The following is a 67,460-nucleotide window of genomic DNA, read 5'->3' on the forward strand; positions in this document are numbered from 1 at the left end:
AACTTGACCAGTGACAAATACTGGGTCCAGCTACCCCTAAAATCCAGCACGCACGCTTGCAGCATATCCTCAAGTATTTGTATTGTCCTCTCTGTCTGTCCATCAGTCTGAGGATGAAAGTTGTGCTAAATACTAACTGTGACCCCATAGCCTCTTGAAAGCTTCTCCAAAACCATGAAGTAAATCGGGGGTCTCAGTCTGAGACTATAGATACTGGCACACCATGAGAGCGCACTATCTCATGAATGTATAACTCTACCAGTCTATCCATAGAATAATTGACTTTATAGGGATAAAGTGAGCGATCTTTGTTAGCCGATCTGTGACCACCCATATAGCTTTTTGTCCCTGCCGCACTAGCAGTAGCCTTATCACAAAGTCCATGGAAACATGATCCCATTTAAACTCAGGGATGTAGAGTGGCTACATCTGCCTTGCTGGTCTTTGGTTCTTGGCCTTTATATGCTAGCACATCAAGTATTGTTTCACGAATTTAGCAATCTCCCTCTTCATGCCACTCCACCAAAAGGATTCCTATAGATCTCGATACATTTTCTTAATGCCGGGATGCATAGTGTAAAGGGATCTTTGAGCCTCCTCTAAGATCGTCCTCCTGATCTCACCGTCTGTGGGAATGAGTAGTATGGAACAGAACCTCAAAGTTCCGTCATATGAAATACTAAACTTTTCCCCCTATCCATCATGTACTATATCCATCAGTTCTGCTAATTTTGGATCACTCTTCTACTAATCAAGAAAACAGTTCGTCGACGAACTCTTTGTGTTTGTCGATGAGCCCCTACAAAGCTTCCTTGAAAAATTATTTTCTCTCTCTGCTTCCTTATTATTCAATTTCTATAATTATCTGGGTTACTACAAAACCTCTCCAGATCCATCATGATCTGATGTTGAACAACAACCGCTGAAACTGCCGAATTTACTGACTTCCGACTTAATGCATCAGCTGCCACATTAGTTTTTCCTGGGTGGTAGCTAATCGTGCAGTCATAGTTTTTAATTGGCTCAAGCCATCTGCATTGCCTCATATTCAACTCCTTCTTGGTGAAGAAATATTTGAGGCTCTTATAATCCGTAAAGATCTCGCACCTTTCACCATATAGGTAGTGTCGCCAGATCTTTAATGTGAAAACAACAGCTACTAGCTCCAAGTCATGCATTGGGTAGTTCTTCTTATACTTCTTGAGTTGGCGAGAAGCATATGCGATAACCTTTTCCTGGTACATCAAACACACCCAAGTCCCTTTTGGGATGCGTCACTATAAATCACATAACTATCAACCCCTAACAAAATGGTCATCCATGACTAAACATTACTTCAGCTCCTAAAAACTCTGATCACCCTCCCTAGTCCACTTGAATATATTATTCTTCCTCGTAAGCTATGTCAGAGGACTTGATAATTTAATAAAGCCCTTGACAAACCAATGATAGTACCCGACCTGACCCAAGAAACTCCAAACCTCATGCACATTCCTTGGTCTTGTCTAGTCAATTACTGCCTCTACTTTGCTCGGATCCACTAATATTCCTTCCTTGGACACTACATGCCCAAGAAATGCAACATGTTCTAACCAGAACTCGCATTTCTTTAATTTAGCAAATAACTTCTTCTCCCTGAGTACCTGAATAACCAATCTCATATGAGTCTCATGCTCTATTGGACTCCTTGAATAGACCAGAATGTCATTGATGAACACCACCACGAACCTATCTAAGTACTTGTGGAACACCCTGTTCATCAGGTCCATGAATGCGGCAGGAGCATTCTTCAAGCTGAATGGCATCACCAAAAATTCATAATGGCCATACCAGGTTCAGAAAACTGTCTTTGGTACGTCCCCTGATTTCACCTTCGACTGATGATACCTGGATTGTAGATCGATCTTAGAGAAGATATGTGTGCCCTGTAGCTGGTCAAACAGATTTTCAATTATGGGTAACGGGTATTTATTCATCACTGTCTCCTTGTTGATTTCTCTATAGTCAATGCACATCCTCATCGACCCATCCTTCTTTTTCACAAACAACACCGGTGCTCCTAGGGTGACACACTCAGTCGAATGTAACCCTTATCCAGTAGCTCTTGTAGCTGCTCCTTCAATTCCCTTAGTTCTGCTGGAGCCATACGATACGGAGCTTTCAATATTGGTGTTGTTCCTGGAGTCAACTCTATTGGGAACTCCACCTCACGATCAGGAGGCAATCCTGGCAAGTCCTCTGGAAACATGTCTAGGAACTCACTTACTATGTGAATCTCCTCTAACTTAAGTTCTTCTCTCATTGTATCTTTCACAGCTGCCAGGTACCCTTGGCATCCCTCAGAAGTAACCTCTTAGCATGAAGATAAAAAGGATCCATGGTGTAGAACGCACACACGACCTTACGAACTTGAATTCCCGATCCTCAGGAGGCCTGAATACAATCTCTCTTCTGTGGCAATCGATACTAGCATAACTGGCTGATAGCCAGTCCATCCCTAGGATGATATCAAAGCCATGCATATCAAACACAATTAGACTGACTAGTAATACTCTCCCCTGAATCTCTATGGGAAAATCCTGAATCACCTTACTACATATGACTACTGACCCTGCCGATGTAACCACTGTTAGTTCATCAGCTAACGATTGTACCTCTAACCCACATAGTTTGACAAATCCCTGAGAAATAAAGGAATACGTCGCTCTTAAATCAAATAGTACTACAGCTTTATTCAAAAGCATATAAATATTACCTGTCACAACAACTCTGGCGTTCTCTGCGTCGCCTGGAGTTAGGGAATACACCCTTGCCTGGGTTGTACCCCTCTGGTACCACCACATGGCACCTGAGTACCTCCTCTATACGGCTGCTGAGGGGGTGCATTGCTCCTCGGCATGCCATAATCACGCACTTGATGTCTTGGCTTACCAGAATGATAGCAAATATCTGAACCCATCAAGCACTTCCCTGCATGTCGTTTGCCACAAGTAGGACAAGCTGAGAAAGTTGTGGTACCCTGAGGTGTACCACCACCAGTCCCTCGCCACTGGCCTTTTCCACTACCATATTTCTTCCAAGTGCCCTACCTCACTCCTAAATAAGAATTGGGAGGCGCTAGCCTCTTCTTCAGAATCTGAACCTCTATGTACTCCTATAGCCTCTCCTCAGCCACAATGGCTTTATCCACTAGAGTAGCAAAGTCCTAAATCTGCAGGATCGTCTTCTTCTTTTGAATCTCCTTCTTCAGACCCCTCTCAAACTTCCAGGCCTTCTTCGCCTCATCTGGTATCATAAAAGGAGCAATATGTGATAACTCCATAAATCTGGCAGCGCATTGCTAGACTGTCAACTACCCCTACGTCAAAATCATTAACTCTTCCATCTTCACATTCCTGATAGTGGTTGGGAAGTACCACTCAAAGAACACCTCTCTGAAATGGCCCCATGTCATCAACATTGGTACTGGTCGATGCTCCTCCAGCATCCTTAGCGATTCCCACCACTTCTCGGCTTACCTAGTAAATTTGAACGTGGCATAGGCCACCTTCTGCTCCTCCGTACAATGCATAACAACCAAGATCTTCTTGATCTCCTGAATCCAATTCTCTGCTCGGATCAGGTCTGCATTCCCTGCAAAGGTAGGAGGCTTCAGTCGGGCAAACTGATCAATAAAGCATCGCAGCTCAGCTGTGGGATGGTCCTGCCCCCTAGAAGTTTGCACAACCTCAACCATAATCTGTTGAGTGAAGTCCCGCAACACTACTTTGGAGTCATTGCAAATCTCATGACCAGCCCCTTTGCTGCTACTACCCCGGCATTAGCAATATTATCCCTGGGCTCCATCTTGAAGAAATAATTGAGAAAATTTATTTACAATCCTTTTTCCTTATATATATATGCTACAACTAAAATACAATAAGACTCATTTCAATGAATTAACATCCCCAATGATGACATACTCGGCTAACTTGATACTCTCATTTTAGCTCAAGTTTCGCCCCTCCACTCAGAAACAAAACTGCCAATGGATTGCCATGATTTTCTAAACCCATCGACTGATCTAGAAAAACACAAAAGTTCGTCAAAGGAATTTCTTTATCCAGGTCTATGAAGCAAAACTCGAAAGTTCTATCCCCATCCTATACTTTGGTAAAGTCATCCAAACTAATCTACAAAACCTACTGACCTAAACTCTGAACATTTCCATTGCCAGGCAATGCGAATCATATCATACTTCCGGCTGGTTATAGCTCTGATACCAACTGTAACACCCCGACCCTCTAGGTGGGCCCGAAGTGCTACTATACATACAGAACACACATATCTCCGATACCATACATATAACACCCGCCCAAAATCGTGGCCGGTTTTCTTCCGACTCATAAAATCATCACCGGTTCCGGTCCCCACTTTCCAAATTCCTTCTTTTTCTTTTATTTTTCTTTATTTCTCCCTTTTATATTCATTTTCTTTTATTTTTTGGGTTCAGGTTCCTACATCTAACGACTGTGGTTCTACCCCGCATAGCTTAATGAATTCTCAAGAAATGAAGGAATGTGTTGCACGTGAATCAAATAATACGGTGAAACTATTTAAAAAAATGGAAATAGTACATGTCACCAGCGCTCTTAGCATCACTAGGAGTTAAAGAATATACCCTCTCCTAAGTCATACGCCTTTGGTAGTTTCCACGTGGTGCCTGGCTATCACCCCTATACTACTTATGTGAAGGTGGAAAATTCGATGGCGCACAACACTCTCGCATCTTATGTTCGAGCTGACCACACCGGTAGCATAACCTGATCCGTCCCTACATTCTCCCAAATGCCACTTGCCACACCTAGGGCAAATAGGGTGTGATGTGGTACCCTAAAATGCCCTAGCACCCGTATTCAGATGCTAGTCTCTGTCGTGCCCATACTTCCTCCAAGAACCCTGCCTTGCACTTGAATACGAACTGGAAGGTGTTGGCCTCTTCTTAGGAATCTGAACCTCTGTATCCTCCTGCTGGCTCTCCTCTGCCATGGTGGCCTTATCCACCAGCATAGTAAAGTCCTGAATCTGTAATATCACCGTCTGCTTCTAGATCTCTTTCTTCAGACCCCTCTCAAACTTCCGAGCTTTCCTCGCCTCATCCAGTACCATAAACAAAGCAATGTGAGATAGCTCCATGAATCTGGTGGCGTATTCCTGCACCGTCAACTGTCCCTAAGTCAGGATCATAAACTCCTCCATCTTTGCATTCCTGACCATGACTGGAAAGTACTGCTCAAAGAACACCTCTCTGAAATGGCCCCATGTCATCGCCATCGGCACTAATCTCTGTGCCTCTAGTAGCTTTACTGATTCCCACCATCTCTCGACTTCTCTAGTCAACTTGAATGACGCATAGAACACCTTCTGCTCATCTGTATAACATAGAACAACTAAGATCTTCTCGATCTCCCGAATCCAATTCTCTGCTCAGATCGGGTCTATACTCCCTACGAAGGTAGGAGGCTTCAATTAGGTAAACTGATCAACAGAACCTCTCAGCTTAGCTATGGGACGGTCCTGCCTCCTAGCATTCCGCGTAACCTCCACCATAAACTGCTAGGTGAAGTCCCGAAATGCTACTATAGAGTCACTGCCACCCTCATGGGCAGCTCCTTTGCTGTTATTGCCTCCATCATTGGCAGTATTATCCCTAGACTCCATCTTGAAGAGAAAATTGTTTAAAATCTCAATACCTTACATATATGCTACAACTACAATACCATAAGACTTACTTTAATAACTTATCGTCCTTAATGACGACATACTCTACCAACTAAATACTCTAATTCTAACTCAAGTTTCGCCCCTCCACTCGAAAACAAAATCGTCAATGGATTGCCATGATTTTCTGAACCAGTCGACTGATCTAAAAAAACATAGAAGTACGCCAATGGATTTATGTTTCTAGGCTTACAAAGCAAAACTCAACATTCCTATTCTACCTGTTCCTATCTTCCTATACTCTGGTATGATCCCCTAACCTCGTCCAACAAGTCTATAAGACCTAACAACCTAATTTGTTCTTATACCAACTGTAACACCCCAAACCATCACCATCACGTGGGCCCAGAGTGCTAGAAAACATAACATAAAATAAAATACTCTCTGATACCATTTTGTAATGCCCCAACCTAGGTCTGCTAGGGAGCACTGCATCTCTCCTCCTCCACCTAGACCAGACAATAGGGGGGCGAGCCTTATCGGAAGAATGACTGGCCCCATAAACCAACACGTGTCCTTTTAGTGTGTTTTTTCCTCACTCACACACTTCCTAAGAAAACTTCCCAAAAGGTCACCCATCCCAAGATTACTCCAAGCCAAGCATGCTTAACCATGGAGTTCTTGTGGGAAGGCTCCCGTAAAGAAAGGTGCACCTTGTTGATATGGGTAGTAACATCTAATCCTTTTTAAGCCTTTCTTCCAAGGGGTATCACAAAACGTTTGTTAAGCTAGACTTATATAGAATCTCCCCTAGACCCTCATAGTAACTTCATTGTCGAATCTGTCAACGAGCGGCGAGAAATCGTAGAAAGAGAGAGTATGGGCACGGGTTAGAGAGAGAGAGGGAGAAATTATGTTTCTTAATGAAGAAGCAAACAAATTTCTATTTATAGACCCCTTGACCCGGTCAAATTCGTCGACAAATGGCACCTTCATCGACGAACCACTGAAGGTTGTTCGTCAACAAACGAAGGGCTTCGTTGATGAACTTTAAGCCTGATATTTTCGGTCATTCTAGATCTCTTCGTCGACGATGCTCTGTAATTTGACGACAAACCACTGAAGGACCTTCGTCGACGAACACAATGGACTCGTTGACGAAGCCTGCTGAAATACCCTTTTTATTTTCCCTTTCCTTCTTTTCTCATTTATTTCTTTATTTTTCGGATTCGGGTCTCTACAAGAAGCACGTCGTGTCATTGTCCCATATGGCGGAGTATTAAATCTCATCTTTGCACATTTAGGTGTATCGACTCCTACATTCACATTCACTAAGAAAACCCACTATGACATTTTCTCAGCTACGAATCTAAAGCAAATGGGTTATGAAATACAGGACCAAGAATGGGTTCCTAAACAAGGACGTCGCCGTAGGCAAGCTCCTGAACCAGCTTCACCCCAAGTTAATCAACCAGCACCTCAGACTAATGCACCATCATGGTTTCTTGCTTATCATCAGCAGTTCACGGATTTCAGTGCAAAAATGAGCACTAATTACAGCTCTCTTCAGGTGAACTACACTTTTTTAGATAAGAGAATTGGTCAAATTGAACACCATATGACCGAAACTTCCTCTTCACGTGGAAAGGCTCCAATGGAAGCTGATTCTTATGATGGTGAAGAAGAAGATGAAGAAGAAGGAGAAGATGAAGATTTTGATGATGATGATGATGATGATGCAGATGTTGGAGATGCCTAGATCTATTTTTATTTAAACAATCTATATTTGTATTAAAAATAGCATTGAACTATGTTTGTTTCTCTTTCACTCTTGCACATGCTTTTTGGACTTATTGCTTGTTTTTTTGTGCATGTTACTGATACTTGCTTATGATTGCTCTTTGCCATTCATACTTATATTTTTTTATGTCTTACTCTTTTTGATTGATGTCAAAAGGGGGACTATTTTTGGGCAAAAACTGAGCATTATAAAACAATACATGGGAAAAATGATAAACTGAGCCTGATATCTTGATAATTAACTGAGCATGATATCTTGATATTGCCAATGATATGATAATGACCTAACTTATATTGCTGAAATTTTGGCTTATAAATTACAATATTAGCATGATATTATTGAGCATGATCATGAATTATAATGTGATATATAAGCATGAATCTTGATATATGAGCATGATGATGAAATTGATTCTTGAAATATTCACTGAGTTGTATGCATGCATGATATATATGACACTCCTTACAAATATTGTTAAGTTAATGCTTATTGTAAGGGGAAGCCTTTTAAGGCTTACTCAAATTTTGCTCCTTATTTGTCATCACCAAAAAGGGAGAGATTGTTGGCCTAACAAGACTTAAGAATCTTATTTTGATGACAAAAAATCAAGGGAACTTAACATATTTGGTTAAGTGATGTTTCAGGAATCAAGTGTCTTTGATAAAAGGCTCAAGAACTCAAGTGCTTGATGAAGTATATTACAAGCTTGGACTCAAAGATAGACAATCTGATAAAGGTAAAGTGTCTTGAAGAAAGAAGTCAAGATAGTCTCAAAGAATCAAAGCAAAAGCATGAAGACTTATTGTTTAGAATGTATAAGTTTTTGGAAGTCTCATGTAAGTACTTTATAAATGTCAATATAAATGGTTGAAGCTCTTTGGGAACATTATTGACTTAGAGACCAATTTTTGAAAACCCTGGAAAATGTTTTTAAATAAGTCTCAATTAAGTTTTACAAAACCAAAGGTTTAAAGTATTGAAAAACAAAGTTTTTGAAAAATTGCAAGCTCACGCGACTGACCTAATTGGATCAGTTGACTGATACCTTCAAAGTGTTAAAAATCGAAGTTTTTGGAAAGTTGTAACTTCAGGTGACTGATCGTGTTTGATCGGTTGACTGACATTTTTGTGCTGAATAAATTGAGCAAACAGAATAGCAGCAGGCGACTGACCCCATTCTATGTTTGAAATTTCGCTGAATTATAAAGGATTAGGCGACGGACCTTGTGAATCTCAGTTGACTGACCTTTGGTTTTTTAAATTTAAAATAGTGAGGGAAAGTTTCCAAAACTAATTACTTAGACCCTAAACTTTGTGAAAACTTGGAAAACACTCCAAATAACTTGGGGAATACAAAAATTAAGTTTTTCTATCTATAAATACATGTTAAACCTAAAGATTAATTATACCAACAATTACAAACAATGAGCTATTGATCTAATTCTCATACTTTCAAAGAATTCAAAGAATTCTTGCTGAATACTTTGCTGAAAGCTATTGCTGAGAACTTGCTGAATTAAAAGCTTACGGTTCTTGTGCTCTAACTGAATTTTACAATCTAAGAAAGAACCCTGGTGATATTTATGCTGAGTTTCATCTCTTTATATTGTTTATTTGCTGAAATATATTGTGCTTTTAACTTGGAATAAAAAAGTTGGAATTCTCACAATGATTGTTTGGGGCAAGGACGTAGGATGCAGGCCGTACTTTATAAAAAATCGGGTTCTAAGCTCTTCTCTCTACTCTCTTTAAATTTATGCAATGATATTAAATGTGTGTATGATCTTTATATCGTACTAAACCTTTGAGAGTGCTGGAGTCTTGATTCTGAAGCATATTTAAATTCAGCATACATTATCTAGTTGGTTGGTTTGATGAATTCATCAAAATTCTGATTTTGAATATAAAAACAGCTGCAAGGTATTTTAATTTAAAAGTTTTCAAAAATCAAATATTTGAAAATTATATTTCATTGATTGGAGTAAAGGAATAAAATCTGAGTTTTGAATTTGAAATCTGAGTTTTATTTTTAAACTATCCTAATCTAATTTTTGGAATTTAATCAGTTGAATGTCGATATCAAAGATTTGAACTTCAAATTGAATATTGGTTAAATTTAATAGTATTGTGGTTGTTGGTAAATTGCTGAAAGCATATATTATTAAAATTAAAATTCAACTAAGAAATTTTTAAATACAAAGTAAAGAAATTTTAAAAACCCAATTCAACCCCCCTCTTAGGAGTTTACCTTACTTTTTAATATGCTAATACCATCATGCGCTCATGCATACGGTCACATGCACATACACATCATGCACATGGACACATGCATGCACATCCACATACATGCATTCTTATCAAATAAATACTATGCATATTATGACATTTACATACATGCACTTATGCATCCTATGCATGCGTCAACAAATACAAATGTGTAATTCATTGAACACCCATGCAAACCCATATACATGCAAACATGTAAATACAACTATCATCCAACATTCTCACGTGCATATGCATACATGCACCTAAACTACCAATCCATCATCTATATGCATACTCACATACATTTATTATGACACATTCATAAATGAATGCACCTTCATACCCGTAAGTTGTATACATTCAGCTGTATACATGCATGCTTACATGCATTCCAATACACAATCACAAATAGAACCTACAAAACACTCACCCACAAGAGAGAGAGAGAGAGAGAGAGAGAGAGAGAGAGAGAGAGAGAGAGAGAGAGATGAGCTTATGAAAGGGGATAGCCATGGCAGGGCCAAGGTTGGGTGCAAATCTACATTCATAGCCATGGCAGGGCCAAGGTTGGGTGCAAATCTACATTCATGTGACTATTGGCCATAGTTCCCACTCAACTTACAAAAAAAAAAAAAAAAGGACTCCAATATGTAGTAGGCTTAGACCAACATGGTTTTTGAAAATTGAACCCATTGATCAACATAGGTTCTATATCCAAATAAGCAAGATTTGGAGGGCTAATTCGTTTTTATTTTAGTTTTTTTTTTTTTTTTTTGGCCTAATTCAAATAAACAAGATTAGATTTCTATCTTCTAAAAACATCATTTGGGACATTGAGTTATTTTATTATGAGTCCTAATTTGAGACAAATCCCTAACTTGTTTTTTTTTTATTTTGTTTTCATCAACTTTCCCAAAAGTCAAAAATGCCCTACATCACAGTTGCCCTTTTAAGTTTTAATGCTTTATTATTGTTTTTTTTTTTAATAACCTGAGTATTCCGGCAACTATCGTGACACTTTAGATACTTTAGTATGACACCAAATTCAACGGGTGAAAGTCGTCTGTCTATTAACGCACCCCTAATAATTCACCATGATAAACTCTCAAAGGAGAATCAAACACGTGACCTTGGGACCACTAGTTACAAATTGCTCTTATCACTTGAGTCAACCCAGCTGGACCTTTGTTATTATTGTTATTAGCACTTTTATTATTATTTAATATTTTATGTGTACAGGCATGTGTATGAAAATGTTAAGTTATGTTTGGGATTATAAATTTTCAATTTTACATTTCGTCTAGGCTCGTATCAATTAAAATTTAAGGTTTATAGATTTTAGGTCTTACATTTTGTGCATATTCGAAAAATCTAAAATATGCTTGGGTTTTTTACAACTATAAAGAATTCCTTGAGATTGTAATTTTATTGACAATAACAAAATGCGTTAACTAGCAAGTAGCTCCACATTTAAAAATGGTTTATATTGTTAATAAAATGTCCTTCATACAAAGCTGACCTTGCTTATAAATAGTGTCGGTCATAAAATTATATTTTATTGATTTTCAAAACCCATTTAAAAAATCTAAAAAAAGTAGTTCTGGAAAAACACTCCTTGCAATAAATACTTGTTACTGGTATAAGCCAAAATATCTTTTTTTTTTTTGTATAAAAATTATTTTAAGTGATAAGTGTTATAAGAACTTTTATAAATGCTCCCAAATGACGGCTAAATAGTCGGATTCCTCTGTTTTATTCCAATTTTAAGTTTATTGTTAGATGATGTGTTTTTGCCATGAGAGTACTTCGAGCAATTCACAATTATTTGTTTTGATGACTTGCTTTTACATATCTATTTTGCTTACGGCCCTTGCTTATGTCATCCCATCAATAGGAAGTTGTTCACCTTGGAGATCTGGTGGGTTATGAGTACGATCGAGCATGGAAGTAATTTAGTACTCCAAATTTTCAAGGGTCACTAAGGGTGCATCGGGCACCATGCGATGTGTGGTCTAAACTTAACGATTGGACCCTACCTCCGCTTGAGTTGGTCGTTATTGGGGGAAAAAATTATGGAATCTCTTTGGATGCCGTTTGGTATCACTATACAAAAATTATGAATAGCGGAAACTGAAAACCAAAAATAGAAATTGAAAATAAAAAATCGGCAACCTATTTGGTTAATTTTTGTAAAAATTTTATAAAAAAAAAAAAATGAAACTTATTTGAAAAATGGAATTTACATCTTTAAATCAAATAATATTTTTTAAATTATGGTTAAAATAATAAAAGTGCAAAATAATACAAATTAAAAATGCTATAATAAAAAATTATTATAATTATTTTGCTTAATTTTAAAGTTTTTAAATTTCACTTTACAGTGACAATATTATTATATATGATAATTGAAAAATAGTAAAAATATTTTTGTAATTAACTTTTCTCCTTTTTTAATTTTTTTAAAAATTAATTTAAATTCATATAATTATTTTTTTATTTTAATTAAAAATATGTATAAAATGAATTATTTAATCCAAAAAACTATTTTTGGATAACTAAATTTCGGCAATAGGTTATCAAAACAACCGAAAACTATAAAATATGATTTTTAATTTTTCTACAAATTATTGGAAACTGACTATAAAAATAAAAAAATTGGCAATATAAACAAATGTATTTCTACAAATTATTTATTCATTGTGCAAAAATACAAACAAAAAACTAAAACCATCAACAATACCAAACATAACCTTAATTAGGTTCAAATCATACGAAGATAATATCTGTAAGCATGAAAGTAAGACTCTGTTCATCTTGACTTCTCCCACACTACATAACCTTATGCATTGCCTATGCGTTACGTTATAAGCAGGGGTAGATCTACATTCATTTGAGTATTGGCTTTCTAATCTCCTTCTTCCCCTAAAGGCTATCTGCCCGAAGGACTTCTATTCTCTTACTTCTATGGACTTGTAATTATGATATTACGAGGGATATCTTTACAGTGGATACCCGTAACCTGCCGAGTCACTGAGGAGTGGCACGAGGCTAACTTCTGGTTTAACGAAACTGTAATGGGTTCCTTGCAATGATCATATCATGGCTCCGAGTATGCTCTGTGCTTGCCTCTATGAGGATCCTGCACAACAGAAAGGTAGTACGGTCCCCGAAGACCTCCTCTGGTAAAGCATTTGGTTGAAGGACCCGAGTTCTCCGTTGAGTGGCCGTGTGGAAGGCCTGTGTTGGAGATGTGGTCCTAGATTGGTTGCTTTCTTTTGGAAGGTCTTGGGGCTCCCGACTCTCGTGTGGTATCAGAGCCATGTCCTTGCTTGGAGTCTAGGAAAGTTAAGGTCATAGAAGTAAATTATAGAAGAACGAGGTGCAAATAGCTGAAAGGGGAAACTCACAAACCATGGATTCTCACTTACAAAGTTCAGAAATTACACCTGCTCGACTCTCTTCTTCCATCTCTCTTCCTCCCTCCATCAAGAAAACCACTTCTTCCAAAATTACAAACCTAGTAGAATATTCCTATATTCCTGATTCTGCTCAGATACAGGAAACCTCTCTTCCTCTTGTAAATCCTTACAATATTTTCAGAAGAAAAAAGTCTCTTGCCAATCAAGTTCGTACGCTTCTCATCTCTCACAACCGACCGCAAGTCAAGGAGTTCGTTCAGACAACCGCACTTGACAAGTATCTCATTCCAGCCTCTTCCAAGGAACAATATGTCGATCTTGAGCTCGATCAAGATCTCATCAACCAGTGGATTCGAGAAGGCTACACGCATCTTTACTTTGGTGCAGTCAGATTACTGCTCACTCTTCATGGCAGAAAAGGTCTTCCAGTTACCGCCAGGATCACTTTACTCAACACAACGTACACCCAGTATGAACATGCAGCAATTGGTACCTCGCTTACCACTCTCCAAGCTGGTAGCGTGTGTCTCACGTTCTTTCCCAACTTTAATATTCCTCTCAGAAACAAGAACCTAAGAAACTGCATGAAGGTTCAACTGCAGATTACCGGTGCCCATCAAGTCTCATCAGCCTACATGGCTACTCTGCATCATCAACTCATCTACAGACTCCAAGATCATGCTGTTGATCTTCCTCTACCAGGACAGTCTGAAGATACCATCCTGATCACTGCTGAGCGTGAAGATGATGTTCCTACTATTTTACAGATCCCACGACAAATCCCTAGAGAAGAACTGAAAGAACTCATTCCTCTAAAATGGATTTCCAACTATGAACAGCTTCCCCAGCAATCTTCACCTATCCATCTCTCAGATCCTAAATTCTACAGACTTCCAGATGGTACGGTAAAGACAGTGTTCAACCCGAAAGATACAGCTTCATCCAGCACACCTCCGGTGTTCCAATCACTAATGATAAAGCCTGTTACTTTCGAGGATGACATTCCAGTCAGTCATGTTGAAGCAAACGGATCCCCCATCTATACAGACAAAATTGAAGGTCACTTCATATGGGATGTTGATCCCTCCATGTGTCATCCAGATTGCTCTTGTCGCCAATCACAAAAAAGAGAAACTAAACCATCCTGTAAACCTTTCTCTCCTCACAGAAAACCTGATGACCCATCCAGCCCATGGATAGGCATCCGACGCCCAGATCCAAAACCAAAGCCTTTGTGGATCTATGATAGAGCCCTTGAAATTCTTCGAGAAGAAGGTCTCCTTCCTCCTGAAGAACCCAAACCAGAGCCTGAACCAGAACCTTATCAAACTGAACCCTACCAAACTCCAGTTTCCAAACCTACACAAACTCAGCCAATTCCCTGTTTCATGGCTTCTCCGTATGACAAACAGTTTCCACCCTTGGAACCAAGATCATATATAGAGTCCAACCTTCATTCTAGACCATTCATCCAACCCTTTGAAGTTCAACCAGACGAATCAAGGAAGCTTCCATCTCAAGCTGAACAAGTTCTGAACTGGCAAACCCAGAATGCTAGAACACAGAACACGACGTTGACTGCCATTGATCACAAAGTTGACAGACTCATCCATCATGGCGCTCAGATGAATCAACGTTTTGATACCCTTAATTCCAGAATTGAAGCATTATATGATGATCTCAAAAGAAGAATTGATGTCCTTAGTTCTGAACTCAGGCAATTCATCTCTGAAGGATACTTTGGATCATTGTTCAATGCTAAAGAAGAAGAAATCAGAAGACTCAAAGAAGAAGTATCACAGATTGAACGAGAATATCGTCCAACATCCACACCAACCTACACACCTAAAGCCTTTCCATATGCTCCATCATATTCTTTCATTCCACAATCACCACCTACACCATCCTACAGACAGCCTGATTATTCCAAACACTTCAAATCTACTGCTGAAATCCTTAAGAAACATTCTCTTATTCCAACAGCTCCCATTACTCGCAGATCTCCAATTCCAGCAAAACCTTTGCCCCCTGAACCGGTTGATCAGAAACTCAAAAGCCCATTTGTTTCACCTGACCAATCTCCATCCTTCCTTGCTGATCCTATTCCTGAGATACCCATTGAAGACAACAGTGATGTTTCCACTGAAACCGAAACATCATCCTCCTCCTCAGATCAAGAAATTACTGATCTCACCAATATGATGATGGCATCTCCCACAGAACCAGGATCATCCAGAACTCAAGAATTCCATGAAGAGACTGATACCACAGTTCCTATTGTGGAGGAACCTTCTGAAGCCACTTTGGCTACTCCTCAATCGGCTCCTCATCATTCAAACAACAATTCATGGTTCTCTTTTGATGGATACCTCCAACTAAGTGGAGAGACAGAATTGGTGAATTCGGTGCATGGATTGACCTCCAACTCTCAAAGCCCAGGAACACATTACAATCAGTCCTTGTTGAATTTACGTCCAGATTTACTGGTACACTGAGAGACTGGTTTCAAAGTCTTGGTGAATTCAGACAAGTTACGTTCATTAATTCCCAGATTCCCTCTTTTGCCTTGGGAACACTCTACAGAGAATTTGTTGGTGATCCAGACATTCATGCCAATGTTGTTCGACAAGAATATTTTGAAATGAGATGTTGTTCTTTAAAGAAGAAGGATCTTGATTTTCATTATCAAAGGATGTCCAAACGGTATTATCTTCTTGGTGGATTTCATGATGATAATCTCAGACAAGTTTACATTAATTCATTACCATAAGATATCCAGCCAGACTTACAGAGAAAGATTGCTTCACTCTCTCGACCTCTCAAAGATATCTCTCTAGGAGAAATTCATCAACTGGCACTCACTGCTCTTGAGAAGTTATGTGACACTCATCAGTTGTTCTCAAAGATGATCAAACAAAATCATAAGTTCACGAAGCAATGCAAAAAGCCCTATTTACAGATCAAATGCAAAGAAAAGAATTGCATCTGTAGTCCCAAAAAGAAGAAGCATTTAAGTTTTGAACTCAGGCAATTCATCTCTGAAGGATACTTTGGATCATTGTTCAATGCTAAAGAAGAAGAAATCAGAAGACTCAAAGAAGAAGTATCACAGATTGAACGAGAATATCGTCCAACATCCACACCAACCTACACACCTAAAGCCTTTTCATATGCTCAATCATATTCCTTCATTCCACAATCACCACCTACACCATCCTACAGACAGCCTGATTATTCCAAACACTTCAAATCTACTGCTGAAATCCTTAAGAAACATTCTCTTATTCCAGCAGCTCCCATTACTCGCAGATCTCCAATTCCAGCAAAACCTTTGCCCCCTGAACCGGTTAATCTTTCTCTCCTCACAGAAAACTTGATGACCCATCCAGCCCATGGATAGGCATCCGACGCCCAGATCCAAAACCAAAGCCTTTGTGGATCTATGATAGAGCCCTTGAAATTCTTCGAGAAGAAGGTCTCCTTCCTCCTGAAGAACCCAAACTAGAGCCTGAACCAGAACCTTATCAAACTGAACCCTACCAAACTCCAGTTTCCAAACCTACACAAACTCAGCCAATTCCCTGTTTCATGGCCTCTCCGTATGACAAACAGTTTCCACCCTTGGAACCAAGATCATATACAGAGTCCAACCTTCATTCTAGACCATTCATCCAACCCTTTGAAGTTCAACCAGATGGATCAAGGAAGCTTCCATCTCAAGCCGAACAAGTTCTAAACTGGCAAACCCAGAATGCTATAACACAGAACACGACGCTGACTGCCATTGATCACAAAGTTGACAGACTCATCCATCATGGAGCTCAGATGAATCAACGTTTTGATACCCTTGATTCCAGAATTGAAGCATTATATGATGATCTCAAAAACTTGACCGATTTTAAACTGCAAGTGCACAGTATCGTAGTTTTATAATATAATGATGTGTAGAGTATCGTCCTCAGGGATTGATGTCTTAATTTTACCAAGTACCGAAATTTTACTAACCTCGATTTTATTTAGAAAAAGTAACAATTTTAGACTGCAAAATTTGAACAAAGCTACTTTAAATAAACTATTCAGGAGAATTTAAAACTGGATACCGCGTGTCAAATTGATGATGGTGAAAACTTCTAGGAAACCGATTTCACCTAATTTCTCACTATGCTTTACTCATTTAGTTAATTTAACTTCGTTTTCTCTGTTTGTTACAAATCGCCAATTTTTCCAAAAGCCTCTTTCGATAGTCAATCGGAACCTATTCTTGTTTATTATTTAACATAAGAGTATGCAAAATAATAACGCAAGAACGCAGTAAGACCCTCGATTTTTTATACTACGTAGGTTCATACAAGTCTTTCGATCTCTATATTTACCTACGCTGAATTATCCAAGATCTATCCTATAATCCCCCCTTTCGGTAGCAAATCACAAGACTAAAATCATTTAATTAATGGCCATTTAATTAAAAGCATTAGGCACAAAATAACTTAAACAAACATTAATGAAAACTATTTCAGATTAGCATCAAAGAGCAAGCATAGTTCGAAACTAGCTACATCGTTTTCCTAGAATTCAAAAATTTAGTTCATTCCGAAAATAAAATCCAACATAACAGATTTCACCATATTTTCTTCAATTTGGAGCGTACGGGAAAGATCAACACTCGCCGCACCGCCGTCGCCCGTCACGAACACCCCGAACACCGCCGTTGTTCGCCGCCTTCCGATTCTGAAAAGATAGTATTTTTGCATGCTTCCAACTCTCCTTTGCTGGCTGTGTGTGTATCTCCGCAGCACCACCAAAATAAAACCACAAGAAAGCTCTCCAAAAAAATAATTTTTCCAAGAAACCCTATGTGCTTTTGCCTCCCTCCTCTTTCTCCCCAAGAAAAATCCTTTTTTTTCTTCCTATGGTGCGGCCTCTCTCCCCTCAGCCCCAGCGCATGCTGCTCTCTCCAAATCTCCTCTTGCACACGGCACTCCCCCCACAAGGAAACCCTCCCTTGTTGACTTTTCCATCCTTTCCTTTTATCCTTTCTTTCTTTGCTTTTCTTTCCTTTCTTTTGTCTTTCTTTTGTATGTACCCAGCGCACACTGCCCTTATGAGATGACCTGGCTGCATGGCTGAGTCACATCTCATTTTTTGATTTTTTGATTTTCTTTTTTTTTTTTTCAAAGGTACATGAACTGCCCGCCTCTTTCAAGCCCACTTTCGACCCTCTTACAGCTCGTAACTCTCAAATCTTAAAACATAAAAGATGTATAGCTCTTTTTCATATTTTCCCAGAATTTTGAATCATCTCAATCGGAGCTTGTATGAGAAAGTTACGCCAAGATTACGAAGAATTGTCGAAAAAATCCATAAAACGGCGTATGCTAACTTCACGTCTAATTTCGGCCTTGATGCTGCCAGTATTTTGCAAAACACAAAACATGAAAATTGTAGATTGTTTTCTTATCTTTCTACGGCATCTTGAATCATCTGAATCAAAGGTTGGATGAGAGAGTTACGCACAGATTGCAAAGTACTGTTGGTTTTTTTTAGCTTCCAACAGTTGCTCTGCAATAAAAAACACCAAAATTTCATACATTACTCAATAAAACCCAAATTTTATAAATAGAACACAAGGTTAGAATATTGAGAGTAATTATGCATTTAAATACAAAATATCATTTGCAATGCATGAATTAAAGCACCTAATTATGCAATTTAAGCGCGTAATCACCTACCAAACTCCAGTTTCCAAACCTACACAAACTCAGCCAATTCCCTGTTTCATGGCCTCTCCGTATGACAAACAGTTTCCACCCTTAGAACCAAGATCATATACAGAGTCCAACCTTCATTCTAGACCATTCATCCAACCCTTTGAAGTTCAACCAGATGGATCAAGGAAGCTTCTATCTCAAGCCGAACAAGTTCTGAACTGGCAAACCCAGAATGCTAGAACACAGAACACGACGCTGACTGCCATTGATCACAAAGTTGACAGACTCATCCATCATGGCGCTCAGATGAATCAACGTTTTGATACCCTTGATTCCAGAATTGAAGCATTATATGATGATCTCAAAAGAAGAATTGATGTCCTTAGTTCAAATAAATAACTTTTTTTTAAAAAAAAATTAATTTTATTTAGGAGCTAATTCAAGTAAACAAGCAAGATTAGAGTTCTAGATTTCTATCAATATTTTTTGAAAATTTTATAAAATATATCAGAACATTAAGTTATGTTCCCTAATTTGAGTTAAACCCTAAATTGTTTTATTTTGTTTTTTCATATTGTTCCCTAAATTATTAGATGAATGATCATGATTTAGACATTCTCATTACGAAAGAGATTCTCAATAGTAATACAAATAAGTTGAATATGAAGTGATTTCAAAACATGAAAAGTCGTACAGGGCAATTGTAATGTACTAGTATCTCTTTTACTTTTATCTTTTTTCAAATGAAAGTAGTGAAAGTTTTAAAAAAAAAAAAAGGGGGGGGAAAGAAAAATTAGTACTTTTATGATTATAAGTGAATAATTGTAAAAACTTAAATTTTATAAAATAAAAAGAAAAATTTAAATGCAAATGATTCAATCCAACCCTACCAACTATATGCCCTATAGATGTCATTGTTTAGAAGTATATGTAACTGCATACACATATACATGTGTCATGAGCTGAGTATTTAAGGCCTTTTTGAAGGGTTGTGCGATACTAACTAAAGCACTCTTACTTAACTAGTCAGCCAAAAGTTTAACATGATTTACCAACAGATCACATCCATAGCAGTTGAATGAAAAATGTAACAGAAACGGCGCACAATTTATGAAAGTAATGACAAGGAAGTAGTAAGCATCGAAGCAATACCTCCATTAATGATGCATGTCTAACAAGGTAGGTGATTACGCGCCGAAACTGCGTAATTGGACGTTTAACCTGGGTTTTACCGTTTATATTTTTAATTAAATGTCCAAATTTATTCAATATTTTAATAAAATGCCAAAATCATCATTCTTGAACTTTATTGCACTATTTATGAGATTTTGGTAATTTTTTGTCGCAGGAAAATTCCCGAGAATCAAAACCGACACCTGTTCGTATTTTGTGCATAACTTTTCCGTCCGAGCTTCGATCGAGACGATTCAAATTTCTGGAGAAAGAGGAAAGGATTAGCTACAACTTTCATGTTTTGATTTTTGTGAGATACGGGCTCCAGAAGAACAGAATTTGCAATGAACAGAGAATGAAAAAAATGAAAAAATATAGAAATTCGGATTTCCTATTCGGGTCTAAGGCTTTCCCCCCTATCCTATTTAACCCTTCTCTTTCTCTTCCTGCATAGGCAGCCCCCATGGCTCCCCATTCTCCTCTTCTCCTTCTTCTTCTTTTTCTTCTTCTTCTTTAGTTTGTTTTATTTGTTCTTTTCAATTATGCTTTGCTCCTTGTCTCTTCTCTCTTATTTTTCCCTGCTCTCCTTCTTCTCTTCTCTCCAATTTCTCTGCTTTCTCTTGCCCAACCTCCAGCCTCTCTGCTGTACGTGAATCAACAAACCACCCGTGAGCCTCCACGAGCTACTGCACAGTCCATAGCACAGCACCCTGCTGCCACGGCCTAAAGCTTTCATGGCTTTTCTTTTTCTCTTTCTCTCATCTTTTCTTTCTTTTTATATAATTTTTGGTTAGTTGAATAAGTGTTAAATGTTATCTTTTGAAGATTATTTAAAGTTTTGAATTTGAATATTGTGTTAGTCGGATAATTGTTAAGTATTAATTTTCTTTGGGTTATTTGAAATTTTGAATTGCGAATGTTTTTAATTTTTGGTTCTTTTTGAAGCTCAGCTTAATTAGGGTTAGATTTATCAAAGTTTGCATTTTTATTGTGTTTCGATAGCATTTAAATTTAGGTTTTTGTTTGTGTTCTTTTATTTTGGTTCGAGTTCTTGATTTTTGTTAAAGTTTCGATTTTTAATGTGTGTGTGTGTGATTGAGTTTCCATTATGTGCTTTAATTCCATGATTAATGTTACCATTTTTAATTAGTGCGTGTTTCGATGTTTCCTTAGGTAGAATAGAGTTTCCATTCGTGCATGTTTAGTTCCATGTTTTAGGTTTTCAGTTTTTATTAACGCGTGTCCCAATGTTTCTTTAAGTAGACGTAGGGTTTCTATTCTTGTTTTCTTTTATTTAGTGAATGTTAGTTTAGAGTTTTAAATTACGTGTCATTTAATTCATCAAAAGTGAAATTGAACCATCTTGAAAACCCGAATCTGAACCGAGTTCAGTGCAATTTAATTTTGATTGGAAGAACGTAAAATCTGAGATTAAACGCATTCCCTCAGAAGACGATCTAGCCATTGGGCTTAATATTACACGACAGAACTCCTATACTTGGGATAGCTTTCGAGCTGCTCATTTTTCGAGTGAGTCAGTAGGCAAGTAGGCTAAGCATGATTACAATGAATTGTGAGTTTTACTAATTAATGAGCACTCACCCTCCCCTAAAATGCTTTCTATGCTAATCTAGCTATAGCACTAGGAAATATCAAATTTTCTGAGAAGTTATACTCCTAATTTTGCACTAGGACAGAAATGCCCTTAAGAAATAAACCTATACTAGTATTTACATAATAACAACCCATCCCATGCACACGAGACAAACAGTCATAGGCAAGCATAATGTCACGAACAAGCTTGGCACATTACATTCCCCTACTTATACGGTCAACATCCTCGTAGACTTTGACCTTTGGTACTCTTCAACTTTTTCCACAAATGGTTACATGTCTTCTAGTTGATTTATTCATCTCCAAGGCATTCTAACTTTAATAAGAACTTGTTTCTCTTTATCCTTGATGACGTGAATTCCTTGTCTACAATGATGACTTCAACTCTTTTCTATCAAGTTGCTTTGTTTTCACTAATGCTCCAGTTGACTGACTTCTCCTTGGATCTTTAACATCAGTGTTGAATGGCTTAATGTAGTTGATGTGAAACACGGAATGCACTTTTGTACTAACTTGGGCAATTATGGGAATTAAATAATAAAAAAATGAGAGGAAAAAGTAAATTTTAAAAGGAATGTAGAAGGGACTCGTCGACGAACGCAGAGTGTTCGTCAACGAAAAGTCTTCTTTGGCTTGTCGACGTGAACGCATGTCTCGTCGATGAGAGTTTACCAAGAGGCTATTTTCGAGGCCTAAAACTCGTCGACGAGGGTTAGGTGTTCGTCAACGAACTCCCTTCTTGGACTCGTCGATCAGGTGATGTGACACGTCAATGAAGCCACATGGACAACACTCTATATATAGCCCCAAAATCGATTTTTAGCAGAAAAATTCATTTTATCAATTTACTTTCTCTCTCTAACTCGATTTCTCTCACTTCTCTCTACAATTTCGGCTGTTGACCTTATAGTTCACACCCAGTTTTGATAATGACAAATACTTTGATATTTAATGGTTGCCAAGTTTGTGTGCAGGTTCTCATTGACAAGTTTATATAATGGCATACGACAACCTAAAAAGAGGTGAAGACCCCGGCACATTTATTAATTGTTGTAATGTTATTGGGTCAGTAATAGTAATTAGGATATGGTCTGTAATAATCTTTGCATGTCATGCACGTAGGTATTTGTAAGCCCTCCGAAATGCCATAAATTGACCATAGAGACTGAATTACCTTAGGGCAACCTTCGATCGACCGACGCTAGGTTTTTGGGAGTACTTGAAAAGACCCTAGGTTCCTACACATTGTGCAAAAAGTCCTCATAATCACTTACATTACCAATGGAAAGAATTGAAATAAAATTGGACAAAATAGGGTAAGTATGTGAGAGGTCGGGCGACCGAACCTCAGGAGTTCAAAACTCCTCGGGCGCCTAAACTGCTGGAAAGTCAGTAGTTTGACCAGGCTTCGGCCGACCGAACATAAAATGACCCTACTTCCCTCAGGCGACCGAACCCTTAGAAAGTTACTTTTCACCAACTCGGGCTGCCAAACTTTTTCAGTTCAAAAAGGGCTCGGGCAACCGAACTTGTTAGTTCGGTTAATCAAACTTTGCTTTAGGCACCCGAACCGCGTGACAAATGTTTCTGACTTTTGTTCAGGCAACTGAACCCTAACTCGAGCGACCGAATTCATTTAAACTACTTTTATTACTGTGTCTATTCGAGCAACCGAATCTTGGTTTAGCCACCCGAACCTTGTCGGGCTAAAATTAATTTACCCGAGGTAAACAAGGGTTAACTTGGGTTAATATTACCTGGCATTTTAGAACTTTTCTAAGAATACCCAATAGGTCCCAAACGGTTATATTTTTTACCTTGTCTATAAATAGGGGTTCATTTGTGAGGATTAGTGAGAAATTAACCAAAAATAATTAGCAAAAATCTTCTATATCTCAAAATCCCATTTTATCCAAATACTCTCAAATCTTTACTCCCTTGATACATTCTGAGTTTGTGAGAGTGCATTTTGAGTGCTTGTGATTGCTACACTTTGCTAGATACTCCCATTTGATTGTTTGAGTGTGATATTAATTTTGGGGAGTTAGCAAAGTTTATCCCACATATTTGAATATAATAAATCTTGTGTTGGGATAAACTAGCAAGCTTAAGATATTTTCATTCTTATTGCAAGTATCATATAGCTTTGATTTTATTGTACAAAATATTTTCTACAAGCTATAATACTTTTTCAAACTATTCTTGTGCTCATTTCATTGAAGGAAATCTTTTAAAGATAGTTTGATTATCTTATTAGCATCTTTGAAACCCTAGTTTGTTATTGAGATTTGATATAAATTGTTTCAAAGATATAGCTTGTCTTAGAACACTCTTGAGCATACTTGTTATCATATCTTGTTGAGTGTTGCTTGCACAAAGATACACATTACTAAGCTTACATTTACCTACATTGATGATGTGTATGTGATTGATTAAGTATACTGTACGTATTTGGGTACATATTTGTTTTACATGAAAGCACAATCACTGTACCAAATTGATTGAGAAAAATACTGTTGTATTTCCAGGCACAGGCCTGAAGAGAGAGACTAGCCCTGTGAAATAGTCCCGGATTGGCTTAGACCCGGTTAGGAAAGTTAGGTGCGCCATCCTGTTAAGGCGTGTTGGTTGAGGTCAGCCCCTTGAATTAACCTGGTTGTAATCGGTGCCACTCCACCCTTTAAGTGAGCCTTTAGTGGAATCCTCGGGCTTGCGAACTAGAGGCGGGGACGTAGGCACAATTGGCCGAACCCCAATAACATATCGTGCGTGTTCTTTACATTTCTATAATTTATTTACTACACATGTATGTTTTATTGTGAATGATGCGTATGGTTTAAATTTCTGCATATTATATTAATCTGCGCATTTGGGATTGCATAGACTGACCCTAGGTTGTAATATTCTGCTAACATCTGGTTTAACCTAAGAATAAGTTTTAAAATTCCAATTCACCCCCCCTCTCTTGGGAATACACCAAAGTTAACATCGGCTTCATTCTTCGCCGGTTTGATGATCGAAAGCCGCCACACTACTCCTGGGAAGATTTTCTTCAAGTATGTTGGAGTACATTGTTAGTTAGGCCAACTTGGGCACCATCCCAAAATCAGGGTAAGAAGATTATTTTGGTATTTTTAGTATTACCAGATTTATTTAAGCTTAGATTTGGTATTGTATGAGAATATACTGGTGTTTTGTGAAGTAAAATTAGGGTGTTATATATTTAGGGTTAAGGTGTTTTTGGGACCCTATAGGCGTGGGTTGAGGACCCCAGTATATATATTTTTCCAAGAGCCTAGGTATATTAAGGTTTAAGAAATTGTGAATAGGCAGGTTCAGTAAATATGAGTGAGATAATTTTCTTGGGAAATTCAGTGATTTACTGAGGAATTTATATATATGTATCATTTCAAGATTTTGGGGATAGTACGCCGTGAGTGTGAGAATAGAGTTGGAGGCGAGCCTCCCATCCAGTTACGTAAGGAAAATATGTTATGTTAGGAATGTTAGAATATTTATTAATAAATTATATATTTTTTAGATTATTATTCAGTTTAGAAATTAATTGTATATTAGAAAATATAGTATCAATATATGAGATATTTATTTATGTAGTTGTGTGGCATGAGACAGTATTAGATCAATATATGAAATATATAGTTTCCAGATTATTATATTTTATAGTATCTAAACAGAAATATGGTTATGGGACCTTATTAGAACAGTACAGAAACAATACAATTTTCAGATTTGTATGATTTATATTATTATGCAGAGATATGTTTTTTCAGATTTTACAAGAGTATGAATTACAATGTTTATACAGATAGATATATTACAGCATATGTAGATTACCATGATTTTCCAAAATACTAAAACCATAACACTATGTTATTACAGTTTATACAACTCAGATAATACATTATTTTCAGATCAATTTCCGGTGTTATGGTTATTTTCCATAACACTATGGTATTATAGTTTACACAGTACAAATATTACAGTATATTTAGGATTAGCTTTCAGTGTTATGGTTATTTTGGAATCATTATGAAACAATAAGATAATTATGTATATCAGTATTATATAGTATCAGACCCTGATGAATCAGTTCAGTAAATATTTAGTTATCCGAGCACAGTATAGCTGCTATTACAAGATCAGAGTGCAACCACACATCTTAGATAGTGTGTGGAAGGTTTCCGTCAATAGTGCCTGGAGGGATTGCAAACTCCCCCCACACATCTTAGATAGTGTGTGGAAGGTTTCCGTCAATAGTGCCTGGAGGGATTGCAAACTCCCCAAAATACTGGGTGGAGGTGGCCAGTTTGACGAGATAGTTACCAGTTTCGTGCCTAGGAGAGGTTGCAGGTTGGCTAGACTGAGGATTGGTAGAGTTACAATTAACTTACCTGGTAAGCCAACTGGGATTAAGTCCAACCTACAAGCCGCACAACCATGTCATTAGGGGTTAAATCATGTCGTCCAATTTTTCAGGGTAAACATATCAGTTTTGTATATGTATACAGATTTATAGAATATCAGCAGATATAGTATAATACTAGAAGTATGAAAAAGTAGAAAACTCATATATTACAGTTATATCTTAAACTATGATAGATGCAAGTTATATTATATATTGTTTTACCAGCTTTTATAGTTTCAGATATTGTTAGTATAGTATTTATGAAACTCAAACACTACACACTAGTAATAGCATATTTCCTCTTACTTAGCGTTGTCTCATTCCAGTGATTTAATATTTTCCAGGTGATCTGATTAAGCGAGCAAATCAGGCTTGCAGATAGAGAAGGCGAGTACACTACCCTATTTGCTAGGTAAGTGTATAAAGGAGATAGTATTTTTTAGTAGATGATACTGGGGTGATGTGTATATATGTGTGCATGGTTAGGATGAGTAACTAAAATTCTAGTATTATTTATATGGATGGACAGTTTTATGTTTTTCTACAACATAGGTGTGTAATATAATCAGGTTTCCTCAGTGCTCACTTCGGGCCTAAGATGTTATAGCAGATTATACAGGAGTGACATAATGTCATGTTTTGCAATTTATTTTATATATATATATATATATATATTCGGGTCATTATGGTTTGATATCAGAGCCTAGGTTGCTAGGTTCTGCAGACTCTTAAGTACAGCGGAAAATAATACCAGAATATAGGAATGGAATTTTAAGAAGAATGGAACAAGATATCAGTGAGTTGGGAATTAGGATGAGAATTCAGGGTTTTATTTTGCAATCTAGAGGCAAAATTTCGAGGTGATTTCTGTGATTTTCCTAGGGTGACGATATCAGGAAAACCATAGTAAACTATCGTTGATTTATATTTCCATATAGTAGGACTAGACCTTAAATTAGTGATAGGAAGCGTGGGGTATTTTAAATAGAATAGTATTATAAGGTTTGGATTCTCAGGATAATTTGACGTTATTGTAGGATGGATCTAGGAGGTAGTAGCGTCCATGCTAGTGGCGACGATGGAGCAGGGGCCTTCTGGTGCAGGAGACGGGGACTCAGATGCTGTTTTACGTAGCGTAGCTCAGCAAGCATGGCTGAGATTGGCCAGAGCTCCAAGGAGCAAGGAGGTCCATCTACAGTTCAGGGATGCACGATAGAGAAGTTCACAAAGATGAATCCTCCAGCATTTTTAGGAGGAGCTGATCTTATAGCTGCTGAGAACTGGGTGCAGGAGATCGTGAAAATACTTACAGTGCTCCAGTGCACCGATGAGTAGCGGATTCTTTATGCCTCACATAAGTTGACAAGAAAGGCTGAGAGCTGGTTGGTAGCTATGAAGTTGTTGGAAGAATAGAGGCCTACGCCTGTGGATATGACCTAGAGCAGATTCAGGGAGATATTTTTCGATAGATATTTTCTCGCCACACTCAGAGAGGCTAAAGTGCAAGAATTTGTAAGCCTATCCTAGGGATCGATGATGGTCCAGCAGTACACGGTTGTAACAGCCTGAACCCCTAAACCCGGGTCCAGTGCGTTATGCCTAATAATAACCTGATAAATCATAAGTCCTTACATATATTCGCAGCGGAAAACATAACCATAATCTCTACAAACATAGTTCTACAATACCAACATTCCATAATACCAGAGTTTGCTATATCCTAACTAGAAATCCATAAAATTTATCCATCACCTGCATTTTCCATAAATACATACATCTCCAAAACATTCCAGTATATTCACAATCATTCCATTCTCTACTCAATAACCTTTAAACATAAAAACGTAAAACATAGAATATTTACATCCCCAAAGTTTATCATAATATACCATTTCTCTTTTACAATCCTCAAAAATTCTAAAACATTTAAACTCTCTAGGCTCGACCTCGAGGATGTCCTGAAAAAGAAACATTCATATTCGGGTGAGACACATCTCAGTAAGGGAAGAAGTATACATATTAAAATAGCGTGTGACTAACATGAGGTATATAGATATCATTTTAAAATACATTTGCAAATCATTACATAGCATTGAAATCGTTTTCTGAACCTAATCAACCACATGCAGCAATTTAACCCACGAGATTACTTAAGGATAGGGGTGATTACCCGCCCATACAAGTAGCACCCATCTGCCCTGATACATAGGTAACCCTAAGGTCACAACTAAAGCATACCAAGGCACCTAACTTTACTCAGTAAGCCCTCAAGTGTTAGATTAATCTCGTACTCACGCATTCAACAATAGTTTACTGGCAAAGGCCCTAAAGATAGGGAAATCTACCCGCCCATACAAATAGGTTCCCTCTGCCCTAGTACGTTATGCAGTTACTGCTACATCTGAAGCTACTAGTGCACTCGCCTTTCTCAGAAAGCCCTCAGGCAAAGAGTTCGTCTTGCCCAATCGTAACATGTTCTACGTACATATACACTTCTAATATCATAATACATCATTCCTTTCTATCATTATACATTCATACATATTCATTCATGTTCATAACTTAACTTTGCATTTTGTTTTACTTTAAGTGACTCTTTCCTATTTACATCGTTCACATTAGTCATTTCATTTCATTGCCATTTCACCATCATTTCATTGCATAACAGTTCATTTCATTACTTCGTACTACAACTGGTCTTTAAACATCATCAGTTAGTTTCCACATAGAAATGCGCTAGAATCTACTACAGTTAGTCCACATTGAAATGCGCTAGAATCTGCTAACATGGTTGTCTTTCAGTTGTCTTACATTTACATGGTTGCATTTAACATACACAAGCAACATTGTCCATATCATATTTTATTCATAAAGCTTTACTTACTTAACCTACATCTCGTATATTTAACATATATTTACACAGAATCTCATGTCACATAATTTAACAGTAAAATTCATATACATTTCTTACAAAATAAGCCAACCTATAATTAACATTGATATACTGAAAATACATTTCATCACTTACTTAATTTCTCAGAAAATCCTTTTCACTTTCATTCGTTTACTTTCACGTATACATAACCATATAAACATTCCTAAACTCAGAAAACATAAATTTCATGGTTGGCATTTTAAACCCACACGTAAACATATATATTTAAATAACATATAATCCATTTTAGTTCATGAAAAACCTGATTTAATATATAAATTTTCCCCTTACCTGACTTTCAACTACGCCTGTAGGATCCCTGAACTGATACCCACACGGCGTTCACCTGGACCTTAAATCCAAAAATCCTAACTAAATTAAAATAAATTCCAATTAATTTAAATCTTAAAGAAAATACCTATTTACTACTTCTTAGGCTCCAAATAACAACATTCCTTAAGAAAATCCCAAAATAAATCACTTACCTTGATTTTGGGATGTTTCCCAAACCTCACAACTCAACGATCAGCTCTTACAGCCTTGAAAAGAATGATCCTACGAACCTCTTGGTGGTTCCAGATCGTCAAATCGGGTCAAAAGCGGCCCAAAATCGAAAAGAGAAGGCTGGAGCTTCGTTTTAGAGAGAGAGTTCGCGTGATTTCACACTAAAAATGAAGAACAGCCTATTTATAGGCAAGACTTCGTCGAAGAGACACGTCGATTCATCGAGAGGCGCTATAGAGACTTCATCGATGAAATTCAGGGTTCCAAATATACTCTGTAACGACCCGAAGAATAATGGTATTTAAATAATAAAGAGGGAGAAACAGTATCAGAAGGAGGCAATCGACTTCGTTAACGAACGCTCTGCGTTCGTCGATGACATTATATTTTGAATATAATAACCCAGGGGATTTTCTCATGGCCTCGTCAACGAACACAGGGGATTCGTCAACGAGGGTACAAGAGGGTCTCATCGACGAGGGCAAGTTTCGTCGATGAGAAGATACCGAGAAAGGATTTTTAGAAGTCTAAAATTCATCAACGAGGGTGTAGGTTCGTCAACGAACTTTCTACAAGACTCGTCGACGAGGTGACGTGGCTCGTCGAAAAATCTCGCAGTATAAATAGTGCTTAAACTCATTTTTACGCAGAAATTTCAGTACAGATTCTCTCTTCTCTCTCCTCTACAGCCCTTCCCCTTTCTCTCTTCTATTTCGGCCCCGTCAGTCGTCGGATCGACAATCTGAGGCCACCACGACGCTCCTGGCAGAGTTCTCTTCAAGTTTGTTGGGGCAGATCGTCAGTGGGATCGAGTCGAATTTCTTCCCAAAATCAGGGTAAGGCCTTTTAGTCAATTTTTGGCCTTCTGACAGTTGTAGGAAATGATGTAGGCAAAGAAATATTGATATTCTGTTCTGGAGAATGTTGTTTTCAAGGTGTTGAGTGGAGAGCCCCATAGGTGTAGGACCCGCTACGGTAGGGGGTTTTTAGCAAAAAAACAGGTAAGGGAAATATGTTATGCTAAGCAATCTTAGTATGTTTTCAATATGAATTATACGTTACTACCAGATTATTATTCACAGCCGAAATTTAAACAGTTTATCAAGTTTGTTTAATATGTTGTAAAATTACTATGTGGCTTGAGAATATAGATATAGTACAAAAACATGTTCCACAGTATTTTTCAATGTTATGTTTTCAGAATATACAGACAGTGAATATATTTTACAGAAATACCATGATTATACAGTTTTATAGTACCATGACATACAAATATACAGTTAATTACAGAAACATAGTTGATATAGATACAATTTTCTACAGCGTCATGGTTTATACAGTTAATAGTGAATCCTGGTAAAACAGATAGTTGTATATGGAGATGTATTATATAGTATTAGACTCTGCTGGACCATACAATTTATGGAGCACGGTATCGTAGCTACATACAGTATATAGAGTGCAACCACCTATTTAGATAATGCGTGGTATAAAGGTTGATCGTATAGAGCCCACGAGTGGACAGGCTCCCCATTAGATATGGGTTGAGGAGGGCTAATCAGACCTATGGAGTATAGTGATTTATCATGGTCGGCCAACCAGGGTAGATCCCGCCTATGGGCCTCACAACCCTGTCATAAGGGGATAAATCATGACACACAGTTATCCACAGGGAAGTTTTCAGTTATTACTATGTTTATACAGATTTACAGAGACAGGATATTTATATATATATATATATATATATTAGAAATATTTTGAGTAGAAACCTAAAGTACAGATATGATAAGCAACCGGGAAAAGGTGATGATTTATATTACTGGTATTGTTTTTACAGATTCTGTGATACATGATTATATAGTTATAGATTTTCACATTATTGTAACTCAATTGTCACACACTAGCAATAGCATATTTCGCCTTACTGAGCGTTGACTCATCCCATTACTTTAACATTTTTCAGATGATCCAGGTAGGCAAGCAGATCAGGCTCGCAGATAGAGGTGCCTTAGTATTGCCTTGACAGTAAAGTGAGTATTTTGGGAGTATTTTTATATAGCCCTAGCCAGTTGAGGGTATTTTTGGAAAACAGTCATATATGTATATTTAGGAAAACATTTTTAGCACTCTGGTATTGTATATAATTATATATGGTTGTGTTCATCTGATTTCCACTTCTCGCTGCTTAGGTTGATGGTTGGGTTTAATTCAATTTGGTATTAGAGCATTATAAATGTTATAGTATAAAAAAAAAAACCAAGTTAAATGCAGGTCGTTACATACTCTATCGGGATTCCTTCATCGACGAGTAATAAACTTCGTCGACGAGCTTAGAAGGACACTCGTCGACGAAGACAGGACATTCGTCGACGAGGCTATTATTTTCTTAAAAATTCTTCCTTTCTTCCCCTTATTTTCCTTTAATCCATTTTATTCGTTATATTTTCTAATTATTTAAATTTTCGGGTCATTACAATGGCGAGATTCATTGAGTTGTCACACTTATACCCTTATATCATTCCAGATGAAGCTAAGAAAGTTAGGATGTTCGAGAAAAATTTAAGGCGAGATATTTACAGACAGGTGGCAATATTAAAGATACAGGATTTTTCTAAGCTGGTTGATAGAGCCACGGTAGCAGAGGAGAGTGCGCAGGAAGATGTAGGAGGATCGAGCTAGAGGAAGAGACCCACGCCATTGGATTTTCAAACTGGGGCTAGTCAGGGTCCATGGAGAGGAGGCAGTATTGGTGGGGGTTAGAGGAAGACAACAGGACACAGTGGATATCAGGGAGGGCAGATTTATCCTACCTACCCAAGTGTGGACAGAGACATCCGGGGAGTGCTGGTTGGGTGAGAATGTCTGTTACCGATGTGGAAGACCTGGTTATATGGCTCGATCATGTCAAGGATCACCCATCTATGCATCAGCTCCTAGACCGGGTTGGGGTGGATGACAGCAGGGGTGTAAAGACCCGGTGAATTAGAGAAATTAAATAATAAAAGAAATGAGAGGAAAAGGAAATGTTAAAGGGGGTCATAGTGGGTCCTCGTCGACAAATGTGAAGTGTTCGTTGACGAAGAGGCTTATTGGGATCGTCGACGGGGACACGTGTCTCATCGATGAGGAATTACCAACAAGGGTTATTTCAGGGCCTAAAATTCATCGACGATGAATAAGTGTTCGTTGACGAACTTTCTACTTGGCCTCGTCAACGAAGTGACATGTCTCATCGACAAAGCTAGTTGTATAAATGGCTCAAATTTGGATTTCAGCGAGGAAAATAGCATACAAACCCTCCTCTTTCTCTCTCTTCGTCCCCCACCCCTTCTCTCTAGAATTTTGGGTCGAATCTTCGTCAGGTCAACGATCTGAAGCCGCCACGCTACTTCTAGGAAGTTTCTCTTCATTTCTGTAGGAGTGGATTGTTGATTAGGCTTACTTGGGAACCATCCCAAATTTTGGGTAAGTTAGTTAATTACCATTTTATTAGGTTTTTGGTGTTTCTGGACTGAGGAGAATATGTTAGGTAAGATAATATTGAAGTTTTGTTAGGAAAATATCAATTTCAGGGTGTTGAGCTGGGGAACACACGAGGGTGATTTTTGGGTCTTTTTTGGGCTTCCCAAAAAATCAAGTAAGGGGATAAACTAAGTTAGGTTTCTTATGAAAATGTATTTACTATTTACAGCATTTAATTTCAGGTAAATATGTATATTGTAAAATTATGTTGGAAATTATGTTGTTGATCAGAAGTATGGTTTTCATGTATAATATCAGACATATGATTTTAGAACAGATTTTATGATCTGAATATTACCCATTTTGTGTGGCATGAGAACATTTACCATGGAAATTATGATTATAAAATATTATGTTTACAAAATAAGCATATTATTACTGCTTTCAGGAAAATATTAAAATGATACAGGGATTTTCAAACTGAGGATTTTATATGATATGCCGGTGTAAGGGCCGAGATTTTATACAATATATCGACATAAGGGTTGAGGGTTTTTATGATATGTTATGCCGGCGTAAGAGCCATAAATTTTATATGATATGTTATGCAAGGTTTTATGAAAATAATAACATGGCAGATATTATTATGAAATAGCCTTGTATCATTATTTGGAATATATTATATGTTATCAAAACCTGGTTGGCTTGGTTTAGGCTTTCACTAAGCACGATACCGTAGCTATATGATCACGATCATGTATATGTTAGTGCTACCACTTGTCATAAGGGGCAGTGGGAGATCGGCAGTCGATGTGGTTTTATGGTAGTGCAGGCGTTCCTATGGTGTCCGAACCAGGAGGGGCAGACCCATCGTACTTACAAACTTATGTTGATCTAGCGTGGTCGGCCAACCATTGCTAGGTACCGCCTTCGGGCCGCACAACCCAGTCATGTGGGGGTAAGATATGACACCAGCCAACTATCCATCTAGGGAATTTTTCATGTACAGTTAATGAAATGATTTATATGTATAGAAATTTAGTATGTTATACCATATTGTGATAAAATATGTTTTTCCCAGATATGATACAGACAGTTTTATTAAGTATGATTTATGTACTATGATTAAGCGTCAAAACTGCGTAATTGGGCATCTTAACCCAGGCTTTACGGTTTATATTTTTAATTAAATGTCCAAAATTGTCCAATATTTTAATAAAGTGCTAAAATCATCATTTTTGAACTTTATTGCACTATTTATGAAGTTTTGGTCATTTTTTGTTGCAGGAAAAATCTCGGAAACTAAAACCAACACCTGTTCGTATTTTGTACATAACTTTTCCTTCCAAGCTCCGATCAAGACAATTCAAATTTCTAGAGAAAGAGGAAAGGATTATCTAAAACTTTTGTGTTTTGAGTTTTGCGAGAAACAGGCTCCAAAAGAGTCATATTTGCGATGAACAGAGAATGAAAAAAAAATGAAAAAAATCAAGTTACCGGGTCAACACTTTCCAAACGGGTCGGGTCGTGGCTTCACGGATCCTAGGGAAGCAGTCTCCCTCTCCTATTTAATCCCTCTTTGCTTTATCGCACAGGGTGTGCCTCCGGCACCCTTCTCTCTCCCTCAAACTCTCCCTCTTCCCTTCTCTTTCTCCCTTACTTTGTTTTCTTTCTTTCTGGCTCTCTCCTTCTTTGTTGCTTTCTTTCCCTCTGGCCTCTCCTCCCTGCTCATATATCTCCTTCTCTTCTCCTTCCCAAAAATCCTCTCTCTCTATCCCTTGTTCTTTCCCTCTGTTATCCTTCTTTCTCTCACTCAGCTTTCTCCCGTACAACTCCTCTACTTCTCGGCCACAAGCCCTGCAACCCAAACAGAAGCACAGCTCCGACCACCCTGCAACTCTCCACTACCTGCAACAAAGCAACTCCACAGATTTAGCTTCCTACTGTTGTTCCTGCAATGCACCAGCCAGCCAAGTCCTCTAGCCTCTATTCCATGCTCCAACGAATAGCATCCTCTGCCCCAAGCAACATAACAACAGGCAGCAGACACAGCAACAACCTCCATGAGCACCAAGTCCAGCCGCTGCAACAGCCATGGCCGATCACACCAAAAACCCCTAGCTCTCGGCCACTAACATTAGTTCCAAGCTCTCGGCCACATCTTCAAGGATTTCTCTCTCTCTCCTTTTATTGCAATTGAATAATGTTTTTTTTTTTTTTTTTATTACAGATTATTGAAAAGTTAGAGTTTGGATACTTGCTAAGGATTTTAATTTTTTTTTTCTATTTACTTATCTTGTATTTAATTCAAGTTGTTATTAGATTTAATTTAGTAGTTTTTATTTATCAAGTTTTTATTATATGTATAACACGAAAATACTCATGTTGCCACACACTGATGTTAATTTATTTCCCTTACTGAGAAGTGTCTCACCCCAGCTATATAAACATTTTAGGAGCCTCAGATAGAAGAGCGGATAGAGCTCCGCAGTGTTAGAGTTCAGTTGTTCTACCCTGTTTGAAGGGTAAGTCATTTTGCTAGGGTTTGATTGATTTTTGGGTGGTGACCCTAGGCCACTTTTGTATATTTTGGGATACGTGTATGTATATGACAGTTGTAGTAAAACTCTGGTATTGTGTTGGTTGGATAATTTAATATGTATACGATTTTACGTTTCCTACTGCTTAGGTATCCATGTTGTATTTCAGGTATATCCCTAGTACCCATGGGTCCAGGTTGATTATGATTTGTTAGGATTATTATATTGGATATTATTATGGAAGGAAAAAAAATTGTGGTAAATTAGGCAAGTCGTTATAGTTTGGTATTAGAGCCTAGGTTTCTAGGTTCTGTAGACTTAAAGTGCAGCGAAAACGATTCCAGAGTATAGGAAAAGGATTTGAGGTTTTGTTCTGCAGGTTAGAGACAGGACTTCCATGGTGGTTTCTGTATTCTTCCTGGGGTGACAATTTCAGGAAAGCCATAGTAAACTATTGTCGAGTTGTGTTTCTAAAGTGTAGGACTGGATCTTGAAATAAGATAAGGATGTCAAGATAAAGGATTTTAGTTAGACATGTAAATTATAAGAATAAGGTCCCTAAGTCATGTTTATTGTTTTTCAAGATGGACCCTAGAGGAGGTAGTGCCCATGCGAGTGGTAGTGACGGTGCAAGGCCCTCAAGTGCAAGCGGGACTGATTCAGATGCAGTGTTACGCAACGTAACTCAACAGGTTATGGCTGAGGTCGCTAGGAGCTCTAGAGAGCAGGGTGGCTCATCTGCAGGCCATGGGTGCACGATTGAGAAATTCACTAAGATGAATCCTCTGGCTTTTTCAGGGCGAGTTGATCCTGCAGTTGTCAAGAACTGGATGCAGGAAATAGAAAAGGTTTTGGTGGTGATGCAGTGTACTAAATAGCAAAAGGTTCTATTCGCCACTTATAAATTGACAGGGAAGGCCGAGAGGTGGTGGACTGTAGTGAAACTTCTAGAGCAGCAGAAAACAATGCCGATAGTTATGACGTGGGACCGATTTAAAGAATTATTCTTTGACAGATATTTCCCAGCCACTGTTAGGGAAGTTAAAGTGGAAGAGTTCCTAAATTTGAAATAGGGACAGCAGTCGGTCCAATAGTATACGACGCAGTTTATAGAGTTATCCTGCTTCACCCCATATATTTGCCAACTTGCTTCCCAAGTTGGCAAGCATCACAAAATTTGTCCTTTATAAACTTAGTGCTTGGTAGACCTTTAACTAAGCATCACAAAATTTGTCCTTTATAAACTTAGTGCTTGGTAGACCTTTAACTAAGTTATTTTTAGCTAATTTAGATAATAAATCCATACTAGCATGTCCTAGTCTTCTATGCCACAGCCAGTTGACTTTATTCATGACTGTTAAGCATGTGACTTCTTGAGATATCAAATTTTCAAAATTTATGCAATACATATTATCAACCCTATTTTCTATGAACAAGATATCATGTTTTCCTCTGTTTTCAACTACACATTTATCTTGTTTAAGTATTACGTCAAATCCTTTATCACTTAATTGACTAATGCTAAGTAGATTATGTTTTAACCCATCTACCAAGAAAACATCATCGATAGTTAACGAGGGTTCTTTACCTACTTTTCCGATACCGATAATTCTACCTTTAGCATTGTCTCCGAATGTGACATGTCCACCATCCTTTTGCATTAATGTGGTAAATTTGGACTTGTCTCCCAACATATGTCTTGAACATCCACTATCCAAGTACCATTTGTCTTTTGATGGAGTGGTCCTAAAACACACCTACAAGAAGGGTTTCAAGGTGTTACTTTTGGTACCCAAGCCTTCTTAGGTCTTTTAGTAATTAAGGCTATATCATCGTCATATAGTTCATTGTTGTCTTCTTCACTAGAACTTTCTTTTGCAGCTTTAAGAGCTATTAATTTCTTTTGTTCGCTACCTTCATAATTTCATTCATTGATTGTCGTCTCGTATGTGAGGAGTGATCCTATTAATTCATTTAGGTAGGTATTTTTCAAATTCCTTCCTTCCGTTATGGCAGTAACCTTAGGTTCCCAAATTGGTGGAAGTCCTCTAAGGATTTTTCGAATCATTTCATAAGTGGAGTAGTTTTTCTCTAATGCATTAAGGGAGTTTATTATGTGGGTGAACCTAGTGTACATACTAGTGATGGTTTCTTTCGTGTTCATCCTAAATACCTCATACTCATTGGTGAGCATGTCAATTCTACTATCCCTTACTTCAACCATTCTTTTATAGGTTACTTCAAGCTTATCCCATATTTCTTTAGTTGATTTACATCCCATAATCCTATTGAACTCATTTACATCTAAAACACAATATAGTGCATTCATTGCACTAGAATTTTTTGCAACATCTTTAGATCATTGTCAGTCACCTCTTTTTCTTCCTTAGATATTTCTTTGTTATTTATGTTTTTAGTAGGGATAAGGTCACCATGTGTGACTACTTTCTAAGATTTCCAATCCATGGTTCGCAAATAGATTCTCATTTGCTATTTTCAGAAGGTGTAATTTACATTGCAGAAGATAGGTGGCCTAGAAGAGGATTGACCCTCACCAAAAAGAGATACACGTAGGTGTGCCATAAGGATCTTTATGTAGCTTCTAGTTTAAGATTTACTACAACCTAGTGCTCTAATACCAATTGAGAATTTAGGTATGCTCCCAAGAGGTGGGGGGGGGGGGGAATTGGGTTTTTAAAATTTCTTTGTAACCTAAGTTTGTAAATATTTTAGTTAAGAATTAACCCCAGCAAATTTTATTTCCAGCAATCACACAAACACAACTATAATGATCAGCAACCTTACAAGAACATCCAATAATTCTTAATACAAAAATGTAATGTTTCAATCTAAATTCAATCTCTTATATGAATAAATGATATTGAAAATCAATTGTTGAATTTTGAGAACAAATATCAATATATGATTAATTAGAAATCTCATAACTTTTCATATTCAGAATCATATTTTTTCCTTCAACAAAGAATAGTGATGATATCAAGGATATTTTTTAGAAAATTGAAAAAGCATGCAACTTTCCTGTAATAGAATAATGAATTTCAACAAAATAACTTCAGCTTGTGATATTAAAAAATAGTGTTCAAGTTTACTTCTGAATTTGTCAAACCAACCAACAACCAACAAGATAGTGTGCTGATTTCAAATATGAATCACACTCAATATTTCAGCAACTTCCAATATGCAGCAAATGTACAATAATCATACACACAGTTTATATACTTGCAGTAAAGTAAAAAGATTAGGGAGCAAGAGCTATAGACCAGATTTTTTACAAGGTTCGACCAGCAGCCTACGTCCTTGCCCCAAGAACCCTTTATGAGGATTATCCTTTCCAACTTTTTACCAGGAAAAGTTACAACCTCTCTCCTTATGAGGTGGAGATCCCTCTCTAACAAGAATACCCTTTCTTGCTAGGTAGAGATCCAATATCCCTAAATCGTCTTCTGTTCGTATAAGTAAAACTCTCTGTTATAGCATATTTGTACAAGTGAAAATCAATGTACTTCAACAATAATCAATATAAGAGAGTGAAGCTTAGATGAATATCACTGGGGTTCTGATTTGATTTGAAAATCTCGGTAGAAAACGATCAGAAACCGTGAGTTGTATCAACACAAGCTCAGCAATAACTTCAGAACATATTTCAGCAGGGAATTTTGAATTTTCAAGATGTGTATGCTTGATTGTTGTATGTAATTTGTGAAAACAACAAGTATTTATAAAGTTATAAAGCATATTTACGTTTTCCCTAAGTTACTTGCAGTGTTTCCCAAGTAATCTCAAAGTTTGGGAATCAAGAAATTAATTTTGGAAACTTTCCCTCATTGTTTTAAAAGTTAATATACGAACTTCAGTCGACTATGACACAAGGGTCAGTAGCCTGAGCCTTTTAAATTCGGCGAATTTTGAAAACACAATGTTGAGTCAATTGACTGTGACTTGAGGGTCAGTCACCTGCCTAGGTTCTGTTTGCTCAAATTATCAGCATAAAAATATCAGTCGCTTGATGAAACTTCATCAATCGCCTGTTTTGCTTGCAACTTATATGCTTTCAAAATTTTGTTTCCAAAACTCTTATCTTTTAAAGTTGGAAAACTGAAATAAGACTTTTAAAAGTATTTTCCATGGTTTTCAAAAACAGGTCTCTAAGTTAAATATAGTTCCTAAGAGCTTCAAACATCTATATTGAAATCGAGAAGTAGTTACATGAGACTTCTTATAAACTATAACTTTCTAAGCACTAAGTCTTTATGCATTTGCTTCCATTCTTTGTGCTTATCTTGAGCTTCATAATTACCCATGTCTTTAAGCATAATCATCATTCAATATCTTCACACACTTGATCATGATCTTTATGAAAGTATTTGAGCCCTAAAACGTCACTTAACCAAACATGTTAAGTACCCTTGATTTTTTTGAGCAAAATAAGATTTTAAGCCTTATTAAGCCAATAGACCCACTGTGCATAACGTCTCTCATCTTTCGTCTAACATTAGTGTTGACCCTATGGGTCATACCCTATTTTAATTATGACATTTACTCAGGTATTTAATGTCTGCCGATTTGATGTGCATGTGTATCTTGGCAATATCATATAATGGCACTTGGAGACCTAGAGGAAAATGAAGACCCTAGTTGAATATTCATTGTTGTAATTTATATTAAGTTTAATTCGGGTCTGTAATATTTAAGTATGAATGGTCTATAATAATTGGTGCATATCATGCTTGTAGGATCTATAAGCTCAAAATCATAGATGGATCTTAGGAATCATCCTTCGATCGACCTTTGGTTGACCGACACCAGATTTTTTGGCCAAAGTAAAAAGACCTTAGAAAAAGAGCCTAGGTCCCTATACTAACACTCAGAAAAGTCCCCATTATCAAATATGCCATCAGGGGAAGCTTTTAATTTAAATCTGGACCGAAATGCACATTTTTAGTGTGTTCGGTTAACCAAACTGTAATGCACAGAAGCATTCGGTCGACCAAACCTTCACTAGGTCAACAATTTAACCATAGCACAGTCGACTGAACCATGCCAAGTTCATACAACTTGGTCGACCGAACTCCCACCAGGTCAACGTTGACTTCTTTGTCGATCGATCAGGTTTATACAGGCAACGCCCTATCGGCTGAACCCCCACGTAGGTGAATCCAACTACCCGGTCGACCGAACTTCAAAGTTCAAAACCACCTGGTCGACCGAACTGTGCGGAAATTGAAAAATCGCCTTTGGGACCCTTAGTCTGGTCGACCGAACTCAGTTCAAATTTCTCCCAATAGACCAAACTTTGTCACTTGGTTAATTAAACCTCAAGTCTGGTCAACCGGTGCTCTCGGATTGGAAAATTTTTTTATCGTAGTTAAATTTTTAAAACAGGGTTAATTGTGCTAAAATGTTTTAAAACAATCCTAATAATACCCTACATATCCTAAACGGTTAAAATTTTGGGGAACTTTATGTATACCCCATCATTTGTAAGGATTAGTAGGAGATTAGCAAAAGTGATTAGGAAAATTTCTCTTAAATATTTTATACCCCTTTTGCTATATACTCAACATTCCAAGCAAATTTTTTCACACTCTCTTTGATTCTTCTTTGCAAAACCATCTTTGATAAAGAGAGCGTTTATTGTATCCTCTTCATTAGCATTATTGTTGTAACTTGAAGAGTGAATATATTTGTGTGTTTTCATACATTATTTTAAAACTAGTATACTCTCTCATTTATTATTGTTGAAATTATTTTTAAAGAGTTAGTTTGAGTTGATCCCAGATTATTTCATTGATAAATATTATTTTAGGATAACTCGTTTGAGCTTATGAATCTTGCATTATTGTTGCAAGTATTCAAAGGCTTGTTCTTGTGCTTTGTGAAATATTTTTCAAACAAATTTGATTTTAAATATCTCTTGTGAGAGAATTTTGAGAAAATCATCTTAGAGATATTTTGATTACATTCTCAGAAAATCTTTGAAACCCTATTTGTGGTTGATATATATCTATATATAGTTTCAAAGATAGATTGCAAACACACTCTCACACTTGGATTGCCTAGTGACATTATCTTGAGAGTTGTAGTATTATCTGTACTGAACTTATAGTTCTTATATTGTTAATTTGCATTGATTGATTAATTATACTATGCCTAGTGGTACATAATCCGCTTAGTGTAAGAAGCATATTTCTGTGTATGCAAAATTTTATACACATTTGTTGTATTCCAAGCACGGGCTTGAAGAAGGAGACTAACTCTGTTGAATAGTCCCGGATTGGCTTAGACCCCAGTTAGAAAAGTTAGGTGCACCATCCTGAAAAGGTGTAGGTTAAGGTCAGCCCCATTAATTGACCTGGCTGTAATCGATGCCCTCCACCCGTTAAGTGAGCATTAGTGAAGTCCTCGGGCTTGCGAGTTAGAGGCTATGTTATATTGTGAATGCTGCACATGATTTAATTTCCACATATCATTATCGGGGCAATTGGTGTATGATTAGAAAGACACTAGGTTATGTTATACGGCTATCTCGTTTAACCTAGGAGATAAATTTTAAAATTCCTATTTATGCCCCCCCCCCCCTCTTGGGAATACACCAATTCCAACAATTAGACTCAACATTCTCAAGAAAGAAATGAGTCTTGAGTTCTCTTTTCAAGTCTACCCAACAATCAATGATATAACATCCATTCTCAATCTTATTGTACTTAGTACGTCATCACAGTTTAGCATCACCAACCAAGTACATGATTGTTATATTCACTTCCATCTGTTTTGAGTCCATCCTCAATCCGTGAGAGTATTGCTTTATATCAAACAAGAAGTTTTTCGACTCCTTGGCATCATGAGCACCCCTAAATGTCTTGGGTTCTAGCATCTTGGTTCTGCTAAAGTCCAACGTGTGAAAGTTTCCCATAACAAGAACCATCTTGCTCACCTTTGCAATCAAATTCACCATTTAACCCTACAAAGTCTTCCACTATGTGGTGGAGGTCCTCTACATTTCCACCATGAAGCTCTGTTGATGCTTTTGTGATCCCTCCAATTCATCAATGTATTCGGAAAGTCAGGCCATCTCTATGACCATATTGTTAGTTGTCTTAATATGTGCCTCTAACACTTCAATTCTTCAGTATTGGTTGGCGTAGTTTCTTACCAAAGCTTAAAAATCCCACAACAATGGCAACTGAATTCATGTAGCAATTAACTTAACTCTGATACCAAATGTCACAGGCTGGGTATTTCACATCTTTGTGAAGGGTCATGTGGCACTAGTTAAAGCACCTTCACTCAACTAGTTAGTCAAAAGTTTACCATGATTTACCAGTAGAACACATTCATAGCAATTGAATGAAATGTAAACGGAAGCAATAAACAATTCATGAAAGTAATGACAAGTAAGTGGTAAACATCAAAACAATATAATTCATTAAAACAATACGTCCGTTAACCATGTCTAGTGAGGAAGGTAAGTAGGCTAAACGCAATTACAATGACTAGTGAGTTTTATAGATTGATGAACACTCACTCTCCCCTTAAAAGCTTTCTATGCTAATCTAACTATGATACTAGGAAGCATCAAATCGTCCAAAGAGTTCTACTCTCATTTTTACGCTAGGATAGGAATATCTTAAGAAATAAACCTATACTAGTATTCACATGATTGTAACCCATCCCACACAACAAGACAAAGTAATCACATGCAAGCATTATGCCCTGAACAACCCTAGTGACACTATTACACGTACATGCATACACATAATCTTGTGCATAGTTTGGATAAAAATATTTTATTTAAATAAATAAAAAGAAAAGGAAAGTAGAAAAAAACTTCACTTTTTATTATATTCTTTCTCTACATCAACTACTATTCAGAATGAAAATTTATTTTAATACAGTTACAAATTAAGAAAAATTAAAATTGATAAAATTATAAAATTAAATTTTTACTCATTAAATCATTAGATAGTTATTTTCTTTTTCACTTTACTTAATAATCAAAGATAAAAATGTAAGTTCTTTCATATCTTCCTTTTTATATCCTAATATTTCAAAAGTTTCAAATGACCATACATCATAATTTGTAGTATGAATTTCGAATCATAAATTTGAATTTGGATGAATTTAGATAAAATTTAATATAATTTTGTATTATATTTTTTGAGGCCCGTAAAAGTTTAATTCCAATGTCTCTCCCAAATATAGGGATAAAGTATTTATAATTTTTACCCCACTTACCATTGCGGAGTTTATGCACATAAAAAATAATTAAAAATAAAGTAGATGTAATATATTATTAATAATATGACTAATTTTAACCATATTTTCAGCAGGTTAAGAAAAATAAAATAAAATGTATTAATAAATAATAATAATAATACTTGAATTCCTACACAATTAGATATTACATAAATACATTTTAACATATTTAAATTTAATAAAATAAAATATTGTGAAATATAAATGTTATTAGGACAATATATTATTTTAGTAGCAGAAACTACAAAATAGTAATTTAATTTTAAAATTATTAAATAAATACAGTTAGTAGACACTATGGAACAGTACTTTAATTTATACAATATTAACCAAATCTAGTTGAACAAATATTTTTATTTTATTTTATCAAATACGATAATATGATTTAATAAAATATAGTATAACAACGATATATTATCTTTAGTCAATATAAAAATAGTATGATATTGTTAAATACTATGAAATATTATTAATTTAGATAAGGAAAGACAAAATTTAAAATAAAATTAATTCTGGCTTTTTCTATTTGCATATACAAAAATATATGTATTTAAATTTAATTCATTATAGTTTAAATATGAAGAAAATTTTGAAATTTTATTTACAATTTTCATTTATAAAATTTTCATTTTTTTATTAATTTATACAAATATAATACAAAATTTTAATAATTTTTAAAATTTTTCTTATAAATTTAAATTTAAGTTGTAAAATTCAACTCCCATACACGGGATTATTTAGTAAGTCTACTTTACTTTAACTCTCTATTTTTAATTAATATAATTAATATTTATATTTATTATTTCATATAATTAAAATTTCCATTTAAAAATAAATTAATAATATTTATAATTTATTAATTTTTAAAGATGTAATCCATAACAATAATTAAATTAACTTAAAATAATTTGAACAAGCTGTGCAAGAAGTGAACAAAAATTTTCTTGCCTTTTTTAAGAATAGACTTTAATTGTTTTCATATTAAATTTATCAACACTTTAATATTTGGAAGCAAAAAATTTACATCGCATTTTCTTGCAAATCACGAATATTGCTTGTAATAAAAATAGAAACATAAACTAGGCCACTTGGCTTATAATAATTATATTTATTAAAAGAAAATATCCTCTTTTGATACTCGTAAAAACACACACCAATTCCTTCAAAATTTTTAAATTTTTTATTAAAAAATTAATATTAATTAGGCTTAGAAACATGAATTTCAGTCTTAAACTTATATAGATTCAAATCTACATAAATATAACCTAAAACCTAAAACCTAAATATAAGATAAGAAAGAAATTTTCCATTAGTTTTTTAAAAAATTAGTAGACTCTGCTTGAAGCATTTATATTTATTAAATACTTTTTTCATAAATGTTAAGAGCACTTGCGTTGATATTAAAAGTTTTTTGGCCTTTTCATTAAATGGGAGAGAGGCGATTGTCATTTGTTTTATCCTATTAATTTTATAATATTTAATGAACAATTGAATAGGAAGTATTTACTATTTAATTTAATTTTAAAAAAAGAATGGGACACGTCAGGCACATGACGGGTGGGCCCGCAAGACAACCCTAAACCGGAGGACGCGTAGACCGAGTGGTGGATGACCACGTGTCCGGCAGAGGTGACGCGGAATAAATTAAATGGGCCGCGAAATCACCGAGAGGCCAGCTCAACCACCACCTATGCCCCCCCACCACCTCTCCTCCGTATTTCCCTGCCCACCTGTACTCACATACAGTACATCCCCCCTCTTATACGACACGTGTTTCCTGACGTGGACGGTGCCTTGGCGCTCCCCCCACCCTCCTCTCTCTCTGCAAAAGCCGAGCTTTCCCTCCGTTCCCAGAGCGAGAAAATTGAGAGAAAGAGAAAGAGAATGTCGAGGTTGGGAAGCTAGGTTCGAGATAGCTGAGGATTGAAGCTCTTGATTTCGTCCGTGTTTTTTTTTTTTTTTAACCTTGATTTTTCGAGCGGAGGAGAGATTTCTCGGGGGCGTGCTATGATAGGAGAGTTGCAGGTACGGTGAAATTCGAGTTGGAGTTCGATTGATTTTTTCTGTTTTGATTATGTTTTTGCGTCTGTTTGGTTGTGTGGTGAATGCGGGAAAGAGAAGGAAATTGAGGTTTTTGAATTTCAGTTTTATCGTTATGGTGGAGTAGGGACCCGGAAAAAGATAAACTTTGGCGGAGCTAAACTAAGCGCAAGAGTGGTTTGTCTTCTTTTTTGAGTTGAGTGTTTTTGGGAAACTGAAGTAAAATAGAGAACGTTAGGACCAAAATTTTATTTGTTTTCTCTTTCTGTTTTCCCCCGTTTTCTCAGCGACCAAACGGGGGAATTAGGGTCAGAAGTTGTGTGATCTCTTTAAACCGTCTTTGTTCTGTTGTAAAATATGAATCTGCGCGTCTCTGCTCGGTGATTCGACTGTAGCACAGGTTTTTTTTTTTTTTTTTCAAATTATTTACGTGTTTCTTTTTGCTCTTCCATGGACGTGATTCTTCAAATCCAAAACTGTTTCATCTTTCTGCACTTTCAGACACAGAGAAAGAAAGCAAAAAAAATCGTAAATAAGAAGGTGCTTGGATAAGAGTATTATTAATTTTTTTAAAGAAGACAAATTAGCGTTTCTTTTTCTCCCTTAGGTTGGCTAAGAAGGATAGTTTTGTCTTTTACCCACTACATCCATGGCGACCTGGCCAGAGATGGTATTGGTTATAGGCTGCAATTTGTTGATTTTACATTTCTTGTTATGATTAGGTGATAGTGGAAAGACACAAATGACCCTTTACCATTCTCCTTCTCTGGGGATCGTCGAATTTACAGTTTCTTACTTCCACCATTTTTTTTTGTCGAATTTACAGTTTCTTACTTCCACCATTTTTTTTTCTTTGCTATTAGTGTTTCTGTTGTTGTTGTGGGCAGATCACCCGTTCTTTTTTAACCTTGTTATTGGTGAAATTATTTTTATGCATTTAGGTCTAATTCATTGAATTTATTGTTGGAAGATCTGCTATCTTTCATTTAACAAATCATCAAATCTTCATCATAAAAACAGTCTCAGAGTCGCAATTTATTTTTCCTGGGCTAGTGTTGTTTAATTTATTTGATGCCTGTGCAGCAACACAACTCTATTTAATTCTGAAATTGTGTGTGCTGTTGAGGTGCTGATTATCTCAGATTTTGGGGGTCAAAACTTGACCTATAAAGGGATTTTTTTTAAAAAATTTGTTTTAATTTTTTAATTTTTTTTTTCATTTTGCGGGAAAGCTATTGTTGACTGAACTGGAAGACTGTAGCATCTGTGTCCTGAAATAGCAGTAAAAGCTTTTCTGATTTGTATGGTTATTTGCGGGATGGGTTTTTAGAGAGATGTTTCTGTTCAGTTGAGCTGTATTTTTTTTAGGAGGAATTTAAACCATTTGGAATTTATTAATGATTGGTGCTGTAATTGAATGAACTTTAAGAAGAATGGAAATTTAGCTACTTTGGGATCTGAGGTTCTAGACCTTGAAGAAAGGATTTTTTTTTAAGAAAAAAATTATTTTGGGGGTGGGGGAGGGGATGTTTGATTGTTGTTGATATAGATGTTTATGTGTCGGAATTAGATGATGGGATGGACGGATGCCTTGTGCTAGAGTTATTTTCTTTATTTGTAATACGGTATATGGTTTCTTTCCCAGTAACTGAATAACCTAATTCTTCATATCAATTTCAATTTTTAAAATCATTTTTCTCATCCTTTTGCATAGAACTTTGAAGCCTTTACTGGGTCAGGCGATTGACATTCATTTAGCCATGCTCTTTGTAGTTTTAAATTTGAAGGGAGGAAGGGAACATAAAATTTTGGCTATAAAATTCAGTTGTGGTGTTGCTTATCAACTTCGTATTTGATAGCTTTTTGTAGCTGATCAGCTTGGGTTTCAGCCTCTTTCAACATGGCTTCTTAATGCTTCACCTTCCTCTTTGTGTGCTGAATTTTATTTGAACATATGAAATTGGCTGGGTTTTCTTATATAAGCGGATCATCAAAATCATGTCATTCAAGTGAATCTTAGTGGCCGTAGTCAGATGTTTGATTTTCTATGTTTATTAAGGCACTATGTTTTGCTAATTGGTATAAGATTTCTAGAACCTTTGAGGAACCAGCAATTTGTGTTTCCTAATTTTGGCTCACGTTACATTACTGAAGCACATTGTGTGATGGTTTTATTTGAATTGGTGGGTTGATACCCTTGGTTCAATATAACCTTTTTTTCCCAATTTTTTTTAGATTTTAGATCATTAGCATTCATATATTTCTTGCTTGTCAGTATTTGATGTAGCTACTTTAAATGCAATTTTTTATCAGAGGAGAAAATAGGGACAAGCGATTTTTCTTGCACCGTCTCTCAATCAATTGAGAGCTTCTTGTTTGGTGCTTAAAGATGGGAAACAGTGAAGAAGTGAAGCCTTCTAATTCCGAGAAATTATCTTCACCTGCACCGGTAAGTTGAAATGATATAGACATTCCTTTTACTCTAACCCTGTCTGACGAGGCTTTGGATTTGGATAAAATATAATATAAATTTTATTGAAATTTGTGCAAATCTGCTCAAATCCAAATTCAAGGTCCAAAATTCATGCTTTCAAACCTAGCATAACTGCAGTTCTGTTATCAAGCAACTCTACTCTATCCCATGGATGGAGAAAACTGTGTTGCCTAATTGTATGCAGACATGATTACTCCTCTTTTTATTTTTTGTGGCGGGGGAGGGGGTGATTACCACTTCAGTTTGTGCCTGAGAATTGGTCAATGCTTCTGTATTTGACAGGATCAGACAAATGTTCATGTGTATCCTGATTGGACCGCCATGCAGGTACCTTTAAGCGTGCATTAATTTCCTTTTAATAAAATGAAACTGCTGTATGAATTAAATTGATAGCAGTAATGCAAGCTGCTTTGTTTTAAATTCAGGCATATTATGGCGCCAGAGTTGCTCTACCACCATACTATAATTCATCTGTGGCATCAGGTCATGCTCCTCACCCTTATGTGTGGGGTCCTCCACAGGTATTTCCTGAAGCAGCAGCATGTTTACATCAAACATAGTAGCATTTTTATGCCAAGATACATATTCAAATAGACTTTTGACATGGATGATTCACAACTTGGCTATTAATTCTCTCAGCCAATGATGCCATCTTATGGGGCACCCTACGCAGCATTGTACTCGCACGGCATCTATCCACATCCTGCAGTTCCTCTTGTGAGTCTGCATCCTTTTTAGTTTTCTTCATTATCTAAAGGGTAATTGTTATCTTTCAGGAGGGTGAGCTTAGTTTGACATCATGTGCAGTTGTTTGTAGTGTTCTCGTGAAAAGTGAATGGGCATTTTGAAAGTCCTCTGAAATCGAGAGGGAATGAAGTTTTACGTGCTTGCTTATTAGCCCTAGATTTTTGTAGTAATACTGTTTTACACAACTAAGCACACCCTTGGAGTCTTCTGGTTATGTTCTGTTGAGGTTAATGGAATGATATTGTTTTGACATGCGCCCACCAGGGAAGCTGGAAAGTCACCCTATGATTATCTGGCACCCATAAATAGTTGTTGAATCTAATTATCTTATGATTTTGCAGGTTGCAACCACTTCGAACATCGAAACACCTGGGAAATCATCAGCAAATACAGACAGAGGTTTAATGAAGAAGTTGAAAGGGTTTGATGGGCTGGCAATGTCAATTGGCAATGGTAGTAGCCATAGTGCTGATGGTGGCGCTGACCATAGGGTGTCACAGAGGTTGGTTGAACTAAAGAACCTTTTCTCATTTGCTATATTTTATTTGACAAGCAGTGTGGTAGTCCTTCATAGCTTCTTCACACTGTATCTAAGAGAATTGTGTTCTTCCTATTTGTAGTAAGTCTCTTGTCCTGGGCTAACTTTCAAATTTGATAAACAGTGTGAACAGTGGAGAGACTGAAGGTTCCAGTGATGGAAGCGATGGGAATACAGCAAGGGTAAAGGTTTTCTTTTTTACATGTCTTTGAGTCTTTCATATACAAGTCCTAATTATGACCCCCAATCTTTTGCCAGGCTGGTGAGGCTGGAAGGAAAAGAAGCCGGGAGGGTACTCCAACAATTGGTATGTGTGCAATCCTTATAAAATAGTATATCTTCAGGACCCTTAGAATTTATCTGTGACAAATTTGCTTCAGTAGTATAACTTCCTTCGCTGAGTATTGGTAGTGTGGAGCAAGAGAAACCCAATCCCCTAATCCTTTAGATCTACTTTGTCTGACATTCAAAAATAAAATTTTATTTTTTATTTTTAAAAAAAAAGAGGGGAAAAAACTATTACCCAGGTTTTACTTTCTCACACCTGATTGATTAGTGTATATTTGTCAGTTTCAATAAAGGAATTGTTTTTTCACTCTTTCTCAAAGGTTAAGTAGCAATGCCTCTTCTTTATGCTGTGCACATGATATTTTGACCATTGCAGGATGGTAGAAATGGTGCCCTTAAAAATGTTTTCAGTAATATAACATAATTAGTGGAAAGTATGATGTGCTAAGAAAACTGATGTATTTTTTTTCTATTTTTTATGTGTTATTGATAAACTGATTCTCATAAAACAAAATCCATGCAGAGAGGTGTGAAGAAGAAACAAATTGAGCATTTGTATATTCATTTTTTGATTTTTATGATGCTAAACCAGCAGGTGGAGAAGGAAAAGCTGAAACACAGACCAGTCTGGTGCCTGCTGGGGAGACAAATGCAGCTACCGATAAGGTTTTGGGTATCAGTGTTGCTTCTGCTAGTGCCACTGGTAAACTTGGAGGAACTGTACTTTCTCCTAGTATGACCACAACATTGGAGCTTAGGAACCCTGTAAGCGTGAATGCAAAAACAAGTCCAACTAGTCTGCCACAAGGACCACAACTTTGTGCAGTGTTTCCTTCTGAAGCCTTGTTACAAGTACTGTCTGCAAATGTTCCTTAGTTCACTCATTCTTCAAAAATATTTTCTTAAGCTTGTCCACTTTTGACTTTGGTCAGTTTATACAAACATAGTTTGTAAAAAAGATATGGAAACAGACCAACCCAGTTGATGAAATTGTCTGTGCTAAGATTTCAGGGTGTGGCCAGACCAAACTGGCTTTTGGTACTGTTCCAGGCAGGCAATACTTTGAATCCATTTCTCAACCCTGTTATTCTAAAATTAATTTTTGATGTTATTCTTTTTTCCTTATTCTGTTTAGAATGAACGAGAGCTGAAAAGGGAGAGGAGGAAACAATCCAATCGAGAATCTGCTCGACGGTCACGGTTGAGGAAGCAGGTATAGGATGAGTAGAAATGTGCTGTTTGACACCTTACAGTCCCATCATTGGCTTGAGCTTATTTACGGTGCATACTTTAGCTCACTGCAATAGCTAATGTTTGCTTCACCTTATTTTCTCCCCATCCAGGCGGAGACCGAGGAACTTGCAATGAAAGTTGAAGCATTGGGTGCTGAAAATGTTGTGCTTAAATCAGAAATAAATAGGTTAACACAGAGTTCTGAGAAATTGAGGCTTGAAAATGCTACATTAATGGTAATTTTACGCCGTGCTTTCTTCATATTCTCTCAGCCTCATGATATTTTTTTTGGGGTCTCCTTTTGTTGTTGTCGTGTTCTCGTCTGTAGCTTTAAGCGATATCATTTCCACAGGGGAAATGGAAAAAGTTTTGATAATGCCATAACTGCAGATTTATTGTTGCCTGGTAATTTCCTTTGTCTGACTCAAATGGGGACCTTAACTTGCCAGGAAAAACTGAAAAATGTACAAATAGGAGGAACAGAAGGAATGCTTTTTAGCAAGGCTGACAATAATAGAGCACCACCTATCAGCACAGAAAACCTATTGTCAAGAGTAAGCAATTCAGGCTGTGTTGATAGAAACCCCGAGCATGAGGGTGATGCATATGAGAAAAGCTCAAACTCTGGGGCTAAGCTCCGCCAACTTTTGGATGCAAATCCTAGGGCTAATGCTGTTGTAGCTGGCTGATGAAGGAAGGTGCAATACTTTTGCCTCCTGTTATATTAAAATTTAAGGTAATCTCATTGTGCTGGTATTATCGCAAGCCCAAGATAGCAGCTAACAATAGTTCAGAAATGGAACAGGTGAATAGGATGGGGTATTCATGCAAAGTACTAATTTTAACAAGTTCTGAGTTAGCTCTCTCATGGCGGAACTGATGTATTTTATCAAATATCAGATTGCTGTGATCGCCAGATAAAGTAGTGTACATTGAAGAGAATTAGGCAACAGAGTAGGGAAGGTATTGGAACTGTTTATATATTGTTTAGTTATGCAATTTTTACGACTGGCAAGTGTTGGAGATGGAACTCTTTTATGTGTAGTATTTGGATGAACACTGGTGTGCCTTCTGTGAGATTTATGCCTTTCAGTTGTTACTTTCATTACTTGGACATGCTTAATAATTTTATGAATCAATTGTTCAAATTCATGGAGATTTTAAAGATAATATTTTCAGTGGACGAGTCTGGTGGTTTGCATATTTGGGTCAAGAATTTTTTAGTTATGATTTGGAGCAGAGTGAGGTGAAATTGACTTTTTATAAGTCTTACATATTGGTCAATCGGTTTTTCATTCCATTTTAACTGTCTTTTAGTTCAAACTCCACAAAAAGGTTTTGAAGTTGCGCTCTGCTAGCTGCAAGGATGAGCAGAATTCTAATCTCTCTCTGTTCATCTTGACAATTCAGGAACTACTTGACCAGCAGAGGAGCTGATCGACACTGTCATGTGCGTGCAATGCTGGATTTTAAGAAAAAAATAATTTTTATTTTAGAAGGAAAATTTGCTATTGAAGATGAAAATAATTTTAAAGAAATTTGGAGTTTAAAAAAAATAGATGTGATTTGTTAAGTTGGTTTGTGAATCATAGAAAATGCATTTGGGAGGTCTATTGTGCGTGCTGGAGGTGATATTGATGAATCAATATGAATCAATACCTTCATCGTCAGTTGTTTGGTTAACTTAGAGAAGTGGAGAATTTTAAAAAAAAATAAAAGATGCAAATAAATAAATAGAGACGAGGTAGAAATTTATATGGTTTCGCTATGTCTATTTTATGGGTGGATGGAATCAAAATTTTATTATCATGCGAGAAAGTATAATATGATATGGAATCAGCCGATATATATCTCTCATTTTTTTTTGTTTTAATATACTCTACTTATTTCAAGAATGCAAGTGAGTATTTAAGCATGTAATATTTATACAAGCATGCAAAGATATGTTTAACAAATGTGAGGGGTAGGATGTCCTTTTATAGGGAAATATGGATACCATAGGATGGAAAATCAAAGTGGTTGAAGATGGGATGACATCCATATTTCTCATAACCCATTATACACTCCCTTCGATGTCACTCATATATTAATTATTTATGTTAATATCTTTAAAGTGTCTCATTCTAATGAGATGAATCAATTTCTTGAATGTTGTAACAGGTAAAGTTTTGGTGAACAAATTTGTTAGATTATCCCTTGATCGAATCTGCTGAACATTTATATCATTATTTTTTTGGAGTTCATATGTATAGAAGAATTTTGAAAAGATATGTTTTGTTCTGTCACTATTTATGTATCATCTTCTTAGTTGAGCTAAACATGCAGTGTTGTCTTCATATCAAATTGTTGGAATATTCTTGATTGATTGAAGACACAGAGCCGCACGCATTCTCTACTAACTTCATGTATAACTAGTATTTCACAATGATTGAAGAATGTTGTTGTAATTGTCTATTTTACTAATTTCCAAGATATAATAATTTTTTCGTAAAGAAATACATATCCAGTTTGAGATTTAGTATTGTGAGGGTCATATAGATATTCAACATCTGCATATCCTACTAATTGAGATTTGAAATCAAATGAGTAGAATAGATTCAAATCATATGTACCTCTCAAATAGCGTAGAATGTGTTTAATTCCATTTCAGTGACGCCGAATAGGAGCAGAGTTATATCTTGCTAGTATATTTACAACAAATGCAATGTCAGGTCTTATACAATTTACCAAATACATTAGAGAGTTGATAGCACTTAAATATGATACTTTAGAATCAAGTAATTCCTTCCTCTCATCATGAGGTTAAAATTGATCATTCTTAACATCAAGTGATTTGTAACGCCCTGTTTTTTTTATTTTTTTCTTTTCAACCAATTACCTCTCATACCATAATAATAATAATAATAAGAAAGACAACTGAGTCAATCTAGACCCAAAATGGGGTACCGGGAATACATCTATCAACACACGTACTTTATCGATGCAGCGTAAAACATAACACGTTTAAACTTTATTTTTAACACTAGAGTACTACATGTCTCTAAAATATACACATAACCCCCAAAATAAATCAACCACTAATTCAAGGTTTATACACCCATAATCGTGTTTTTCAAAATAAATCCACATACCCTGTACTATAGAGCGATGTATCCTCTATCTCGGAGCTCACTCTGCCTGACGTATCGAATTTCCTGAAATATTTAAGATCTATGGGGTGAGACACCTCTCAGTAAGTGGGAATAATATATTATTAGTGTGTGGCAGTGAGTTTCAGTGTATCATATCATGTTTATAAAAATATTAATTTAACTGAGGTATCATAGGAATCTATACTCATATTCATAACATATATGTATATTTATAACCATATGTTTTTTTCGAAAATATAATCATGCTCAATAAATATTTTCAGTATACAGAGTATCATATATGTCAAAGTATTAACATATGAGTATATCGCATCTATAATGAGGAGACTCATCTATCTCATCGTCATGTAATAACCCCACATAACTGGGTTGTGCGGCCCGAATGCGAGACTTAATCCGGTTGGCCTACTAGGTTAAGTCGGAATATCTCGTCTGTAGTACGATTGGCCCACCACAGCCTGGTCCGGACCCAAGGGCAATCAACATCTCTCCGAAGGCCCAATCAACTTCCAATACCTACATGCTCCCTGAGCTGTGTGGTTGCACTAATTTAATCACTAGCAACGGTACTATGTTCTCATGTCATTAATCAATCGGATTCTCATTTCTATCACTCATTTTACATAAAAATCTATTTTCCCAAAAGTTTTCATTTCTCATAAACATGCCCAAGCACATGAGTATCCATATGTAACACATCTCGTCTGTAACTCATGGTTGTTCATCATATCTATCCATATAAAACTATCATGACTGTGTATATCACATATATCATGTCTGATAAAAACATGTTTGTATAAATCTCATTTCAACATATCTATCACAAACTTATCAATATATTACTCATATCATCATATATGTTTATATCTTAACATAAACTTCATTCCCTCATATAAAATATTCACAGAATTATTTTTCAGTAATCAAAATTATTTCTCATGTCACACAGATTTCCAATAATATTCAACCATATCATAATTATTCAGTAAAACATTGAATATTTCCAAAACTACCATCTCACATATATATATACCCAATAAGTTAGCAAATTCACATATATTATTTTCATGTCATACTTGGATTTAATCTTTTAATTTCCAAAAATTTCTGACACAATTTAATTCCCCTTACCTGACTTACTGAGAAGTCTGCTAACATACCCAATCTCAAGCCTGTGTCATACAAAATTCAAAACCCTAAAATTCACATTTCCCCCAAATCAATCAATTCAATTCCAAGAAAAATAATTATTTTAATATATCCTAAACCCACACACTCCCAATAGCTAATTAAAATTTAAAAATAAATAATGGATATAATTCCACTATCCTCACCTTAACCTTGGAGTGGTGCCTAGGAAACCCAAATTAAAAATCTGCTCTAGCCAACATGACGAGAATCGAACTTAGGACCCTGTGATGGTGTCCGATAGTCAATTTGGCTAAAGATTTAAGGAAAAATTAAGGGGAGAGAGAGAGAGAGAGAGAGGTTACCTTACCCCAAGAGTGGTGTCCACGACGCTCCTACGACAAATCCATTCCGGTAAGAATGTTGGTGGCGGAGAATGGAATTCAATATTATAATATTATATTAATATATTATTATATTATATTATTTAATTAATAATTATTTATTTATTTATTTATTTATTTTAATTATTTTTTACTTTTTATTTTTTATTTTTTAGAATCACCACATGATCGCACCATCATTGGAGATCTCAAAGGATGAACTTTATCCATATAAAAATACATTTTCGACATATTTAGATTGATGAACAAAAATTTTGCCATTTACATGTTCAATTTTTAGGTCAAGACAATATTTTGTCTTTCCTAAATCTTTCATCTCAAATTCTGTCATTAAATAATTAGCAGCTTTAGTGAACTCTTTAGGAATCCCAACTAAATTCAAATCATCAACATAAATAGCGATTATAGCAAATCCAGATTCTAATCTTTTAATAAAAAGGCATGGAAAAATTGGATCATTTATGAATCCTTCTTTCACAAGGTACTCACTTAATTGATTGTACCACATGGGTTCAAATTGTTTTAGTCCATATAGAGAACGTTGGAGTTTAATTTAATATAAATTTTTGGATTTTACTTCAGGCAATTTAAATCCTTCAGGGATTTTCATATAAATTTCATTATCTAACGATCCATATAGGTATGCTATTACTACGTCCATAAGGCGCATGCTCAGTCGTTCAACAACTATTAGCCCAATTAAGAATTTGAAAGTGGTTTCATCCATTACGGGAGAATATGTCCCCTCATAATCAATTATGGGTTTTTGCAAGAAACCTTGTGCCACAAGCCTTGCTTTATATCGAGTAATTTCATTATTTTTATTTTACTTGCGCACAAATACCCATTTGTATCCAACGGGTTAGACATCTTCTAGTGTCTAAACTAAAGGTCCAAAAACTTCTCTTTTTAATAGAGAGTTTAATTCTGATGTGATAGCTTCTTTCCATTTTGGCCAATCACTTTTATATCGACATTCATTAACAAATTTAGGTTTAGGATCCTCATTACTTCTAGTAATGTGAGTAGCTATTACATATGCAAATGTGTTGTTAACAACAACTTTATTTCTATCCCACATTTATCATGTGTAATGAATTGAGATCTTATTATTATTTCTACGTACCTGTCCCTTTTCAAGGGATGTCTCTTCAGGAGATTCCTCTTCAGGAAGTTCCTTTTCAGAAGGTTCCACAATAGGGATTTCATTTTCAGGAGAAACTAGTTTGTGAATATCGAATGGATTATCCACCTTTGTAACCTCTTCTGGAGTGTTTATAGATTTCAATCTTCTCCTTCTAGGAGTTTTATCTTTTGCACCAATAGACCTTTCACGTTGATCATATAGAACTATGTCGTATAAAATTTTTAAAATTCATTATTATTATATGTTATATAGATATGATATAGATATGATAATTCTCATTCAGTGACTTTGGTACTGAGCATTCCCAAAATGGATACTATCGGGTCGGGTGAATTTTTGAACTTAATGGTTAAACTCTACTGAGGTCACGATACTGTAAGGAGGGACTAACTAAAAAATAGCTCGACACCATATCTTTTTTTGAGGATAATTATGCCATATTTGATGGTGCATATAATTTGCAAAATGCTTTAAGGTAAAATCTAAATCTTTTTAAATTTTATTTCACCTAATATAAAAAAATTATTCTTTATCTATTTTTTGTAAAAAAAAAAAAAAATTATAGTATTTTTTACTTATTTTTTAGGTAAATTGTCAAATTTTGTTCTATTATAACTATTTTTTTGCATTACCCTCAAATTACAAATAGCAAGGGATTATTTAGTTGTGAAAAATGGTTTTTATCTTTTATTTTAATTTTTTTAAAAATTACAAAATGTTAATTTTTTAGTAGTATTTACTTATGGAAATAATTTTATTTTTATTTCTAATTTCTTAAATAATTATAAAAATGCACCTCATTTCTTAATTTTTAAATTTTTTTTAAATTCTCATACAATATCAGTATAATTTATATTAGTATTTTTTTAATTAATTTTACATTTAAATTGGTCCATCCGTAAATAAATTTCTATAATATATATGTCCATAATATTTCTAAAATTTTTATCTACTATAAGTAATTTTTATAAATATTATATTATTCGTATAAATTTATTAACATTTGTCAACTCTACAAATGATATAAAATAATATTTTACTAATTTATATATATAGATAAAAATGATAAAGATTCCATTAATTGGGCGTAGGCGTGCCACGTGGGTCTCCAATCATAATAATTACAATATTTTTTTTTTTCTATGTTTTTCTTTAAGATGTACTTGATATACAGGATGACATGCACTTAAGTATGCTGGCTCACTTCCTGGACTTGGGGAAAAGGAGGGCCCACCGTCCCAACACGAAGCATGCATATGGACGTAGTTAATTTAATCTTTGAATTTTTTATTAAAATACATCTGAGCCAACGGTAGTTAACCGACTCGGCCGCCTACGGTATTATTCTGGCACGTCTGATATCTCAGCCTTCTGTAGTTAACCGGCACACTTCGATTGTCCTAGGCCTTCGGTTTTATTCCGACTTGACATTTTCACAAAACCTAGAATAATTTTGGAACTCACGTTCCTATATCTAATTTCAATTACACACGACTTACGGTAGTTAACCAGCACGCTTTTTCACCAAACACATCATTCAATATATCAACTCATTCCACACTTATTCGAGTAAACAAATAATCTCATAACTGATACTCCGAAAATACAATTTAACATAATCAAAGGTACGATCATCTTTATATTACAGTTTAATCAAATATATAGTTTTTTAACAAAAACGGAGATGATACCCAAAACCCTGATTTTCCCAAAAACTGTAAACCCGAAAATCTCATAATTTCACTTGATAGATTTTCCCAAATAAGTGACCAAAACATCTGTATAATCGTAAATCATAGTTTTACCGATTCATATTACAAAAATAATTGATATAAACATAAACCCCTTACCTTATCCCGAAAACCGAAACACAAACTTAATTAGTCCAAAACAACGACACGGGATCCTCAAAACCTAAAAACCGAAGAACAACACTTCAATACAATCCTACCTACTACAAATCTACCGAACCAAAAATGAAATCGGACCATTACCTCAATTTTGGGATAAAACCCGAAAATCCTCAAAACGAAGATTTGATCTGCTATAACCATAGATATTCCTCCACTAATCCACGTAGTAACGTCGGATCGTCGATTCAGGTAACCAATGGCCCGAAATCTGAGAGAGAGAGAGAGTTGGTTTGAGTTCAAGAGAGAGAGTTGGTTTGAGTTCAAGAGAGAGAGTTGGTTTGAGTTCAAGAGAGACAGAGGATTTTGGTTTCTTCTCCATTAAGCAATGAAATAAATATTTATAACTTAGTTGACCAGGCCAGTCTCGTTGATGAGACGACGTCCTTGTCGACGAGCATAAGAAGGGAGTTCTTCGACGACGGAGTTGGCCTTATTGACGAGCCTAAGACTTTATAATTCCAAAATCTCTCAGCATCCTCTCGTCAACGAACCTCTGAATTTTGTTGTCGAACTGTAAAAGGGACTTCGCCGACGAGAGAAGGAGCCCCGTCGATAAGCCTTGTTGATTTTCCCTTTTTAAATTTCCTTCTCCTTTCTTATTTATTTAATCCAAAAATTCTCAGGTTGGGTTCTTACAGAGATTGCCAAATTCGTTGAACAGTGTCTGACATGTTAGCAGGTTAAAGCGGAGCACTAGAGGCCAACAAGACCACTTCAACCCGTTGATATCCCTAAATAGAAGTGGGAGCATATCTCGATGGATTTCGTATCAGGGTTGCCTTTAGCGGTGCATGGACAAAATGTCATTTGAGTAATAATGGATCGGCTGATGAAGAGTACGCACTTCGTTTCGATCAAAGTCAGTTATTCTATGAATAGGCTGGTAGAGCTTTATGTGCAGGAGATTGTATGACTTCACGGCATCCCGGTTTCCATTGTTTCATATCGAGATCCACGGTTCACCTTTCGGTTCTAGAAGAGTTTACAGAACACCTTGGGATCTCAACTCACCTTCAATACCGTGTTTCACCCGCAAACGATTGGGCAGGTCAAGAGGACCATTCAGATTCTGAAGGATATGTTGCGGACGTGTGTGCTAGATTCTGGGGATAGTTGGATTCGATATCTACCGCTCGTAGAGTTTGCATATAATAACAGTTATCAATCCAGCATCAAGATGGCACCATATGAGGCTTTGTATATTCATCAGTGCCGATCTTTGTTGCACTGGGATGAGGTAGGTGAGTGGCAGATTTTGGGGCCAGAACTAGTTCAGCAGACCATCGTAAAGGTTGAGCTTATCAAGGAGAGGATTAAAGTATCATAAAGTCGGTAGAAGATTTACGCAGATACTCGCCGACGGGAGCTAGAGTTCGAGATCAGTGATATGATATTTTTTAGGATTGCTCTGATGAAAGGGGTGATTAAATTTGGGAAGAAAGGCAAGTTGAGTCCTCGGTACATTGGACCATTTGAGATGTTGGAAAGGATTGGTCCAGTTGCCTATCAAGTGGCGTTACCCCCAGCACTGTCTAGAGTTCATAATGTTTTCCACGTATCAGTGCTGAGGAAGTACGAGTCAAATCCTTTGCCCATGATAAGTTATGAGTCTTTGGAGATCAGGGATGCTCTGGTATACGAGGAGGTACCAGTTCAGATTATGGATCGAAAAATACAGGTACTGCGTACTAAGGATATACCGTTAGTGAAGGCGCTACGGCATAATTTTGCAATTAAGGAGGCTTCTTGGGAGTTAGAGAAAGAAATACACTAGAAATACCCATAGCTTTTCAGAGAGGTTTGACCCCAGACAGATCAGTAGGCAACACAGGTAAGTATTAGTTTTATTTGCAGGTCAAGTAAAGTAGGTTGTTTAGTTTGTTAGTTTATTATGGTTTCTGTATATGAATGGTCTTGGGAGAGTTTGGTATGATATTGTAATCTCCCAAGATATGGTATGTAACCACAATATTTTTCCTCCATAAATGAGGGTAATTAATAAACTTGGAACGGGATCACTATGTGGGTGGCTACCGACTCTTCGGTAGATATGGATTGTAAGATAAGGATGTGATCTGTCACGCCCTGAACCCGAAAACGGGACCCGGAGGTGAATTTAAGTAACCTAACTTGTCTCTGTATCAATTAAAACATACATGATACATCATACAAAGAGGGTCCGACCCCGTGGGGTACACGGATGCCCTATATACATACATACAAACATCCATACTCATCGACATACGCAGCAGAATACAGTCTTTTATACATAACCAGTATCATACCAGAGTCTATACTAATTAGGACATACATTCTCATAATACAAAACATACCCCGGGTGTCTACAAAACTGTCCTGACAACCTGGATACCAAAACTCAAACCTAGAAGGTACTAGTAGTTGCTACGACACCTTTGCTTCAAAATGCTAAGATGCTACTTACCGCTACCTGAAGGCCCTGAAAAATATTGTACGTACATTTGGGAAGAGACACCTCTCAGTAAGCAAGAAAGCAGTTTATATCAGTGTGTGGCATACCAGTGTCATTTTACATACTTCATAACACTATACATACGATACAGTTTGAAACAATTCGTACAGTTTCATATAAATACATACAGTTCCAGTATTTTCAGAAAATCATTCCAGTTCATACGATTCCCAACATACATACATACATACATACATACATACGGTCAGTGTCATCACACTAGTTCGTAACTACACCAAGTCACCTCGTCTCACAGCGATTACATTGCTACACACGCAACTACACTGCGACGATCAAGGCCCAATGGTGAATCCATTGCATCATACGCAACTACACAAGGTCACCAAGTCTCACAGTGATTACATTGTCATATGCAACTACGAAGATCTACGACTCGGGCCCAATAGTGAATCCATTGCTACATACATAACTACACAAAGGTCACCTAGTCTCACCACGATTACTTTGCCATATACACAACTACACTGCGACGACCTAGGCCCACTGTGAATCCATTGCAACATACGATATAGCATATAGCTCACACCACTTCGGTGACCAACCGGAATTAGACTGATGATATTTCACACCCTCGGATATAGATTCGATCACTCTCGGCGTACGGTAATTAGCCGCCCCTAACCAATTTCACAAAACCTGGAATCATTTTGGAACTCATGTCCCTATACATTTTAGCGTACGGTAATTAGCCGCCACATAACTGTTTTACAAATACCTGGAACAAATACATACATTCATACATACCACACTTATTTGGTTTACGATAAATCATATCAATTACAATTTCAAATATACAATTTATGCAAATATGGATTACCGTCACCTCAATAATACAGTTTTAATGCAACCAACAGTTTTCCAAACAAAGCAGAGATGATACCCGAAATCCCCAATTTTCCCGAAAACTGTAACCCGAAAATTTTCGTATTTTTACTCGATAGATTTCCCCAAATAAGTATCCAAAACATACATATGATCGTAGCCTACAGGCTTACCGATCCTGATTTCAAAAATGGACTAATATAAACAGAATCCCCTTACCTTAACCCGAAATCCAACTACGAACTCTACGGTCTTCAAAACTACGAACTGAGACTCTGAAATCTACAAACCACAGTACATAACATACTTACAATCTGTACTACTATACAAACACCAAATTAAAAATGAAAATCGAGCCTTACCTCAATTTTGGCCCGAAACCCAAAATCATTCGAAACGAGATTCCGATCTAGTATAAACGTAGAGAATCCTTCACTGATCCTCGCAGTATCGTTGGATTTAAGAATCCAGCAACAAACGATAAAGAAAACTAGAGAGAGAGAGTGTAGGGAGATTTCTTAGAGAGAGAGAGAGAGAGTTTGGGAAACTTAGTCCCAAAGTTAACTCAAAATATCCCTTTATAGCACCTTTGACCCGAAGGATTTCGTCAACGAAGTGGTGTCCTCGTCAACGAGGTCTTTAGAGATTTCGTCGACGAGGCAGCAATTTCGTCGACGAACCCTGATATTTAAATTTTCCTTAACCCCTCGGCTTTTGCTCGTTGACGAGACTCTGAATTTCGGCGACGAGAATAACAAAGGCCTTATCGACAAAATCCGGCTTCGTCAACGAACCTACTCCTTTACCAAAATTTCCCTCTCTTTATATATATTAACCGATTATCACAGTTCGGGTTCCTACAATCTCGCCTCCTTACAAAAATTTCATCCTCGAAATTTGCAATCTCTCTTTACAATCACATTCATAGTACTACATACATACCTACTCTGAGGTGAAACGGTGACTATCTATACGTAGTCCCTCTACGATACATACACACATACTCTAGAGAATACGGTGGCCATTTATATGCAGCCTCGTTACGATACATACATACATGCTCTAGAGAATATGGCGGCCATTTATACGCAGCCCCATTACGATACATACATACATGCTCTAGAGAATACGGCGGCCATTTATACACAGCCCCGTTACGATACATACATATATGTTCTCACTTATGGCGGAGGAATACCGTGGTCATATACATACACGGTCTCAGGAGCTCACAATACTACAGGACTCTCCCTGAAACTAACCACTAAATACAATACGGTAACCGAGGTTCATGTACATACATACATACTTGTACCACCCTGTTATCCAAATACTACTCAAATAACTGCAGATACTTCCAGCGTATTTTCATCTCTAGTTCCCAAGAAACTTACTCAACCTCGTAGTTCCGCCACAATACCTTCACTAACGGTATCTCTTTGGTATGAAACTTCTAAACTTTATGGTCCAGAACCTAAACAGGTATCTCCTCATATGCTAAAGTATCCTCAAGTCCCAAAGACTCGTAACTGATAACATGCGACAGATCCAACACGTACCTCCTCAACATGGATACGTGAAATACATCGTGGACCCTTGAGAGTGCTGGGGGTAGTGCAACTCTGTAGGCTACCGGACCCACTCGTTCAAGTACTTCGAATGGTCTGATATACCTCGGGCTCAACTTTCCCTTCCTTCTGAATCTCATCACTCCTTTCATAGGAGCGATTCTAAGGAATACCTTACCCCCTACCTCGAACTCCAACTCACGGCGGCAAACATTCGCGTAACTCTTCTGCCGACTCTAAGCCAATCTAATCCTCTCCTGGATCAAATCTACCTTCTCAGACGCCTGCCACATGAGTTCAGGTCCTAAAACCTGACGTTCAGGTCCTAAAACCTGACGTTCACCGACCTCATCCCAATACAAAGGAGATCGACACCTCCAACCATACTGTTGACCTTATTGGTCACGCCCGGTTTTGATTATGACAAATACTCATTGTATCTAATGAGTGTTTGAGGTTTTGTGCAGGATCTAAGGGTGATAAGATCAAGATGTGCACAAAGCAAGAAAAGCTTGAAGACCAAATCATATTCATTGTAATGTATTTATATTGGTCTGTAATAGCAAGTAGGTATTTGGTTTGTAATAAGCTCACGCACATCACATGTATGATTTACTACGTAAGCTCAAACCGAACCATGAATGAGAAAGGACCTTAGAAAGACCCTAGGGCGTACCCTTCGGTCGACCGACACCAAACTTTTTCGGTGTCTTCAAATTGGACCCCAAGTGACCTTAGGACACACACATATACACATATATTTGTTAGGCACTTGAATACGACTTGTTTGGGTCAAATACGGGACCAAAATGCACACTTGGTGCACTTTCGATCGACCGGCCAACTCAGTTCACTTTGGCCTGGTCGACCGAACCGGCCTTGGATCAACAGTTTGACCAAGGCCCGGTCGACTGAACTTCATAGCTCATTTCTTGCCGGTCGATCGAACCACCTCAGAGTCAACGTTTTGACCTCCCGGTCGACCGACGACTTTTGTACTCCAACTACCTGGTCGATCGGAGGGTCCTCGGGAGAATTCCCAGCGGTCTGGTCGACTGAACCATGCTGTTCAAAAAGGCCCTGGTCGATCGAACCTCAGAAATTTGGAAAATTGCCTTGCCTCGGTCGACCGACCTTTCAGTTCAAAAGTCTCCTGGTTGACCGAGCCATTTGAGTCCTGGTCGACCGAACCTCTCGGGTTGCCTTGATTTTTTACCGCAGTTAATATTTTTTAAACAGGGTTAAAATGCCTTAAACGTCATTAAACTTTTCTAATAATACTCAATGGGTCCCCAACGGTCATATTTCCTTCCATGGCTATATATAGGTGATCATTTGCAAAGATTAAAGAGGGATTAGCCACCTTGATTAGGGAAAATTCTTTGAAAAATCAAAACCCTATAATACTCATATCCAATCCACATTCACTCATGCTTACCTTCTTCGATCTCTTAAATCCTCTGTAAGTCGATTGAGTGTTTATAGTTAATAGGTTTGCTCTCCCATTCATATTTGATTGATTTATTTTCATTGAGAGCAAAACCTAAGTATTCTTAGGAGACTTAGTAAATAAGTCTATCCTAAGAAAACTTTGATAGATCTTCTAAGATTTGTACCTTCATTGCAACATCTTAAGAAGATTGTATTTGCTTTTGGTTGCAAAATATTTTCAAATATTTAGTGTGTTTTGTCTTGATAAATCTTTAAAGAGATATTTGTTTGCGTGAGAAAAGAAATCTTTGTTACAATATTCATTGATTTATATCTATTGTTGAATACAAAGATTAAACTCTTTTTGCAAACCAAGCGTATACATTGCTAGAGCTTCATATACATATATGTATTGAGAAAACTTGTTGATTGAAATATATGAAGTTTGGATAATATCTTTGTTTGAGCACTTAGATTGAATATCCTGTGATACAAAGATCATTTAGGTTTGCACTCTCACGCACTTATTACAACGATAGTAAATCTATTTGAGAGTTGACATCTTAGACCACATTGAGCTTACATATTGAATCATATTGTGGTGTATGATATTGCGCGCATCTGGGTACATATCTACTTTACACGAAAGCACAATCACTGTACCATTTGATTGTAATACACTTTGGTTGTATTTCCAGGCACGGGCCTGAAGAGGGAGACTAACCCTGGAATAGTCCCGGATTGGCTTAGACCCGGTTAGGAAAGTTAGGTGCGTCGTCCTGTTAAAGCATGTAGGTTGAGGTCAGCCCCGCTAATTGACCTGGTTAAGGTTGAGGTCAGCCCTGTGTTAATTTGACCTGATTGTAAACGGTGCCGCTCCACCCTTAAGTGAGCTATTAGTGGAATCCTCAAGCTTGCGAGCTTGAGGCGGGGACGTAGGCATAGTTGGTCGAACCTCGATAACATATCGTGTGTTTGCTTATATTTCTGTATTTTATATTTACCACACATGTATGTTATGGGTGAATGATGCATACGACTTAATTTCCATAGTATATTTATCTACGCGTTTGCAAATTGTATAGATTGATTCTAGGTTGTGTTCATTCCGTTGTTGCATAGATCAACCTAAGTGAAAAAGTTTTAAAATTCCAATTCACCCCTCCTCTTGGGAATACACCAATTCTAACACATACAAAGCCTCGAATGGTGCCGTCCCTATACTAGCCTGGAAGCTATTGTTATAGGCAAACTCCACTAGTGGCAGAAACCGAATCCAACTACCACCAAAGTCCAATACACAAGCCCGTAACATATCCTCCGAGATCTGTATTGTCCTCTCCGACTATCCATCAGTCTGGGGGTGGAACGCTGTACTGAAATTAAGCTTCGTCTCCAATGCTTCCTGCAAACTCTTCCAAAATCGAGAAGTAAACCTCGGATCCCGATCTAAAACAATGGACATCGGACTCCATGCATTCGCACAATCTCATGCACGTAGATATCAGCTAGCCTACTCAAAGGGTAGCTAACCTTTATCGGTACAAAGTGAGCAGATTTTGTCAACCTGTCCACAATTACCCAAATAGCATTCTACCCATGAAGCGCCGTCGGTAATCTGGTAACAAAGTCCATGGAAATGTGTTCCCATTTTCATACCGGAAAGGGCAAAGGTTGCAACGGCCCTGTCAGCCTCTGATGTTCACCTTTCACCTGTTGACATGTCAGACACTGCTCCACAAACCGGGCAATATCTCTCTTCATACCACTCCACCAAAAGGACTCGCACAAATCTCGATACATCTTCGTACTACCTGGATGTACCGTATACAAAGAATGATGCGCTTCTTCTAGAATCGTCCTTATGATTTCATCGTCGCTTGGAACACATATCCAAGTCCCAAATCTCAACACACCTCTATCAGAGATGTTAAAGTCCGCATTCAAACCCTGCTATACTTTCCCCACAATCTGAGTTAACTCCGCATCACTAGCCTGCGCGGCTTTAATATGCTCAAACAAGGTTGGTTGGATCACTAAACTAGCAATAAAAGCCTGATGATCACCAGATACCAACTCCACGCCAAGGCTTTTCAGATCCCGTCTGACATGATGTTGAGCTACAACTGCAGATACTGCTACATGTCCTGACTTCCGACTCAACATATCTTTTACCACATTAGCCTTTCTCGAGGGATTACTGATCGTGCAATCGT

At 36.8% G+C, this 67,460-nt stretch overlaps 1 protein-coding gene across 28 annotated transcripts; it reads left to right on the top strand.

Annotated features, from left to right (window-relative positions):
• The first annotated feature begins 45,501 nt into the window (after positions 1-45,501).
• Positions 45,502-53,621, top strand: LOC131165350 (common plant regulatory factor 1). 28 transcript variants are annotated; one of them, XR_009139543.1, is made up of 15 exons: positions 45,596-45,852; positions 48,181-48,316; positions 48,644-48,688; positions 48,787-48,882; positions 49,001-49,078; positions 49,450-49,610; positions 49,771-49,828; positions 49,905-49,953; positions 50,527-50,786; positions 51,070-51,147; positions 51,278-51,403; positions 51,617-51,903; positions 51,973-52,130; positions 52,578-52,617; positions 53,328-53,621. XR_009139543.1 is itself a non-coding variant. In XM_058123053.1 (13 exons), exons 2-12 carry the CDS (start codon positions 48,257-48,259, stop codon positions 51,854-51,856), a joined length of 1,251 nt encoding a protein of 416 aa, XP_057979036.1. In that variant the 5' UTR covers positions 45,502-45,852; positions 48,181-48,256; the 3' UTR covers positions 51,857-51,865; positions 51,973-52,350. The 28 variants fall into 28 exon arrangements, 19 of the variants coding, with proteins under 19 accessions (XP_057979036.1, XP_057979032.1, XP_057979035.1 ...); XR_009139542.1 differs by lacking the exon at positions 52,578-52,617; XR_009139546.1 differs by lacking the exon at positions 52,578-52,617 and having other exon boundaries at positions 51,617-51,865.
• Positions 53,622-67,460: the final 13,839 nt, after the last annotated feature.

The sequence above is a fragment of the Malania oleifera genome, chromosome 10 (assembly GCF_029873635.1).
Source record: "Malania oleifera isolate guangnan ecotype guangnan chromosome 10, ASM2987363v1, whole genome shotgun sequence".
Classification (NCBI taxonomy): Eukaryota; Viridiplantae; Streptophyta; class Magnoliopsida; order Santalales; family Ximeniaceae; genus Malania; species Malania oleifera.

Coding starts and splice junctions, on each gene's coding strand:
- LOC131165350 (XM_058123043.1), top strand. CDS start 48,257: ATGGGAAACAGTGAAGAAGTGAAGCCTTCTAATTCCGAGAAATTATCT. Junction 49,829..49,904: donor GCGATGGGAATACAGCAAGG/GTAAAGGTTTTC, acceptor ATCTTTTGCCAG/GCTGGTGAGGCTGGAAGGAA. Junction 50,787..51,069: donor CTTCTGAAGCCTTGTTACAA/GTACTGTCTGCA, acceptor TATTCTGTTTAG/AATGAACGAGAGCTGAAAAG.